Genomic DNA, 72,089 nt, shown 5'->3' with positions numbered 1-72,089 from the left:
TAATTTGATAAGATAATAATGTTTTCTATAAATTTATTTGTCACAAAAATTACTAGGAGATATATTATCAGACTTAATGAATATTTAAGCCATGATTATACAGCTATTTTAATTAATGTCATTTCAGAACCAATTTAGAAGCAAAATATATTTTTAACTCCTCAAATAGCACGCACAAACTTTATTAGGTTGTTATTTTCAATTTTAAAGAGAGAAACTTGCTGCTTGTGTTATGAGTTGATCTCTCCTAAAAAAACAACAGCAACAAAAAAACTATTTTTAGAAAATTAGGCATTGTTTCTACAAAGAGAATAAAACACCTAGAAATATACCTAACAAAGGAAGTGAAAGACCTCTTCAAGGAGAACTACAAACCACTGCTCAAGGAAATCAGAGAGAACAAAAACAAATGAAAAATCATTCCATGCTCATGGATTGGAAGAACCAATATTGTGAAAACGGCCATACTGCCCAAAGTAATTTACAAATTCAATGCTATTCCCATTAAACTACCATTGATATTCTTCACCGAATTAGAAAAAATCTACTTTAAAATTCATGTGGAAGCAAAAAAATCCCGTATAGCCAAGACAATCCTAAGCAAAAAGAAGAAAACTGGAGGCATAATGCTACCCAACTTTGAAATCTACTATAAAGTTACAGTAACCAAAACAACATGGTACTAGTACAAAAACTGACACTAGACCAATAGAACAGAATAGACACCACATATTTATAACCATCTGATCTTCAACAAACCTGACAAAAACAAGCAGTGGGGAAAGAGTCTCCTATTCAGTAAATGGTGCTGGGAAAACCAGATAGCCATATACAGAAAACTGAAACTGGACCCCTTCATCCTTATACAAAAATTAACTCAAAACTTTTAACTTAAATTTTGAGTTAATTTTTGTATAAGGTGTAATGAAGGGGTAAAAACTTAAATGTAAAACCCAAAACCATAAAAATCCTAGAAGAAAAAATAGGCAATATCAGTCAGGACATAGGCATGGGTGAAGACTTCATTAAAAAAATGCCAAAAGCAATTGCAAAAAAAGCCAAAATTGACAAATAGTATCTAATTAAACTAACGAGCTTCTGCACAGCAAAATAAACTATCATCAAAGTGACCAGGCAACCTACAGAATGGGAGAAAATTTTTGCAATCTACCCATCTGACAAAGGTCTAATATTCAGAATTTGCAAGGAACTTAAACATATTCACAAGAGAAAGACAATCCCATTAAAAAGTGGGAAAAGGATATGAACAGACACTTCTCAAAAAAAGACATTTACATGGCCAACAAACACATGAAGAAAAGTTCAACATCACTGATCATCAGAGAAATGCAAATCAAAACCACAGTGAGATACCATATCATGCCAGTCAGAATGGTGATTATTAAAAAGTCAGAAAACAATAGATGCTGGTGAGGCTGTGGAGAAATAGGAACGCTTTTACACTGTTCATGGCAATGTAAATTAATTCAACCATTGTGGAAGACAGTACAGCCATTCCTTAAGAATCTAGAGACAGAAATGTCATTTGACCCAGCAATCCCATTACTGGGTATATACCCAAAGGAATATAAATCACTCACTATAAAAACACATGCACATGTATGTTTACTGTAGCACTGTTTACAATACCAAAGACTGGAATCAACCCAAATGCCCATCAGTGATAGACTGGATAAAGAAAATGTGGTATATATATACCATGGAATACTACACAGCCATAAAAAGGAATGAGATCATGTCCTTTTCAGAGACATGAATGAAACTGGAAGCCATCATCCTCAGCAAGCTAACAGAGAAACAGAAAACCAAGCATAGCATGTCATCACTCATAAGTGGGAATTGAACACTGAGAACACATGGACACAAACAAGTGAACAAGACACACCACAGTCTGTTGGGGGGTGGGAGGTGATGGGAGGGAACTTAGAAGATGGCCCAATAGGTGCAGCAAACCACCATGCCACATGTATACCTGTGTAACAAACCTGCACATTCTACACATGTATCCCATTTTTGTTTTTGTCTTTTTAGAATAAAGAAAAATAAATAAATAAATGATTCCATTACTGGGTATATACCCAAAGGAATATAAATCATTGTATTATAAAGATACATATACACATATGTTCATTGCTTTTCTTATTCACAATAGCAAAGACATGTAATCAACCCAAATGCCCATCAATGATAGATTAGATAAAGAAAATGTGGTACATATACACCATGGAATACTAGGCAACCATAAAAAAGAAAGAGTCATGTCCTTTGCAGGGATGTGGATGAAGTTGGAAGCCATTATCCTCCAAACACCACATGTTCTCACTTATAAGTGGGAGCTGAACAATGAGAACACATGGACACAGGGAGAGGAACAACACACACTGGGGCCTGTTGGAAGGGGATTGGGGAGGGAGAGCATCAAGATAAATAGCTAATAAACGTGGGGCTTAATACCTAGGTGATGGGTTCATAGGTACAGCAAACCATCATGGCACACATTAACCTATGTAATAAACCTGCACATCCTGCACATCCTGCACATGTATCAAATACACACACACACACACACACACACACACACACACACACACAAACATGGAAGAAAAGGAAAAAGAAGAAAATTAGGCATTGTTTCTTTCATCTTCCTATAATAGGTATGTAGGTGTAGCATAAGTGAATGAAAAGAATTAGAGTAATCTCATTTCTAACACAACTGTATCAAGATATTTCAAATGTATTTAAAAGATTCTGAGGCTCAGATACAATTAAGAATTGGAGAAGAAATCATATTAACGTTTATGGATACATAGATGGCTTCTGTTTAAAAATACGTTTCTTGCAGTACCTTTTAGAAAATGTGACTCTTTTAATCCAAACAATAAAAAAAATTCACCAGCCAAGATTTGCCAATATACTGACTTTCATTTAGACAGAGAATCTCTCTAAATCTGTTTTTTCATATTTAAAACTCAGATGATTTTATCTAGCCTATTCCCTACACAGATTGCACAGATTGGTTCTGAGGATAAAATGAGATGATGTATTTAAATCAACTTGTAACCTGCCACATAACTTTTTTTTTTTTTTTTAAGAGATAGGGGTTTCACTCTATCACCCAGGCTGGAGTACAGTAATACAGTCATAGCTCACTGCAGCCTCAAACTCCTGGGCTCAAGGGATCCTCTTGCCTCAGCTTCCTGGGGAGCTTGGACTACAGGTGCACTCCACTACGTCAGGCTCCAAATCACTTAGGGCACACAAACAATAATTAGGCAATATATCAACAATTAACATATAACATTATATATATAATATGTAAGACAAAAAATTCTATGAAAACTCATGAATAACACAAATTGGGAGGGAAGTGATGAGGTAGCTCTGACCCTCGGGAATCAGAGTACCTACTATGTGCCAGAGACTAGGCATGCTAGTATTTTATGCATGTTACATCATTTAACCCTCCACATTATATCATTTAGCCCTCCAATAGTGCTATTTTTTTTCTTTTTATTAAAGAGAAAGGCTTAGAAGATTAACTTTTCTAAGGTCTGACAACAATAAATGGTAAATCTAAGTCTTATTTATTTACTTATTCATTTAACAAATAATTAATAAGCATCTATGGTATGTGAGACAATGTCCCAAAGACGATCAGTGAAGTCTTATGTCAAAGATGTTAAGGCTGACATGTTGTTAGACACCTAAGTGTAATTGTCAAGCAGGCAGTGAATACATGAGAGAAGGCAACATTTGGGTAATTGCCTAAAGGTAGCCAGGGAGTTTGGCGAGCGGACATCTGAGGGGAAAGCACTTAAGGGAGAACAAAGAACAAGCAGAAAGGCCCTCGGATGAAAGGCTGATGTGCGAGGCTACGTGAGAAAATGGAAGAGCACCAGAGATGAAATCAGGACGGCAAAAAGTGGAGAAGGGAAGATCGTACTTGACCTTGTAGATCATAGTCAGGTCTTTAACACTTAATGATAAGAAAACAAGGCTTTATTTCTAAGAGGCCATGTTTTAATGGATCACTTTGGCTTACTACACTGAGAACAATCAAGAGAGGAAACATAGCCTGATTAGAACACATCTTCAACAATCCAGAAAACAGAAGGTAGCAACTTGTACAAGTGGGATGACTGTAGAGGAATGAGAAATTGTAAGATTCTCAAAGGGGCTGAGCCTACAGGACTTGCAGATAATTTAATGTGGGGTGTAAGAGAAAGAAAGGAGTCAAAAATGACAGCAAGATTTGCAGAACAACTAGAAAGATCAGTTGCCATTAACTTTTGGGAGGAAAGAGTTAGATTGGAAATATCAGGAGTTTAGATTTGGACATAGTAAGGTTAATATTCTTACTAGACATTTAAGTATATTTGTCAAGTAGGAAGTTGGATATATCAGACAGGAGTTTGAGGGAAGAGTCTGGGTTGGAGAAATAAATTTGGAATCCATCAATATATAAATTTAAATTCCAGATCTCATTGATTCCTAGCTCCTAACTGTTGAGAGCAATTTTCCACTGCATTTTTCAATTTTTGTTTAGCAAATATCCTTGGAAACAAGAAAGAGTGTCTCCCTTTAGGTCAGAGACCAGATTTGTCTCCTGATCGAGACAATAAAGATATTGTCTCCCTCAGGAACAAAAATTGGATATGTTGACTTAAAACATGCAGCTCCTTATCAGATTAGCTTCCCAAGCTCAGTGCTTCTCAGTTGCGACACAAACCCACTGTGTGTGCAACGTCCACCAGGGCCTCACTCTGCATCCCAACATGAGCTGAAGAAAGGGCAAGGGAAATAGCGCAATCCTAAAACCCATACTGCCTAATGTCCCACGAGTAAGAAACTGACTAAATCTATTCAGGCTCATTATTTCCTTACCAGCCAAATTTACAGAAGTGTGGAAAGTGAGTCGATCTAGCAGCTTAAATGTAGCAGCTGCTTAGGGACTGCTTGACCACGTAACAAAACCTGCTACTATTTTTGGTAATCTGAGAAAAATGGAACTTAATATTAAGGGACTAGAAAAGAGGTGGGACAGGGCAGAGACAGAATGGAAAAAACATTCCAAACAGAATAAACAGCATAATAAAGCATAAAAAAACACTATTAAGGGAAGCCAAAACTAAGCCTCCTAAAGCCTTCATACAGAGATCTTCTGCACATTATACCATAAACTTCTGTCTGAGGCTAAAGCTAAACTTACCTCTCCATATCATTATTGCCTATGTTAAACTGTCTAAGAATAAATAATCCCATTGAGGTACAAAGGCATTGCAGGTAAATTGGGTCAGGAAAGCTTATAAATCTGTCTTAAAAGTAATAAAAATTGTATCTCAAAACTAATCACAATAGCTCAGTACAAACAGCATATAGTGAGAGTGGAAAACTGAAGGAGATGGATATAGAGAGCCAAAAAAGAATTCAGGAGGGGTCTTTTATGCTCTGCTTTGAAGGAAGTTAAACTTTTTCTTGAGTTTTAATGAGAATCACTGAAAATTTTGTAACAAGGGCAGAGACATCCTCTGACTTGAAGTTTAAATATAAAATCACTTGGATACTAGAGAGAAAGTAGAACTGGTGAAGAAGAATTGAGATAGAAGCAATATACCAGTGAGGCTGTTGTTGCAGTAATCCATGCAAGCAATAAAATAGTTTGGTACAATGATGTTAAAAAGGGGTTAAAAGAAGGAGTCAAATCCAAAAGATATTTAGCAGTTAAAATCAATCAGCCTTGAATTTCAATAGATTAATTCCAACTGTAACTAAGAGAATAATTTGGGGTCATTTTCTTATGTAAAAAGAAGAGATTGGCACATTATTAGATAGGGTCCTCCAGAGAAATAGAACGAAAGGGACATATACAGATATGTAGAGAAAGATTTATCATGGGGAATTTGTTCATTTGATTATAAATCCTGAGAAGTCCCCAAATCTTCTTTTTCAAGTTGGAGGCCTGGGGGTCCTGTGGCATAGCTCCAGTCCAAACCCAAATCCTGAGAACCAGAGAAGCCAATGATGTAAGTCCCAATCCAAGTCTGAAGGCCTGAAATCAGGAGTGCTGATGTCCAAAGATGGAAGAAGACAGATGGCCCAGCTCATAAAGAGAGAACAAATTTGCCCTTCCTTGGGCTTTCTGTTCTATTCAGGTTCTCAGTGGCCTGGGATAATGCCCACTCATTGGTGAGGGCCATCTCACTAATCCAAATGCGAATCTCTTACAGAAACATCCTCATAGTCAAACCCGGAAATAATGTTTTATCAGCTATCTGGGCATCCTTAAGCCTAGTCAAGTTGACATATAAAATAACCTTCACAACACAGTTGCTACACTCTTGTCAGAACTCTGTGTTGCAGCACTCCCTCTTTTTCAAGGAGTAGCCTTGAGCATCATATTTTCAAATAGCAATGTTCATAACAGGTGGTAAAATAAGCCCTCTGCACAGGCATCTGTTTTTTAATCATAGAGAAAGATCTTTCCCAGAAGACTTTAGGCTCACCTCCCTCAATGTCCGATTAATGAGTAACGGTAAAATGTCCATTTCTTACATGCAAGGAAAATGGAGAAAGCAAAATCTGGCCCTTCAGCCTCTAAAATAGGTGGCAGTTTCCAGCAATAAGAAGAGAGGGTTGAAACTGGCTGTTGTAGAGATAAGCCATAATGTCTCCCCGAGTAGCTGATCAGATGTGGAGGCTGAGAAAGAAAGTGAAATCCAAATTACTGCCTAGACACCTGGCTTGGGCCATTGGCCAGATGGTATTGCCATTCACTGAAATAAACAAAGAAATAGAAATGGATATGAGGTAAAGAGTGCTAAGATCTCTTTGAACACATTTGACTTTCCAGCTGGAAAGTCCAGAGCTTGGTTTCATAGGGATTTGGGGCTCAAGCTTGAGAGGAAAGCTAAAGTTTTAAATTTCAGACAATATAACTGAAGTCACAGAGTGGAAGTGTTTGTTCAGAGATAGTGTATTAAGTGAGAAGAGAGCCAAAGGGAGAATCTGGGAAAGAAAAGCCCATTTGAGAGATTTTTAAAAATTGAGAGATTAAAAAGGAAGTCCACAAAGGTTAAGAGGGAAAGCAGGAGAAAATAATATATTTAAATGGAAGAGAGTCAAGGGAACTAAATGCTTCCCAGAGATCAAACAGGAAGATAAAGAGTGCCCATCTATTTTAACAGTGAATATGTCATGGTAACTGTTGCCAAGCAAGAAAAATATCTATGAAGGTAGCTTTAGAAAAATTTTTTATTGTTGGTACTTGGTGGTTGTGCTGTTTATTTTTTAATAAGACCATTGTGAACCCATGAGGAGAGAGCTGGAAGACAAGAGAGCAAGAGTGAACTACAATAGCTATACAACTGTTATTTACAATTGTCAGGAAGTGTCTGTGCCTTGGATCTTTGTAGAACCAGCATGGTTATCTAACGAGTCTATCTCCTTCTCCCCAACATATAAAATACTAGCAGCCACTCCTCCAATTTCACCTTTTGCCTTTAATTGCCATTTTACTCTCTAAATAATACCTTTTCTTGTTCAAGGTTAACTTTGTTGACACTAGTTTGTTCACTACTCACAAAAAATGGAAAAAAATGAAATTTAAGGGACAAACTCTCTAAAGAAAAGCACAATTCCCATGGTAATAATCTGAGACAGAGTCCCAGTTCATATGGAAAAGTTGCTACTAAAGAAAATCTCCTAAAATTTTTGATCACTCTATTTTGTGTTTTCTTTTTGAATTATCTGTTAAATCTAACAAATGAAAATGGACACTATGTTTTATATTGTAGAAAACTTAAGTTTAATGTATTTTTAAGTAGTTTTTGCTGCCTGTTGCTGCTATTCTATAGAAGGGCATCCAGAGTGACCTGCTATCCATAAAGATGGACTAGAAAAAGCAAAACACACAGTTTATATGAAAATGCAGTAGGAATGCATAGCCTGTCTTATATCAGTTTCAATCACGCCCCCTTGTGTAAAAGTGTAGCATAGCAGCAACTTTCGTTTTAAAAGGAAATAACGTTGAATGCTGAGCACCTACTCTGTGCAGGCTTTACGATAAAGGCCAAGAATATAGGTGAGGCTAAGACCTACAAAGTCCCCATACTCATGAAAGTTATTTAGGACTCATTTTAATTACTCTGGAAGCTTAAAGTCTCTTCCAAAACCTCTATGAATATTAAGCATTTCATTGTATGTTACAAATAGTTTTATCAATTAAAGAGAAGTACTGTCAATAATTTCTTTAGCATATAATCTTAAATTATTTATTCAGTATGCCTCTAAACTTTTCTCTTTAGCATCCATTGGTAAATTTTAGAATACACCGATTTAGTTTTACAGCTATTTTTTTTACAAAGATATATTCTTCAATACAATACCTTATGACGTTTAATTCTAAATCTCTTATTTAATCTTAGTGTTAGTTGTCATTGAGAAGCATCTAAGGCTATAATTTCACATTTTATGATCCCAGGAAAACTTTATTAAATTACAGTCAAGAGACAGTGCTTTACTCTACGTTATTAAAATTGATATACCCTTAATCTCATTATATATTCTTACCATCTGCATTTTTATGACTCTTGTCTAAAGAAATCTTATGAATGTCTCAGTGCTGATATGAATTTTTCAAATTTTACTGTCTGGTATTTTTTGGCTTTTGAAATCAAAACTTCTTGTTTTAATTTAAAGAAATACTGACTACATTGCAATGGCAGCATACAAATGATGTTTTATGTTGCCCAGAATGAACCATCCTATAATAAATACAAATATGAGAAGATGTAAACCATGGTAGACAGGGTTAGTAAATTTAGATTTTAATAAAATACTTAAATCAATAATCACCCATGCTAGCTTTTGATTACACAGAGACTATTACTTCACCCCTAGCAGTTAAATCATCTTATCTCTGCATCAGGAGCTTGTTCCTTCATTCCGGCTTATGAACACTGCGCCTTACTCATTTAATCAATTATCCTCTTACTCTTTCAGTGATAACCCTTTATACTTCAGCGCTTGTAGGGAGGGGGTAATCTGGTTAAAGTTAGTCTTGCAAGTGGTGAGTTCAGCCTTTATTCCAACTTTATCAAACCTAAAATGACTGAAATAAACCTAAAATCTAATTAAAAATAATTAGCCTGCTATGCGAATATATCTTCAAGTCAGTTTCCCCATCTCTCCTTACAACCAGATAGCTGACTAAAAACCCAAATCACATTAACAATCTAAATGTTCCACTTTCCCTCTTAGACTGTACATTTTCTGTAAGAAATGGGTGCTGTGAGAATATTCCACTTTCCTGTAGGAAGGCTTTTGTCCCATCTGATTGTATTTTCAAACATCTGGCTAAAATTTGAAAATACACATCCCTACATGTGCCTCAGATACTGTTCTCTCAGGCACATGTAGGGATGTTTCCACAACCAGAAAATGCCATAATTCATGAGGTAAAGGTCAGAATACTAAGAAAGTTCTTAATTCTGTAGTGAGGAAAGTTAACCCTAAAATTACAAATGAAAGCTAATTAAACCCTTAGACACCCTGTATTGCTTGCCTTATCAATGGAGGCCCAACTCATGAGCCAAGAAACCTGATCTGAAACACATTCGCTCCTGCATGAGGCAAAATGTGCAGCAACACCTTTGCTCAGGAGCATGAAACCCATCTTGGAAGATATATTCAGCATCTCTGAGAGCCTTGCCATTATTCTTGAGGGTGCAGAGAACAAAACAAGGCCACATCCTTTCTCCCATGCATTATGGTACATGTGTATCAGTCAGCAATAGCTACAATGATGTGCAACAGGTGATCTCAAAGCTCAGTCACATTAGAACTAGTAGAATAAGGAAAGAGAGAATTAAGGTTATTTTTGCGGTCAGTATGCCACAATATGGCAAGTAATTATTTCTATAAAATAGAATTATTTCTTTAATTTTATAAAATCTTCTTTCTGAATCAATCTGCCCTTATTTTTGCTTCTATTACATAATCTGAACAAAAAAATTAATACACACACATGCACATATAAATTTTCTGGGTACCCCTTACCAATATACATGAGTTCACTCATGCCAATCCACATTTCTGCAGTTTCTACTTCTAGCACCAAGATTCTCCAAGATTTTGACTGACTTCTCATCTAGGGGCTTACAAATGTTTTCAATTTCCTTTTACATAATTCAGACAAGAGAAATGAAATACAAAATATTAAGAAAGACATTAATTTTCCATTTATATGAAACTTACAAATAACATCTTTTTATTTCCTGAGAAATTTGAACTTGATTCCATGAACACAGTATTTTTCAATCAGGTGTTATGCTTAACACAGTTACAAATAATTGCTGATAACGACTTTTTAATAAAGATCTCTCTAAAAATGTAATAGTCACCCTTTGAGAGAACAAACAAGTTGTAATAACTGGAAGAAGAAAATGTATTGCTCTTCCATCAACCACAGAAAGTCATTTTTCAGCATTGAGCAGAATTTGGGAAATGAGATTTTATCTAATTATATTTGAAGAACCCAACTATTCTTTAAATTCAGCTAAGATCATGCAGAGGGATTGGATTTACCCTCTTGACTTTAAAGAATGGGACAAAATACATTAAACAACATCTTCAAAAACATTGGACATTGAGCAGTGAAGGACAGAATTCCTGAGTGATGAGAAACAAAAAAGTAAGCCCTACAATTGTCTTAGATCAACATCTACAGAAAGTTTCCATGTTGTAGCACAGGGTGAGGGAACTCAGAAACCCACTGTCTCTCTGTTGAGAGGACAGAACTAGGAGTCCAGGGAAGCCAAGATGGCTAAGTTTGTGAGGCAAAGTACCAAAAGAAGAGAGCTGCACAGAACGAGAACTCTGGAGATCTGAAGAGTGTTCCCTGGAGCATTCAGCTGAGTATTGATCAGCACAAGTATATGAGGAAATTATGTGAGGCTAGGGAGAGAGATACCTGAAAGTTCAGAGAGAACAGTATCTGAGGCACATGTAAGGATGTTCCCACAACTAGAAAACACCATAATTTATGAGGTAAAGGTTAGAATACTAAGAAAGTTCTTAATCCTGTAGTGAGGAAAGTTAACCCTAGAAAAAAGCCCTGCTCTAATCCTACCTAAAGAAGCATAAAAACAAGACTGAAATGCACCAAACTGTTTCCTAATAGTTCTAAGTAACTTAGCCATGTCCCAGAACAAATCTCAAGGGTATTTTTAGGAAAACGATAATATTCAGCACTCAAAAATTGTGAAATTCACAATGTGACTATCAAATGGAAAATTACCAGCAGGCGAAGAAGCAGAAAAATATGAACAATAAGAGAAATAAAAATTGATCAATTGAAAGATAATCAGAAATAACACACACGATATAATTAGTAGATAAGAACATTAAAACATTTATCATAACTCTATTCCATGCTTTCAAAAAGTTAAAGAGAAAATTTTTCAAAGGAAAACCTGGAAAACGCTATCAAAATCAACTTTTTCAGAATTCCAGATATTAACAAAAGACTTGCAGAAACCTGGGGATGACTTATTCAATAAAAGTGGCTAAATATTTGTAAGAACAGTGAATTTTGGGGTGTTTTAGCATACCCTAGGCACACCCTCACCCCCCAGATCAGTGGCAGATACAGGGATGCAGCACTTTCAAAGCCTCATTTCCAAAGAATAGCCATACTTAGCCTGTTTGTTTAAGACAGAAAAACTCTGGAAGAATTCACTGAAAGACTTTTTTTTATTTTGCCCAACTCAGAACTCATCTAGTGTTAAAGTCACTACCAATAGGAAGGAGGCATTTGCCAAAATTCTTAATAGGCAAACTGTTTAGTTGCTGCTGGCTGAGTTGATGGTTAATACTTGGGACAAATAACAAATTAACCAAAAAACATGGAAAGGCTGGGGAATGAGATATCATTGGAGACTTGAAAAACTCCAACATGTTCTTTGGAATCTAGAATGTCAAACACAGGCACAGGCTGGTGTACATGCTCAAAAAAGACCTGAGAAGACCCCAAGCTCTCACCCATGGCTGACCTGTAGGCTCCGTGCAAGGAGGAAGTAAAGGCTAAAGTAGAGTTGTAAACTGCCTGTGTTGCAGGTGTGTCCCAACACCCATCCGTACACACACACAAACACACACACACACACACACACACACACACACACACAGAATCCCTCAGTGAGGACCGGGAAATTAGACATTTAAGAGTATATCTGTGTAATCATTACCTGACCATTAGGCTAACAGAACAGAGATTTCTCAGTGGCCACACACATGAAAGAATTTACTTGTGACTTTTGGGCAGAAAAGTTACTAAACAAACAAAGAATAACTACAAACAGCAGCAAAAAACTCTGGGTGGAAACTAGAAAAAGAAGAGAAAACTAAAGTGAAAGCAAGCAGAAGGAAGGGAATAATAAAGAGGAGAGCAGAAATAAAAGAAATAGGAATAGGAAAATAATGCAGAAAAATCAACAAAACCAAAAGTTGGTATTTTGAAAAGATCAACAAAACTGATAAACTTTTAGGAAAAAAAGATTCCAATAACTAAAATCAAGAATGAAAGAGGGGATATTGCTACCAACCTCACAAAAACTAAAAGGATTAAAAAGAGGTACACTGAATAATTATACACCAACAAACTAAATAATCTAGATGAAACAAATTACTAGAAATGCACAAAGTACCAAAACTGACTCAAGAAAGAAAATCCAAATAGATTAACGGTAAGTAAAGAGACTAAATTAGCTATCAAACAGCTTCTAACAAATAAAAAGCCCAGGCACAGACCATTTCACTGGTAAATTCTAAGAATTAACACTAGTTTTTCTCAACAAAGAGAGGAGGGTAAACTTTCTAACTCATTCTATGAGGCCCATATAATTCTGATACCAAAGCCAGACAAAGACGTCAAGAAAACTACAGATTAGTGGCATTATAAACACAGATGTTAAAATCCTCAGCAAAATACTAACAAACCAAATCTAGCAACATCTAAAAAGAATTGTATATTACCAAATGAGATTTATCCCAGGTATATAAAGTTAGTTCAATATAGGAAAATCAAGATAAACACCATTTAATAGACTAAAGCAAAAAACCCAATAGTTGTCTCAACAAACACAGAAAAGTACTTCACAAAGTCCAATACACTTTTATTTTAAAAAGCACTCAGAAAACTAAAAATAGAAGGGGACTCCCTTAAACTGATAAGTGGCATCCATGAAAAACACAAAAACATTATGCTTTAGGGTGAAAGACTGAAAGCTCTTCTCCAAAATTAGGAGCAAGACAAGGATGTCTTGTATTAAATATTGTTGTTGAGGTTCTAGCCAGAGCAAATAGCATGAAAAAGGAATAAAAGTCACTCAAATTGGAAAGGAAGTGAAACTATAACTATATATAATCTTAACATATAGAAAATCCTTATACACACACACACACACACACACACAACTATTATAGCTAATAAGTTAGTTCAGCAAAGTTGAAGAATATAAGACTAATATCTAAAAATAAGTTGGTTTTTTATCTTTGTTTGTTTTGCTTATTAACCCAGTTTTGGCTTTATTTTTGTATTTTTTAAATACAGTTTAATTGAGCAAGGAATTATTTGCAAATCTAGAAGTACTGGCTTTATTGAATGTTTTAGGCACCAAGATCTTTGACATGTGAGTATTTTCATTTTGTTTTGCCTTGTTTTTTTTTCTTTTTTTTTTTCTTGCTGTTGTTTTTAAAATAATTTCAACTTTTTATTAGATTAAGGGGTATATGTGTAGGTTGTTATTTGGGTATATTGAGTGACATTGAAGTTTAGTGTATGAATGATTCCATCATCCAGTAAGCATGGAACACAATGGTAGTTTTTCATTCCTCCCTCCCCAAACTAGAACCCAATGTCTATCTTTCCCATCTTTATATCTATGTGCACCCAAATGTTTAGTTCCCACTAAATGAGAACATGTGATATTTGGTTTTCTGTTCCTGCATTAATTTCCTTAGGATAATGGCCATCAGATGCATTCACATGGCTGCAGAGAATGTGATATCGTTCTTTTTTATGGATGCCTAGTATTCCATGGTGTTATGTATCACATTTTATCTATCCAATACCCCATTGGTGAGCACCTAGTTTTATTCCATGTCTTTGCCATTGTGAATAGTGCTGTGGTTAACATACAAATGCATGTGTCTTTTTCAGAAGAAAAATTTAATTTTCTTTCATTATATACCCAAGTAATGGGATCGCTGGGTTGAACAGTAGTTCTGTTTCAAGTTCTTCGAGAAATCTTTAAACTGCTTTCCATAGAGGCTAAACCAATGTAAATTTCCACCAACAGTGTATAAGCATTCCCTTTTCTCCATAGCCTTACCGGCATCTGTTATTTTTTGACTTTTTAATAATAGCTGCTCTGATGGGTGTGAGATATTTCATTGTGGTTCTGAAAAATCAGTTGTTCTTATACATTTGTAAAGAACAATGTAAATATGAAATTAAGAAAACAATTACCTTTACAATAGTATCAAAAAGATACTTAGGAAGCAATTTAATCAAAAAGGTTTAAGACTTGTATGCTGAAAACTGCAAAACATTGCTGAAAGAAATTAAAGAACAGTTAAATAAGTGGAAAGACATCCTGTGTTCATGGATTAATTAACTTAATATAGTTCAGATGGTAATATTCACCAACTGATCAATATAGTCAGTATAATTACTATAAAATTCCAATCGCCTTTTTTTTTTCCAGAAATGGTCAAGCTGATCCTAAAATTCACATGGAAATGCAAGGTATCCAGAATGGCCAAAACAGTCTTCAGAAAGAAAAACAGACATGGAGGACTCACATTTTCTGACTTCGAGCTTTACTACAAGTTGATCTTAATCAAAATATTGTGGTACTGGCATAAAGATAGACATGTAGCTCAATGGAATAGAACTGAGAGTCCATGTTTCTAGGGTCAACTGATTTTCAGTAAGTTTGCCAAGACCATTCAAGGGGGTAAAGAACAGTCTTTTCTATTTATGATGCTTTAACAATTGAATATTTACCTGTAAAAGAATGATGTTTGACCTCTACTACATACGATGCATAAAAATTAACTCAAAGACTTAAATGTAAAAGATAAAACTGTAAAACTTTTTATAATAGATCACAGGTGTCAATCTTCTTGACCTTGAGCATTGGAAGATTTGAAGTCACCCCTTCCCTTTTCTCCAAGTGTCAAGGAACCAGCTCCCACAAGCAGCTGCTCATGACCTGTCCCTTGACTCATCCCTTTCACCCCTGCTTCCTCAGCACCCTGTTTGGGCCACTGTGTAAGGCCACAAACATACCCTAAGTGTTATCCAGTGTAAACAGGATAATTCTCAAAAGCAGTGCTTATCAAGCTACCTGTGGTGAAGGAAACATTTCTTTTTATTTTCAGTTTTTCACAAACCAGTGCTTTTGTAAAGTATGATATAAGTGAATAACTGGAAAATAAAAGGAAAAAAGACACAAAATAGAAGCCCAAATGTTTCTAGTTACACAGCGAGCACGTCAAAATCATGATATCTGAAGAAAAAGTAGATAAACTGGACTTCATCAAACTGAAAAATGTTTTTCCTTCCAAAGACAGTATCAAGAAAGTGAAAAATAAATCACAAAATGGGGGAAAATATATCTAGATCATATATCTAATAAGGGTCTACTATTGAGAACATATGAAAACCTCTTATAATTCAACAGTAAAAAACCAAATGGCCCCATTTAAAAATTAACAAATATTAGAATAGACAGTTCTCCAAATAAGATACCAAAATAGCAATAATCACATGAAGATGCTCAATATCATAAGTCTTTAGAGAAACGCATATTCAAATCACATTATACCCACTAGAATCACTATAATAAAAGAGATACAAAATAAGTCTTGGCAAGGGTGTGAGAAATTTTTAACCCTCATACCTTTTTGGTGGAATATCAAATGGTATAGTTACTGTGAATACAGTTTGGCAGCTCTTCAAAAAGTTAATCATGTAGTTACCATATGGCCAAGGAATTCCACTTCCAGGTATATTTCTAAGAGAACTGAAAATATATGCTCATACAAAAACTTTTGTTTAAATGCTCATAGCAGCCGGAAAAAATTCAAATGTCTATTAACTGGGAAGTAGATAAACAAAATGTGGTATGTCAACACAATGGAATATTACTCTGCAATAAAGTGTGATTATGTACAACATGAATGAAGCTTGAAAATATAGTGCAAAGTGAAAGAAACAAGAGACAAAGGCCACATATTGATTCCATTGATATGAAATATCCAGAATAGGCAAATTCACAGAGAAAGGAAGTATACTAGTGGTTGCCAGGAGATGAAGTAGGGGAAGGAGAATTGGAAGTGACTGCTAACAGGTGATGAGGTCTCTTTTGATGTGGGAGTAGGGGACAGAAATAGAAAAATAGAATTAAATAGTGGTGATGGTTGCACACCATTGTGAATTACTGAAAGTCACTGAATCATATACTTTAAAAGTGTAAGTTTATGGTATGTGAATAAAATCTCAATGAAAATTATATAATAGATAACCAGAATAATCCTGTATTTATTCAATAAATTGGACTTGTAGTTGAAATTTTTCAAATAAGAAAACTCTACATACAGCTTCTCTAGTGAATTCTATTAAGTATTTAAAGAAGAAATAATATTATTATTAATTCAACACAAATTCTTCCAAAACACTGAAGTAGAGGGAAAATTTCTTAATCAATTTATGGTTTGTAATTACTATGATACTAAAACTAGACAAAGACTTCACACACAACAAAAAACCTAACAAGCAAACAAAAAAAATATGGACTTATATACCTCATACACATAGGGGTAAAAGTTTTAAACAAAATTTTAGCAAATTGAACCCTACAATAAATGTATAAGACAAACCCTGACCAAGAAAAACAATGTCCAAATAGAATTTTCCCCAGCAATACAAAGTGTACTCAACATTAAATACACCAACATGATAGAATGGAAAACCATATGACCATTTGAATAGATACATAGAAAGTGTTTGACAAAATTTAACATCCATTGTTGATTAATAAAACAACTATCAGCTATTAGTGAAATGTCTGATACTGAGTCTGAGTAGGAAAAACACAAGATACACTTGGAGTCATTTTGTGTTGGAGTCTTCCTGCTGTATGGTCAAGCATCACTTAATGATGGGAATACATACTGAAAAATGCATCTTCAGGTGATTTCATTATAGTGTGACTATTACACAGTATATGTATATAAACCTAGTATATGTACACAAACTATACATATATGGTATAGCCTATTGCTCCTAGACTACATACCTGTACAGCATATTACTGTACTGAATACTGTAAGCAATCATAATACAATCATATATATTTACATATCTAAACAGAAAAGGTATGGTAAAAAAAAAGCATAAGAATTAAAAAATATTAACAGTACACCTGTATAGGACACTTACCATGAATGGAGCCTGCAGGACTGGAGGTTGCTTTGGGTAAGTCAGTAAATGAGTGGTGAGTGAATATGAAGAACTAGGACACTACTGTCTACTACTGTAGATTTTATAAACAGTGTACACTTAGGTTACACTAAATTAATAAAACAATGTTTTTTCTTCAATAATAAATTTACCTTAGTTTCCTATAACTTTCTTGATTTATATTTTAATTTTTTAAAAACTTTTTGGCTGGGTGCGGTGGCTTACACCTGTAATCCCAGCAATTTGGGAAGCCAAGGCATGCAGATCACGAGGTCAGAAGATCAAGATCAGCCTGGCTAACACAGTGAAACACTGTCTCTACTAAAAGTACAAAAATTAGCTGGGCTTGGTGGCACGTGCCTGTAGTCCCAGCTACTCGGGAGGCCAAGGCAGGAGAATTGCTTGAATCTGGGAGGCGGAGGTCGCAGTGAGGCGAGATTACATCACTGCACTCCAGCCTGGGCAAGAGAGCCAGACTCTGTCTCAAATAAAAAAAAACCAAAAAAACAACTTTTTGACTCTCATAATAACATTAAGGTTAAAACACACATTGGACAGCTGTCCAAAATATTTCCTTTCTTTATATCCTTAAGACTAAGGATATAAAAAATAAGTTTTTTTAATTTTAAAATCTATTTTTAAAGTTTTTCTCTTTTTAAATTTTTTGTTAAAAATGAAGACACAAATACACACATTAGCCTAGTCCTATACAGGGTCAGGATTATCAACATCTCTGTCTTTCACCTTCACATCTTATCCCACTAGAAGTTCATCAGGGGCAATAACACACATGGAGCTGTCATCTATAAAAACAATGCCTTCTTCTGGAATACCTCCTGAAAGACCTCCCTGAGGCTGTTTTACAGTTAACATTAAAAAATATAAATAGAAGTAATGCACTCTAAAATAATTATAATGAGTATAATAGAGCAAATATATATACTAGTAACATAGTCATTTATTATCAAGTATTATGCTCTGTACCTAATTATATGTGCTAGACTTCTATGAGATTGGAAGCACAGTAGGTTTGTTTACACCCATGTAGCCACAAACACAAGTGGTGTTGCTTTACAACTTTACATTTACTACAATGTCGCTAGGTGATAGGAATTTTTCAGTTCTGTTATAATCTTATGGGACCATTGGCAAATATCCAGTTCATTCTTTACCCAAACTTCCTTATGTGGTACATGACTGGAATTCAAGACTATAATTCAATCTCCACCTTTCTGCAGCATTCTTCCTAAAACACATATGTTCTAGTCTCTTATCTTTAATTCATAAAGCTAAGTGACTCCCCATTGACTGAAACACAAAGCTTAAATTCTATGCATAGCCTACAAAGTACTTCATTTTACCTCGATCTTTTTTGTAGAGATGGTCTGGCTATGTTGCCCAGGCTGGTCTCCAATTCCTGGGCTCAAGCCATCCACTGGCCTTGGTCTCCCAAAGTGCTGGGATTACAGGTGTAAGCCACCCAACGTAGCCAAAAATCACTTTTGCAAACTTACTCAAGGTTATAGTACTAACAAATCTGTCTATTACCTGTGTGTGAGCAATGTTGTTTGAAGCAAAATCAACAAGAATGTAAGAGGAGTCATTTCATCTAAAGAAGTAGGCTGGATTTACAACTCAGGTGCAGAACTTCATATAGCGAATTTGAGGACGCAAGGTTTTACATTTTTTTTAACTAGTAGTTTCCAGGGAAACAGAACGTTCAGTGAAGATTGTATTGTTCCTAACAGAACCCTAAACATTGTTCTTAATGGAAGTGTTCCTAATGGAATATGGTGAAGACACATCACCCCTCTACTTTTGAGTGATTGCTGCTGTCTTAACAGTAACTTCCACAGCCCTACTTCCTTCCTTCCCACTCCTAGATAAAGATCTGTGGTACCCAGCTCAAAGCTGATTCCAGCTACCCCTATCCCTTTCTTAGACTCATTCAACAAAAGCCAGTACTCTATTATAGTCCCTATTTTCTCTTACTGAGAGCTCCCGGATTTCCCATGATACAGTTTGCTCTTCTGCAAACTTGACTTTGATGAGTTTTTGGACCCAAGACGCTTAGCTGTCATTGCGTTTGCAAATATGCATTAAAGAGCTTGGGATAGAGAGATAAATGGATTCATAAATTGCAAATGTATTCATGTTGCCAAACAGCAACAAACTATACGTGAACACTACGGTCCTACATACGAAATCTCATAAACCTAAAGAATCTACTGCAATCCCTCTCTGAAAGATGGAGAGCGGGGAAACAAAGTAGCGGTAAACCGATGACCCAGAAACTGCGATCTTCCAAGCCGGAAGAGCGCACTGCCGCACAGAACTCTAACCTACCTCCTCCCTTCTCATTTCAGGCGCGCTAGAGGCATCGCGCATGCGCAACTCCCACTGGCCGCGCCGCGGTTCCTTCCTGCGCCTCTATCTGCATCCGGGTCTGTGTGATTTGCGCTCCACTGGCCCGCCGGGGTCGCTCGAGGGTGGTTGGGTGTTGCCTGTTCCCTCTGTTCCAGCGTCGGAGGAGTCGGTGGGTTAGCCGGTAAGTTTAGCGGGGAGGCTGCCCAAGAAGGGGACTGAGGCGGGGAACCCGGCGGCGACTTCGCCCTGTGCAGGCTTTGTGCCGAGACGGGGACGCCGGGCCGGGGCGGAATGAGGTCTCAGGAGCCTCGAGGCTTGGGGCGCGTGGAGTCCCCGGCCCTGCCCCTCGCGGACCTATTTGTCCTCTCCGGATTTGGGCCTCCGGGAGGAGGCGTCCCTGTTCTGTCCTCTCTCGGGGCTTTCTCCTGACACCTCTCCCTACACTTGTTAAAAATTCCTTAACAGTCGTCCTCATTTGCATTCGCTACGGTTTGCCGAGTGAGGGCCCGGCAGCTGCGCAGCTGAGAGGGGTCTGCCGTCCCCGCTTCCCGGGCAGGAATCGCAGCCTTCTCTGCTGCCTGTCGTCCCTCATCGAGTCGTTCCCACACGCGAGGCCAGGCCACCCTTACACTGTCAGGCCAGGTCAGGTGGAGTAGGGAAAAGCTCGGAGCAGAGGATCTGCAAGTGCAGATTCTGGTGCTGGCCCCGCCATTAACTAGCTGTGTAACTTCAGGGGTGTAGATGTTGCCATCCAGCTTTGAAGTTTTGCGATTTATATTCAGCAGCTATTTTTCCTAGCGATGCACATCCAAAATGAATCAGCACCTGAGGGAAGAGGAGGGAAGGGTGGTGCTCTGTTGGTTTTTGATGCTGAATTGTCGTGATGCCAGGGAATTGCGTAAGACCTCGTAGTTTGGATCTCTGAGGATTCGCAAAACCTGGAAAAATCAGATCTTAAAATCCTAAATAAATGTGGTGGAGAAATCGTTTTTTCCTCTAAGTGAGGGGATTCATTTGGGATTTTTGGAGGTGAACTCTGCACCCTCCAGAGAGTTTAAGAAAACAAAAAGTTGCCTGTACCTTGGTCTGAGAGACTTGCTTGAACTTCGTTTCAATGAGGTGTGTAGTGTTCTTAACCAATTTCACCCTAATGATGAGTATCGCCTGTGATAATTTGTAAAAGCGGAGATTATTTGGACTTCATTTCAGATCTTTTGAAACACTGTCTCTAGGGAGAGGGACCTGAGAATCTGTATTTTTAACTAGCATTCTAAGTGATTCTAAACCGATAATACAACTTTGGCATATGGGTCTTTGAGTCAGATACACTTAGTTTTAAAGCCAGCTCCCCGGGCCACATTTTAACGTCAGCTATAAACTTCTCAAAGTTGCAATTTTCTTTCTTTTTTTTTTTTTTTTTCCCGAGACGGAGTTTCGCTCTTGTTACCCAGGCTGGAGTGCAATGGCGCGATCTCGGCTCTCCGCAACCTCCGCCTCCTGGGTTCAGGCAATTCTCCTGCCTCAGCCTCCTGAGTAACTGGGATTACAGGCACGTACCACCATGCCCAGCTAAGTTTTTTTATTTTTAGAAGAGACGGAGTTTCACCATGTTGACCAGGATGGTCTGGATCTGTTGACCACGTGATCCACCCGCCTCCCGAAGTGCTGGGATTACAGGCGTGAGCCACCGCACCCAGCCGCAGTTTTCTATATCTGAAGAATAAGGATAATGATTTCAACCTCAGAGACAATTAAGTGATTTTAAGCCCTTTTGACAATGGCGTTCTTAATCATTTTTGTGTCTACAGAAACTAGTATAGTGTTTAGCATGTAATAGGTCTTCAAGTGTGTGTTGAACTGAGAAAAATAGCATGACCAGGACACAGAAGACAGTGGAATGCTCTAATGCTTCTTGTCCTCCTTACCTTGTTTTTTCATTTTATTAACAATCAGTTTGCCCTATATTCTTGTTAGAAGTAAATACATCATTGATGGTCTTTACAGCCAATAATTGTTTCTGATTATTTGGTTTAACTCTAAAATTGTTTTTGACATTAGATTATGGATATATTTAAATGGAGACTGAGTCTATTTGTTGGACTGAATTTATGACTGTGTAATTTATTTTCTGTAAATAAATAGTTGTTACCGGGCCAGAATTCTAGATCATGGTGATCATAATTTTTTGTTGTTGTGTCAGAATTCAAAACTGTTGTCTTCTTAAAGACATTTAGATTCCATACATTCATTATAAGAAGACCTTTTACTCCCATTAATTTAGAAAATTTGACTTATTACTCTGTAAAGTATGTGGTTACAAAACTCAGGAATGCTGAAACAATACTATAAAAGGCTTGGTATTGGTAACTGATCCATTTAAATATAAAACTAAGAATTAAAATCTAAGAATGATGGGAATTGTTGTTATAGAATGTAGTGTGTTACAAGGGGACATTTATACACTATGTGTGGTAGTATAAATTATTTCAACTTTATAGAAAAGTGTATGGAGATTTCTCAAAGAACTAAAAATAGAACTATTTGATCAGGCAGTCTCACTACTGGGTATCTACCCAAAGAAAATAATTAATTATATCAAAAATATACCTACAGTCATTTTTATCACAGGACTATTCACAGTGAGGGAGTAGAATGGAGGCAGGGAACTTAAGGCCAATTTGTTTTGACTTCCTAAAGCCCAGTGAAACCCCATCTCCCCATGCCCAGGTAGCAAAGGATCAAAGGCTACTCTCCCTACAATACGCTGCCTTCCACCACCTCTCAAATGCAAGGGGAAAGTGCCTTGGATTCGCAGAGGACTACTTTGCTCAGCCCTACCTAATGATATGTAGGTTTTTAATTTTGAAGGTTTTTGCCGAATTGCCATACAGAGAGACTACAATACCAAAATCCACGGATGCTTAAGTCCCTCATCTTAAATGGCATAGTATTTAAAATAAATGCTTAGTATTCAAAAGAAAGACAAAGATGCAAACATCTTTTGTCCCTGAATATTTTCAGTCCCTGGTTGCTTGAATCCTCAAATATGGAATCCACAGAAGGCTGACTATACTTAAATGACCTAGCCCACTGCCTAAAACTCAGGGTCTGCTCAAAAGAGAACAGCTATTATTACTATTTTTAAAATTCAGATTGTATATGTGCATGTCCTTCTTAAGTAATGTACTTTTTAAAATCAACTGTATATTATGCTTCTGTTTCAGTGATCTATTTTATCTTTTATTATTTTGAATTATTAAATTTAAATAAATTATCTTTATTTATTATGTAAAGTGTTCTACAATGGACTTTCCTTAGGTTTGAACTTCTTATTCTGGAAGCTGTGCATCACCATAATGAGGCTTGTAATTCTTGATAACTATGACTTGGCTAGTGAATGGGCAGCCAAATACATCTGTAATCGCATCATTCAGTTCAAACCTGGACAGGACAGATATTTTACACTGGGTTTACCAACAGGTAATAAACTGCTTTTTCCATTTTAGATTCTAACGTTATCTAAATTTAATTCTGATTGAATTGTAGGGTTTCTCTTAGTAACATACTTTTCCCATTCATTTATTGCCATATCACTAATTGAACATCATAGTGTAAAAAGCCATAAAAATGCATATATATAAAATCTGTCTACAATTTGTTACTGGTTCTTATGTCAAAATTCAGTCTCACCTGTCACTCCAAAATGCAATAGGAAATATTGTAACTTAAGTGATATTCATATTTTTTATACATTTTCTAGTAGTCCTTTGTTTTGGGGAGCATTGCTTTTACCGTTCATACCAGTTTTTAGGTGATTGGCTTTCTTATTAATCATTAAGTGATACCTAAGGTATGTACTGTTACCTCTTAATTTAACTTCACCTGCTTTATACATTCTTACTAATACAGAAATTATAAATTATGTAATGCTTATTAGCGTTTATTCTTTAGTTCTATTATAGATGTATTACAAGTGAAAAGTATGTCGTCATTGCAGTTTAAGGAGAAGCATTAATTACATATTTTAGTGAATTCAGTTTTCCATTAAAGATTATCTTAAAAAATGACCAGGTGGTGTCATTTGATCTATGGCACTTTATTTGATATTATTGACCCATGATTTCCACAAAGAATATTAGACCTAGAACTAAAGTTGCTCCTTATTGACTACAAGGCATTTGTTCTATACCCCTGAGCCTTGGTTTTCTTACCTTTAAGAAGGATAAAGATTAAGATAGTGTATGTGTATACTGTATATACTCTATAAATTTATAGTTCCTATAAGTGTATTTTACTTAAAGACTATTTTCTCCTACTTCTCCTTTCATACATGCTGATTACATAAAAACTACAATTATAATTTTTTTTCACTTGAGTAATATCCATGCATGGTACTCTTTAAGTTGATTTTTTTGTTTTGCTTTTTCTCTTTTGGTCCAGGGCAGTAGATCTTGGTGAAAATGGCAAAAGGGGATTTTTTTTCCATTGGACACACCAGTACTACACCCTCAGCACCCTCAGTTCTGATATGTGAGCCCTTGTGGTTGAACGTGATTTCTGTACTGTTACCCTTCATTAAACTCAGCCTACTTCTATTAATGACATTATGTTAATTATGATGCAGAAAAAACAGTAATTTGAGTTGGGGATAGAAGGACTTAGAGAGTCTTAAATGTCAGCAGTGCTCAACATGTTTTTGTGTATTTAGATCTACAACTTTTGCTTTATTTTGGGTAGTATAACTGCTAGTAATATACCTGCCAAGCGAGTATCTCTGGAAAACTTTGTTGACATTTGCAATTACTCTCCTTCATTGACCATTGACAAGGTTAATTATGTCCTCTTCCCCCTCTTCCCCCACTGCTTTAAGACTTGAACATACAAATTGCTAGTATCAGGCTGTATTGTAATTATCTCCCTACCAAGCACAATTTCTGGACAATATCTGTTCAACTTTATATTTGCTCACATGATCTTAATGAGTGTGAACATTTTAAGGCCTCCATGCTGTGGGCCTGATCTGCTTCCCAAACTTAATCCCCACCATTCCCCTACACAGAACTGGGCTAGGCAGTTTTGACTACTTCCATTTCAAGAATAGGCTTGTAATTCTTGAACTTGCTGGATGCTGTGCTTTGCTTTCACTCATGTTCCTAGCATGTTATTTAATGGAATCTATATGAGCTCTGGCACCAGACCTATCTCAGTTTGAATCCCTGGTTTCACAGCCATGTGATATTTGGCAAATTTCTTAATCTTTTTGACCCAGTTATTCTGTCTTCAAAATTGGAAAGATAATGCCAGTTTCTCAAGTTTGTGAGCTTTACATGAGGCAATATATAAAAACACCAGCACAGCATCTAGCCACATGGTAGACAGATGTCATCATTGAACTTCCTGCTCAAGCTTTTGTCTGCTCTGAGTTACAGTTCCCTCTTTATGGAAATTGTATCCCTTCATCAAGACTGAATTGAAATGCCATTTTCTTTCATTGCTCTTCTAACTAGCAAGACTGTAGTCTTTTTTCTTTGATGTACTACAATACTCAAACTTACTTTATTTAGAATGTTTTTCCTTGTGTCATGGTTATTTTGTACTTGCTTATCCCTGTATTGTGAGTTCTTACAGGAAAGAAGTCTTAATCTTTGTTTTATATAAATCATAGTAGGTACTTGCTAAATTGTGTTAGTAAATGACCATTACTTACAAAGCAAATATTAAAACGAAGTTTCTTTAGTTTTTTTCTTCAGTCTTTTTTTAGCCACATTGATTACAAAATAGAAAATGAATGTTTTTGTCACCTCCATTGTGATAGCTCACCTTTTTATTCATATATCCTTCAATTGAGAGACTCCTATAACTCGTCTATTGACAATAAAAGAGAAAAGATATTCATTTATATTTCTAGAAAGGAAGAGGGAAAGCATAGTTATCCATCTTTTATACGAGTTTCATGTTAGTGGGCTATAGCTCATTGAGAAAGAATGGTAAAACTTGACTACATAATTTTTAAATTAATAATAGCAATTTAAAACAACATATGTATTTAGCTTTTAGAAAATCTATTCTTCTTCTGTGAACCAATGTGGTATTTATTTATAGCCTTGTCTATTATTCTGTCATCTCAAATGAGAGGCGATCTTTTTACTATTCTTGAATTTCCTTTGTATTTGTTTTTGTCAAATAGTTTTATCAGATTTCTGTATGATATTGAGTTGGAATTTTTTTGTGCAGCCTTTTGTTTTGCACTGTTTTGTTTTGTGATGGTGGGTTAACTAGGAATCAGTACTTCAAGTAGGATTGGGAGAGCCAGATAACTTGTTATAAGAATGCAGTCAATCTAGCCTTTCAGTTTGAAGTTAAAATGAAAAAAATGAAAGGTAACAAATTTAGAAAACAAAGATGAAGGCCATCCTCAAGTGGCTAAATTTATTTTGTCATATCATGAAGCATCATCTTTTTACATATCAACTATAATTTTATAAAACATGTAAAAAGAATTACATTATAAAACAATAGAATCAAAAGCTCAGATGAAATATCACAAGCCAAGATCCTCCTTCCTATAAGTTCTGTCTATCTTAAACAAATCACTTCTTTTTCTCACCTTACACATTTTAGCTGATACATGCTGAAGATATCAAAAGATGAGGGACTCCGGTTAAACAGCTGTAAGGCTAAAGTCCCTCACTCAGTCTTTGCCACTTTCAGATTCTATTTTGAAAGTAGTGGCAATATTTAAATTTAGCTCTGGTTTCCCTTTTGATTTCAGTAAATGGTCAACACTTGACCTATTTATATATCATTTGTGCAAGAACTCAAGATTTTTTTCAGAAAGGTAGATCTTTAAAAATTCAAACATATACTCTAGAAGTTTCTAATATTAGAATTTGTAATAGTAATTCCCAATACCCAACAACTCAAGGATAATTTTCCAAACTTTAATTTTTATTTACGGATTTCCAGCTTTATTCAGCAAATTATAGTTTACCAAAATTTCAAAGTACTTGTTAATTGATTATGTATTTAAGTGAATAATTGCCTAATCAGAAATACAGAATATTAAGTAAGAAAAGGATAGGTAAAGTTAATAAAAAGTTTTTTTTAATGGATTATTAAGTCATGTTAGAAAATGGAATTTTTATGTCTTTTAGGGAGTACGCCTTTAGGATGCTATAAAAAACTAATAGAGTATCATAAGAATGGACACCTTTCTTTTAAATATGTGAAGACCTTTAATATGGATGAATATGTAGGTAAGCTGTACTTAAATATATTGAATATATTATTTGGATATGTTATATTTTGAATAAAATGAATGTAGTTTTAGAATATTAGTATATTTGAATTTATGTTTTGAATATAATATTAATGTATGAATATGTTTCTAGAATGTAATATACTGCCTTGAGATGAGGTTAGCAGTTTATATAAAAAACTGTATTTTTGTGATAGCAGCACAGAATAGTGGAAGGAATGAAGGACTAGAAATCAGAAGATCTGCATTCATCCTGGGCTCTGCCACTCAACAGTGATGTAACTTTAAGCCAGTCTACTCACATTTCTCATTCTGTTTCTTCTTAAGGAAGAGTTAAAACCAGTGTTGTCGGGATCAACTAAGAAATGTATATGTAAAAGTAATTAGTTAAGTATTTTTTCAAATAAAAAGCTATACTGGTAGCCCTGAAGTGTTTATAATTTATTGTCAACTTGCCTACCTGAAATCTACGATGCACAGAAACTGTCAAAATTTAAATATAGAAATACATATTTAATGGTAGTGTAAATGATAGCCAAAGAACTGCTGTGATCCCACATAATCTGCACATACAGGATGAATAGAGGAGGAACATGGCTGTCATTTCACTTGAATGTCTAATTAATTTTGAGCTTAACACATACGTCAGTTTCATTGGTTAAAATTTTGTGTGTTTGAGAAGTGGAGTATAGTGATTAAATGCACATGAACTATATGTGTTTGAATCCTAACTCCTTTGTAAACTATGGGACCTTTGGGAAAGAGGTCTGTGTTTCAATTGTTCACCTATAAAATGAGATAACAGTACTTCATAAGATATTTTATGAATTAATGCATACATTTAAGGTTATTAATACTGGGTATATAATCATATATTCCACATAAAAAGGCTTTTAAATTGAATATGGTATAGAGAAGTTAGAGATAGTAAATAGTGTTTATAACTTAAACAGAAAAATAAACTTTAAATTTATTTCTAGGAATTCTTATATTTTTAATAACTTCATCTTTAGGTCTTCCGAGAAATCATCCTGAAAGCTACCATTCTTATATGTGGAATAACTTTTTTAAGCATATTGATATAGATCCTAATAATGCACATATCCTTGATGGGAATGCTGCAGATTTACAAGCAGAATGTGATGCCTTTGAAAAGAAAATAAAGGAAGCTGGAGGAATAGATCTTTTTGTTGGCGGTATGTAAAAACCTTTTGTCATTAATTGTGAGTGTTTGAATTAGGGATTTTTAAACTTAAACAAGATATCTTCCCATTGTGTAATGTAAAGAGCACCTGTGGCTGTCTGTAATACCCATTTATTCTGCTACTGATTCCTATTTTACTTCATCTTTTTTAAAAAATAATCTTAAAAATTCTCATCTTAATCTTCAAATTGACAGCTGGAATTGTATACATTATGCCTTGAGAGGTAGATACCAATCCCCATTAAACTCTTACAATTACCACTTTAAACAGTTTACCACGTTTCAAAATGAGTAATCTGTTTCTTTACCTAAAGGATAGCTTCTTTTTACTATTTCATTAAAACTCCAGCCAGCCTGTTTATCAAATTACAGTTTAATCTGCATGAGGAACAGGTGGATTTTATCAGATGACTTTAATTGTTTCATCTTACTGAGTAATCAGTTAAGAATGATGGAAAACTTTTTAGTTAACAGCCTTAAGTTAATAGGAGTTAAGCTGTATAACTGTCATAATAAATTGCAAAATGAATGTTTAATTTATGGAATTTCACTTGTAATTTATATATGTGTGTGAGTATACATAATCTACAGTTAAAAATAGGAAGTTTTTTCTTTTGTAATGGCAACATGGTTTTCTATTATCAGTACAAACTATCACAGACAGCTAGCTCATTGCTGTCAGAATAGTATAACATCAGCTAAACTAAAATCAAAATTGTTTTTTGCCAGATTCTTTAATATTCAGCTAAAAATACTAACACTATAAATTATCTGTATATAACATAATTAATTTAATATAGAACACTGGTCAAAATTACATGAATTCCATCTTCAATAGAGCTGTACTGAGGTTAATTTATTCTTGAAGTGGCCAAGTATGGTTGAGATAGTTGATTATCTTTGGGGAAAGTTGGGTTTTAAAGTCAGACGTAAAATTGTATCCTGTTTTAGCCACTTAGTATCTGTATGACCTTGGAAAGTTTATTGAAGTTCAGTATAAGTACATCATTTGTATAAGAGGATTAATATTATCCTTTCCAAAATGTGTGAGAATTAATCATGTTGTAACATGTATAAAATGCCTTACACAGTACTTGGTATGTAGTTGGTAATCCGTAAGTGCTACTTCAGTCTTCTCTTTCTCTCTCAACTATAAATGCTGAAATAATTGTCCCTTAGAATTATTGAATTCCTTGGGATTTTTACCGAATTACCTCTAAGCACATCCAGTGAGATTGAAATCTTCTCTTTGAGATAGTTTTTACTTCTACCTAGCAGAGCCAATATCATTTACTTTCTTGATAGAATGATTATTTTGTTGGAGCAAGAAACCAAGTTTGACTAATGCTTTTCAAATTAGAAGGTTACCTGTTTTAAATAAAATTTACTAATATTGCTTCAGTAATCCTAGAGAACATTTGTACATTTCTGCTCTATACATATGGCTTAATTTTGAGATAATTACCATTTGTACCTTCCAATATGCAGGCTAAGACAATAGATGTTTAAGAGTGTCTGCGGACTGCACAGACCATCTATCTTTAGATTTTCTAACTCCACACAAAAATCTAGTAGAATTTCTGGAATACAACACACTTGAACTGCTTATATCAAAAAATGTTTCCGCACATTTACTGTAATGCAAAAAAAAAAAAAGGCTTCTAGTTGTTGGAGGCTCATTATTAAAAGTGGCTGCTTGAAAAATATCTTCATTTGTGGACTTTCTTCCCCCTCCCCATTAATTTATTGACCTTACATAAGTATGCATGTGACAAATCCCTTGTAGACTCAAAGATAGGAACTATATTTTACTATGGGGAACAAGACTAATAAGAACACTTGATTTTGTTCCTTTGCCTGCCTTCCAGAAAGTGTTCAGTGCATAAAATAATATTTATGGCTATAACTCTTATCCAAGATGCATGGTAAAACTTTCCTCTTTTCTTATAACTAAGTCATTTTGTACGTCTTTTTAGTTAATTGTTTTTTTTTTTGGAGGGGTGGGTTATGTATAAACCACCTCAGTTTTCCTTTTGAAATAGATGTTGCATAAATTATAATTATTTATGTTTGTCACTGACACCACTAAAAAGAATTTGACTTGGTTTTTTAACAAGTTTGTCTTAAGCTTCCTGTAGTTGTCTCCCCACTCCTCCCCGTTCCCAAATATATTTAAGAGAGTTCTTATGCCTCTTTGCTTAACATCTTCACTGTAGTCATGTGATGATCCAATGCCTGATAGTTTATAAATATCATCTAAAGGACATAATTGTGCATAGAGAGAGAAGGATTATTGCATTTTCTCTGAACTTTTCCTTATTTGGGATGCCCTAATATTGGATGTGTATTCATGAAAGAATCTTATTTGTTGATCTAGGTTTATCATCATTGGATTTTTAGATGAGGATTGGCATCTGGGTCTTACCACTACCCTTCTTTTGTTCCAGGGTTTGGTTAATAAAAACTCTAAGAACTGTGCCAAATGGGATCAAAATATCAGCTTTATTAAAGGTAAAGTTGAAATAGAGATTGCAGTTTGGGCTTGAAGCCAGAATGGGGTTTTTCACTTCTCCCCTTTGAATTGGAAACAGTAGAATGAGAAGAGCTCAAAAATGTTAATCTGCTATTGCTCATTCCAGGGAATTAGAGCAGAGTTCCCTTTCCTTGGTAGAGGGAAAGAAAAAGGAGGAAATATATACTCAAATGTTCTCATTCTTCCTCTAATGGCAAACGTGTTGAGAGGAAGGGTCAAGGTGTATCATGTAATTCCTGACTTAACGCTAGCAATAAGATATACAAACATGGATTTTTAAAAATAAAATCCAGGACTGGGGTAGTGGCTTACATCTGTAATCCCAGCTCTTTGGGAGGCTGAGGCAGGTCGGTCATTTGAAGTCAGCAGTTTCAGACCAGCCTGACCAACATGGGAAAACCCCATCTCTACTAAAAAGAAAAGAATTAGCTGGGCATGGCGGCGCATTCCTGTAATCCCAGCTACTCTGAAGGCTGAGGCAGGAGAATCGCTTGAACCCCAGAGGCGCAGGTTGCGGTGAGCCGAGATCATGCCATTGCACTCTAGCCTGGGCAACAAGAGCAAAACTCTTATCTCAAAAATAATAATAATGATAATAAAATCTAGCTTTACAATAAAATCTAAATATATTAACTTTTAAAATGTCTTAAGGTAATAGTGTTTTCGGTTTTTTTTTTGGTGGTGGTGTTGAGATGGAGTCCCACTCTGTCACCCATGCTGGAGTACAGTGGCTTGATCTTGGCTCACTGCAACCTCTGTCTCCCAGTTTCAAGCAATCCTCCTGCCTCAGCCTCCCAAGTAGCTGGGACTACAGGCACCTGCCACCTTGCCCAGCATGGAGACAGGGTTTTGCCATGTTGGCCAGACTGGTCTCAAACTCCTGACCTCTGGTGATCCACCTGCCTTGGCCTCCCAAAGTGCTAGGATTACAGGCATGAGTCACCATGCCTGGCCTGGGTAACAGCATTTTTAAAAAGAAAAAAATAAAAGAAGACAGTGGGGAAAACTAACATTTTGATTTGGTTGCATGCTTGGATTCTTTGATTTGCTAGAAAAAGGAAATAACTAATGGGACCAAAAGTAAATTAACTGGAATGATTCTAGGGTAACTCACAAACTGAAGGTAAAGTTAAAACAACCAAGTCTTTGGAAAAACAAGAACCAGAGAACCTCAGATCTCAGAAGTAGAAACTCATCATCTGTCTTCTCCCTGCCTTACTGTCATCCAGTGTTTCAATTCTCCATGCCTTCTTCCTTACTGTATCCCTGGTCAAGATTCAGATCCAGACAGAGATTCTGATTGGCTCAGCCTGAGACAAGTGCTTATCTCTAGACCACAGTCACTCTACTTAAGAGGGATATGGGAAATTATAGTTGTTCCAGCCCCTGTGGTGAGGTGAGAAAGGCAGAAGAGAACAAGGGGGAGATGGAAGAAACTATACTGAGCTGACCAAAGAATAGCAACTGTACATTCATTTATTCAGCCATTATTTAGTAAATGCTTCCTACCTGTCACTTGTTCTAAATGGTAAGAATATAGTAATGAAGATAAAGCCCTTACTTTCATGAAGAGTACATGTACATTCTATGCTTAGAGCTATAGGAACACAGAAATGATGCTTACTACAGACAGTGAGTTTTAGAGATGTTTCAGAGATGCTAATATCTAAATTCAGACTTAAAGGCTGAATAAGAATTAGCCACATTTAAAAAATTTTGTATCAGGAACCTCAGTTTTTGACAGTTATTCATAGCCAACAAGCAAATATCTTGACCCTCCTCCATTATTAACCTTTGCTTATAATTTCAGCTTAGCTTCTGTAAGGCCCAAATCACCAGTGAGGTCACCTGTAGTAGATCTTAGTAGACTTCATATTTTTTCCTAAAGTTTTTATTTTCCTGATCCCATCCTTCCCTCTTTACACATATATAGAGAAATAATAAACGTTAGGGATACGTATATCTAACAGGAGAAACAGAACACTTTTACAAATCTAGAGAAGTTAATGTCTATAATTATATATATTTATAAGCAGATACATACTTAATAGTAGAAATAGTCAGTGCATATTAACTACATGTAGGTCTGGCCTTATGTCTCCATATTAAAAATTCCTAAATTGTTGTACTTTGGCATTCTGTATCTGCTTCAATATTCATTTCTTCCTCCATTTTTCAAAACTGGGTTACTCTGTGTCATATTTTATCTTGTTGTGGCCTGGGAAAATTTTGCTAGAATTGTGCGCTGTCAGTAAAATACACTTATCATTAAAGTAAATACACAGAATATAAATGTAAAAGATACATTTTCTTCAAAGAATTGGCAGTTATTTTTTGGCTGAGGTTGCCAGAAATGTGACTAGCTACTAGGGTACTTGTAAATAAAACTTGATTTATTTATGTAATGGAAAGAGTCTTAATTTTGTGAAAAGAATGACCCTCCATTTCTTTCAAATAAGGAATATCATACCTGTCTATATTTTAGAGGTAATCCTAGAATATTATAATTGGCACTAGATCTCTTTAAAGCAGTGTTTTTAAAACTGGTTGTCACCCATTATTAAATTATGAAAGCAATATGGCCAGTCGCATGGAACATTTTCTTTTTGTTAATGAAATGCAATGTAATAGAAAACAGCTTGTATGGTTCCTAGTAATGGTAAGTATGATTTCATGCAATTTTTGCTTTAATTTATATGTTTGTGTTGTATGTGTGTATATATATACTAGATTGCAATATCAAATGTTATTTCTTACAAGAGTTACAGTCAGAAAAGTTTGAAAAAAACTATTGCCTTAGGCATTATCTTGTCCAATCCATACCTTTTTGTAAGTGAGGAAACTATACTACAGAAAGGTCTGCTAGATAATTGCTCTATCTGGACTACAACCAAGTAAATAAGTGTGACTGTGAAGATGTCCAAGTTAGGAATCAGAAGACAGATTCGAGTCCTGTCTCAGTATTTACCCAGTTGTGACCTTGAACAAGTCACTTATTTTTCTTGAGCATCAGAGTTTCCTTTTGTGTTTAAAAAAAGATGGAGGAAAAGAGGGAAAGAGATATGCCTAATCTGACCATCTCATAAGATTATTAAGTAATATTTAATAATCTGTTGTGATGATGTATGTGAAGGGGCATTATAAATTATAAAATGTTATACTACTATAAGGTGATACTTAAATTACTATTAGAATCATGCCAGCTCATTGCTAAGCATGTAGAAAACATGGAAACATTTGTTGAATCAATACAGAAATATTTTAATGCAGTAATAGGAATTCAAGTATAAAATAAAACAAGGTAAGTGATTTTTTTTGGGGTTCCTTAATGCACACTGAACTTTGTGAAACCTGTGTACTTCATGTGTATATGTATATGTATGTATATTTCTTTTCAAAGGAATTGGTCCAGATGGTCATATTGCCTTCAATGAGCCGGGATCCAGTTTAGTGTCAAGGACAAGATTAAAGACTCTAGCAATGGATACCATCTTGGCAAATGCCAAATATTTTGATGGAGATTTATCAAAAGTGCCAACTATGGCTCTCACTGTTGGTGTGGGGACAGTGATGGATGCTAGAGAAGTAAGCATTAAATGTTCTTTGCTGTATTTCCTTTGATGTCAATATATTAATATTTTGGAAGGATTACGATGCTGACTAAGTGATATTTTGATTGCATTCTATTTGCAGTATAAGTTCTTTTCTGGTGTTCAGTAACTAACTTTTGTCAGTCTCACTGACAGGTTTAGGGATCAATTAAGTCTTTTGGAGCTGTAAACTAAGAATTTAGCACCACTTTTGAGGTACTACTTCACTTGCCTATTCCTGTTTGGGTTTGAGGTCTGAAAATCTTACTGATTATATGGTTTGTTTTTTATTGAAAGTGCCTCATGAAAGGACTGTTGGAACAAAGATGCAATGCTAGTTACACTACACCTTTTTTGGAGTTCTCACGATAATTTAAATGCTTCTCTACTGTATGCAGGATGATAGAGTCCTATTGGTTTCCAGCAGAAAAGCAACTCAGCTAAGGCTGGATCTGTTATACGTTTGGTGTTTTTAAGCATAAAAGAGCTCTGAACAGCAGATCCTGCATAATTTTTAAGTTTTTATAAATTGGGCTGTCAATTTCTTCCTTGAGAATACAGAACAAATTGTAGTCAGTTCATGGTTATATGTAGTTAAATTATATAGAAACCCAGAACTCTGTTCCTTTCTGGTAGCCAGATTGGACAGGTTCAGAGGAAAAAAGTATAGACAAAGTATGATGAATAAGAAACTGATCTTGATATTTATATTTAGACTTGAATATACAAATAGAACTGTCAATCAAAATATATGAGAAACTCACCTAAAAATCATAGATATGTGGAAAAAGACCTTTCAAAGACTGACATTTCATAGTCAATATGAAAAAAGAATTTCAGAGCAATCTTATTTCTAAAATATGAAACTGAGTTATGTAATAAATTTTTACATTTAACAAGATGGTAAATTTTAATGCAATTTAATTCAAATATTGAATTTTTTTCTTTGGGTTAGTTTTTGCCCAGACAGGAGTGCAGCAGTGTGATCACAGCTCACTGCAACCTCAATCTTCTGGGCTCAAGAGATCTTCCCACCCCACCCTCCTAAGTAGCTGGGACTTCAGGTGCACACCACCATGCCTGGCTGATTTTTCCTTTTTTTTTTTTTTGGAAGAGACAAAGTCTCACTATGTTACCTGGGCTAATTTCCTCATTTATTAAAAATCACATTTGATTTAAAAATGCTAACCAAGAAGGCATGTGGAGGATTTAATATGAGGTTATAGATTTTTATAAATCATTTATATCAGTTTATGGAATGATTAAATGTTGATTATTCTTTAAAATTAGCTTACTTCATAACCTTTTAAAATAGTGTTATTGCTCTACACTTATTTAAGTAGCATAAAGCTGTATCAATGCAAAATCTGCCTGAGCACTAGTTCTCAAACATTAGTGTACATAAGAATCACCTGGTATCCACACCTAGATTGATTCTTTAAATTTAGGGATTCTGCAGTTTGAACAAGCATACCAAATTATTCAATACAGTTTGTCCTTTTCCATGATATGATAAATAATCTCCTTGAGAATAGAACAGATATAATAGAACCAACCACATATAAGAACAAGTCTATTTAGAGAGCATGTTGTATCTATGCCTTAGCCATAGATAAACTCCAATAATGAATTCTTCATCCTCCCCTAAGCTTCCAGCAGCCTCCTTTCCTTCCACTCCCTTCATAATGTTAATGCTAGGTATGTACTTAACCTTTTCTCACCAATAGAAATTTAGTGGTCTTTTGTTTTTTTCTCAGTATATACACTTGATCTTGAGATTTCTTGCCACCTGTCCCATTACCTTTTTATAGAGTGTGCTTCACTAGTGAAAAGACTCTTGGCACATATTGTCTAATTGTTAGAACTTTTACAAGAGGCAATGTAATGTAGTAGTTAATTGCTAATAATATGGACTGTAGAATAAGACTATTTGTTTGTATCTTACCAAAAACCTTGGGCAAGTTATAGAATATGCCTTAGTTTCCTATGTTTAAAATGTGAGTAATAATAGTATTTCTGTCATGGTGTTGTTTTGAGGAGTTGGATGATGTAATTCAAGGAGAGTGCAGAGTATTTCCTCCCATTTTAGGCCTAGTTATAAAATATGTAATACCAAATTTGTTTTAAATATTTTAGAACTACAGCCATTTTAACACTTTTTAAAAACAATAGTAATGAGGAAAAAAAATCATGTATGAAGATTACATTACAAAAAACGTGTGTGTAGATGAGGTGTTAAGTGGGATCAATTTACAGCTAAAAGAAGATGAAGATTCTGGCACATATACATTCACATTTGCATGTCATTACATTATTTCATTGGCATTTAGGGATTGGGGACCAAGAGCTTGGATTTTCAGTAGTTTATAAGGGTAATTATCAGTCCTGTGCTTATAAGACAGTTCCTATGTTTAAGTAGATCCCTAATCCTTCTTTAAATCCAATTTTTATTCTAAGTCAGCTTTGGATAGCACGTGTTCAGTAAGATGCTCTTCAGACTTCTTGATAACTCTTCAAATATCTGTCGTTTTAGAGTCTTTGTTTTTCTGACGTAATTGCTTATCTCCACTATAGCAATTTGGTATATCATTCTAGATTGTATAAATCATTTGAAGACTTGTAATTCTGCTTTTGCAAGACAGTCCTTTTCTTCATTCTCCCAGGTTTATTTTATACATCTTCATTTACTATGTTAGTAATTACAAGTATTATAGTGTTTGCACTAATACCCCATAACAAGATACTGTTTTGCTTCGTTAGACTAAAAGCAACATTTTGTGCTGTTTTGTTACCTTAAAAAGTAGAAATAAATACCTTGAACTGTGATGTGGAGCTATGTATTTTTCTTTTTCTCTTAGAAAAATACTGCTGCTGGAGTCCATGTTTAAAAAAAATAGAGCTTCTTACTCATTTGGAACAAGTTTTAACAATTGATGTTCATTATTTTTCAGGTAATGATCCTCATAACAGGGGCACACAAGGCATTTGCCCTGTACAAAGCAATCGAAGAAGGAGTCAATCACATGTGGACTGTTTCCGCTTTCCAGCAGCATCCTCGAACTATTTTTGTATGTGATGAAGATGCTACTTTAGAATTAAGAGTTAAAACTGTGAAATACTTTAAAGGTGAGCAGTGAATTTCAAAAGCTGACTGAGATATTCTGTTGTGGATGACAATTAAAACTTAATTGTAGAATTAAATCTCATAAAACTGTGGAGTTGAATCTCACACTGTGACCTATTGAAAAGTGGCAACACACAGCTGGTTCTTTCAAGAAATGGAAAATTCTCACCTCAGATAATAGTAATCTTCAGAGTAGTACCTGTTTTTTTTCATGAAGAGAATTTCTTCAATCACTATTCAGTAAACAATTTTTCTTGAAATCCAAGGTTTAGTAAAATAATTTACTTTCACATTGAATATAGAAGATTAAATAACCCAAAAGAAAATTTATCTTTATTCATTCTGGATTCCTTTTCATGTTTACCAGTCCCACCTCAATCCCTCTCCCGCACTCCCCTCTAAATTTAGAACCTAATAATGGAAAATAGAGATCTCTTGCTGTCTAATTTAATCTTTACGATTTTAAGCTGATTTATTCCCATATATTAAAGTTATAATGGCTAAATGTTAAAGCACTATGGAATAAACTCTGCAAGTAAGCAGGAGTTTCATTGCCCAAACTTCATGTAGATTTTTTCCTTTTTGCTTTTTCCTGTAGTCTAGTTCAGTAAATCTGAAACCTTGCTGTACCAGGCTGTGTATTTAAAAATACATATGCTTGATGTAATGGTTTAAGAGATTTTCAAGGAACATTTTGCCTATACCCAATGTAGAACCCATTCCCTTATTTAAGAGTCAGCTCCACATACTACACATATATAAGCAAGCTGTCCAAACAGGTAATTTTCATAAAGTACCTGTATTTACACAGCTGATATTGAAAGTTATATAGTTGTTCATATAGATAGGTCAGTGATTCACTAAGATCTGTATGCTACATTTGCTACATGATTGTACCTTTTTCATCTTTATTACTCTAGTAACTAGGTATTTATTTTAATGCATATTTGAAAAAATACATGAATAAATCAAAGCTATATTTTTTGGTATTACTGCTTAAGACAAGAAAAAGCTACCAATGTGGCTCTAAGACACATTGACATTGATCTTGCTTATCTTGGACTGTGTCTTAAAATTGGTTTCAGATCATAGCTTACCTGGTAGCATTTTTTTCTCAGTGGTACATAAAATAATGGTGTGTCTTACAGTCTACAGCATCTCATATTCAGAAATATAGTACAGTATCTTAAATTTTTAAGTCAATGCAAAAACCAGTAACTCATATTTCATGTAAATGTGTGAATATGACAAATGTCTTAAAGGTGTTATACAAATAACTGACATTTGGCAAGCACTGAAAATAGTCTATTTTTAAAACAAAATGCTGATCATGCTTTGTATATAGTTTTATATTTCTGCTTATGTTTCACGCACATTTTCCTGTTTTATTAAATATTTGAAAGCATTTTAATGGATAGTCAAGTACATGTCATAATTTATTTAAACATTTCCTTATTGTTTAAAAATTATTTCCAGTCATTTATATTTTTATCATTTAAATTACTAGTTTACAAAGCCACAAATATATCAGACTAAACTGAAAAATTGTTAGCTTCTGATTTGATACATAAAAACAAAGTGAAGATTTGTGAATAAAACAAGAGCTTTTGATGGAGTTTTAACTGTATTTTTCCATGTAATCATTTAGATTTCATCCCAGAATCCTCACTATCCACAAATTTTAATTCCAGTTTTAAGAAAATTCATTTAAGATGCCATTTTCTAAGTCCTAGTAAGTCCCAGATAAATCTCTGTACTATCTGATTTCATCACAATTTGGTTATCAGACTTACACATTTTGGTAAATATTTAATAAAATACTTAATAACAGAATATTTAATAAAATACTTAATAACAGCCCATCATCTCTCTATGACCAGGCACTATTCTAAATGCATTTTACTTATTGATTTACTTAATTCTTACAAAAATGTTATGAAATGGATACTCATACTCTAATTTTTAAATGAATTAATAGGCTTAACAGACAGACGTTGAGCTACTTACCCAAAGTCATACAGCTCATATTTGGGCAGAGCTGGGTAATAGATATCAAAATCAGGCTGATCTCTGGAGTATAGTCTTTAGTCTATTCTGTTATACTACCTTCCACAATAAAGTCTAGGTAAGATGCCATCTACATCAAAACCATATTTCCATCTGCTTTTTTTCCCAAATCATATTGCTTCCAAAAAAGGTATATAGACATGTTAGAGAATTTAAATTAGAAGGGTGGTAGTTGTTTATATGTATTTAGTTCTTTCAGTTCATCTATCTAAATTGTAAGCCTTTCTGAAAAATTTTGAAATAGACCATTCATGAGAGGATAGCTGCATTGTCTAAAGAGGAAATAGTATTTTCCACTTTGGAGCTGTATTTCTCAAGAGGCTTCAGGATACCAGCCTCTGTTAGGATACCTCCTTAAATATAAAGACAGAATTTAGATATTCTGGGCTACATATGGGCCTCATTTTATAGTAATTTTAGTAAAGGGTAGAGCAATTAAATATTCATAAATGTACACATTTCAAATGTAGTTTGTATATTTTTCATCCCTCCATTGAGTTACTAGTATATCAAAATAGTGGAGGATGTAAATTCCTGTAATTGTCATCCATGACTCTTCAAATTCCATTCACATCACTACCCTTTCTTCTGTCATCACTAAAAAGTGCCAGCCAGAATCTTAAAGGGTTCCATTTAGTGCCTAGATAAGATCAAAGTTAACTAGATCCAAAACAACAAAAATTGTCAGTAAATGCAAGTGTATTTCACTATGTACCTTTTGAAAGATAACAAATCACAAGAAAACAAGTTTAGTACCTGGGGATTTGTTTTATTCATTCTTGCTTTTCACTTTTGCTTTTTAAATAGAACAGCTTTATGTCTTTGATTTTAGTATATTTTCATGACATTGTCATCATGAATTTGTTTCTCTTTGTATGTAGGCTCCACCGTAGTAGTTTGACAAAGGTAGAATGAGTTCATTTTGAGTCAAAACCATAAAAGTTACTTTGATTAGACATTGGTTAGAATCTGTGACATTTAACCTTTCTTCTGGTAAAGTGTCAGGAAATCTGGTGCATTTTTATCAGAATAATTATTTCTGATTGACTTAACTAGCAATTATTTATATAAAATTTATATGTAGAAAGTTGTCAGTTTTTACCTGAGGTCACAGTAAATATTTGACTTAGTATCTAAAAAGCAATTAATAGAGTTTTCAAAATACTTACTTCTAGTTTGGAAGCAGTCCTGTTTGATGTATAAAAGATATATCCAATATATAGAAAAACAAACTTCATAAAGGAGTTGAATTTTTAATGTTTTTCCTTATATGTTAAGTTTCATGTATTTTAAAGTTCTGTGTATTCTTTCCATAATCATAGTTGTTAGCAAATGACAGATGAATACTATTTAAGTAGAAAAATGATCCTCCACAAAATGATACTCTGGAAAATGTTACCTCTTCTAAATCATACAGCTGATATTACCCTTATCTTTATTTTTCCCTCTCCTACTGGCTATTAAGTTTCAGGTGCTAATATGACCTTCAAGTAGGCTGCTGAGAAGTAAGCATTCTCTTACTTTCAATTGCAGCACTAGTGAATGGAATGTTTCCCCCTTCCTTCCTTTGAAGACTCCTGTCCTTATGGTTAGAATTTCTACTACTATACAAGCACTTGCCAGTGTTTGTTGCTTGTCCCTTAAAAGTGGGTATATCTCAAAGCTGGGATTTTAGAGTGCTTTTTGCAGCCTTTCTGACAAGGAACATCTATGTACTAACAAGCACCCTATCTCTCCAATCCAATAATCCCATTTCCTGCAAAAACCGAATTGTAAGTACCTTTCCCCAGCCTCCCATGTTCTTAATAACCGGAAAATTTAATTCTTTTCTTTACCCTTCAAAATATAAAATTTCTAGTTTATTAATTGAGTTAAAGACAGTCTTTTTAGAACTTTTTTCTCCCCAAAGAAATATAGTACTGAGGCATTAAGACAGAAGCAACTGGAAGATCAGCTATTTCCCAAGAAGCTTTCATAGGTAAGAGCAGTCTGCAAGCGTATGTACCAATTATAAAATGAAAGTTACAATCTACCTGATTTAATATCTAAATTTCTATTCTGAAGTAAATGATTTAGTACAGGTTGTTTTCTGTATTGTTTTAGTAACCCTCCCTCAATGTAGAATTTGTAATCAACCTTTTTCATAAATACACATGCCAAACTAGTTGAAAATAATTTGCCAGATGAATGAATATGGTAATGTATTAAGAGTAAGACAGCAGTTCTGAGCCCCTCACTAGAATCTAGTAGAGGAACTGCCAGAGGATCAAGATCGACATAGACTTTTAGATGTAATTAAAATATATTATCTAAGTTAGTATTCAAATTTGTCATACTGATTCTCTTTGAAGACAAGAACTGCTCTTCTGGTTACTCCCAAAGTACCTGTACACATTCTAGATCTGCACTGTTACATAATTATAAATTGGTATTTGCTAAGTAGATAAAACTAGACATTCTGAAACATTTCTATTTGTACTTTTTCAATAAACTTGACTATTTTATATCAAGATGAGAACCAAACAGACTTACTGCATCCTATAAAAAATATTTTGTTGTCTAAAGTAAATGAGATAGTTCAAAATTAACAAAAACAACTAGAACTGTGCTTTTTTTCTTTAAGGTCTAATGCATGTGCACAATAAACTTGTGGATCCACTATACAGTATGAAAGAAGGAAACTGAAGGAGACTGGAGCAAAATCTGCTTGAACGAACAGAGCACTTTTTTCTAAGTAGTAGATGAATTTTCAGCTATGCAATATGGCAAAACTTGGGAAATTTTGAAGATTGTCATTTTTTCATTTGAATATATGTTAAACATTCCATATTTTGAATATTTATATCTTGTACTAGAATTTAAAAGAAGTAGCTGGCTCTCAAGATTGACTGGCTATTTATTATAAAGTACTGAAGTCACATAGCCACCTATAAAACAGCATAGAAATGTCTTGCCTGTTTAAAAAGTCATCTTAAAGGTAGAGCGTACACATCAGGTACCATTTTGTGATATGACTCCAGTGGTGGCATATATTTTCATTTTTTAATGACAGGAACACACTCCAGACCTTTCAGATGGCAAACTCATTGCAGATCTTCATTTTTGGAATGTGATCTTTATATTTTCTGTGCATTACACACATGCTTTTCTGCACATGGTTGTCTTAGTCATCTTCCTACAACACCATCTAGACATCAAAAATTGTGCTATATATCGTTGGTAAAGGAAATTTGAAGAGATGACAGTGCCTAAAAGTACATTTTACATCCTTTTGGAAAGTATATGTAAGTGCATGTTTTTTGTGCACCTTCTTCTATAGCACTTTTTTACAAATCTTATTTTTATTTATTGACTTGGGTTCATATCCCCAATATAAGTATCTTGGCAATTATGAGCTTTATACCTACCAACCCATTTCAGGAAATTCTTTTGAAGAATATTTTCTGATTATTGTTAAACTTAGTATACGATTAGCTTTATTCCTTAATAAAATGTCTAAAAGGATATGAAGTATGTATAAAAGGAATTACTGTAAACTTTAGATTGCCATAGCAATTTACATAAAAGTATATTGTTTTCTATCTTTAACTCAAATAAAGTATATAATAAGTTATCTAAATTTTATTTCCAGAATTGAAACTGAAGATCATATATGCATTCAATTCCCATCAGTTACAGTACATATGACCCTGTGTTTATTTTGGGTTTGTTGCCATCATGCATTAGGAGATTTGGGTTAAAAGACATCTCTGCATCTGTGGGGAGCAAAATGTTTCTTTTCTTTTGCTTATTTTGCATTTCATAAATCCACCTGGTAGAAGCCTTACTTATCTGCTTGTCTGTGTGATTAAAATGTATTTAGTTTCTTAAAATATTAAAATAGCAAATAAAAAATAAAATAAAATTGGTAATAGGGTTTTATGGTTAAAAGTTGGGGTGAGATACATTATGCTGCTTTATTTTAATTCCAGATGATGTTTTAATAGCCTTATAAATGTTTTTTAAATAACTAGTGAATCAGTAGCATTCCACTTACACTTCCAATAATAAAAATTGTTTACTACAAACTATGCTGACTACCTACCTTAGAAAGTCATACAACATCACAGTGAAAAAGTTAAAGGTACCTGCTGTAACATGATTCACCAGTTATTTCTGTGCTTTAAAAGTCTAAAAATTCTCCTTTCCATTTTCCTGCCCTTGATATTAGGGGCTTAGTTGATGTTCTTGTACTTAAGCTCCTCCACAAGCTGAGGAGTGGAAAACTGGCCACTTTCATTCCCTAACTCAGGAGCTAAGCTACTGTCAGGCAAAGAACTTAGCTTTTTGAAGAAAGAAACCACTGAATCCCAGCTCTGTCAAGAACTGTGACTTTGGGAAATAAAGAAGTCTCAGCTTCTCCCCCCAAATCTGTACATACACTGAATGAGGGAAGCATACAGAGCTAAGCACAGTGGTTGTCACATATTAAATTCAATAAACAGTGCTTATTTTAATATTGGTAAGTGTTTAAACATATTTTAATGTTTGCTAAAATCTTAGTAATATTAGGTCATCTGAGGAATACACTTAGAAAGCACACAACTCCAAATCGCTAAGTCATCTGAGTGGGAAGGGGAAAGAAATTTATGGAACATGGTTTTTTTTGTGCTATTATAACAAACTGTTTCCTAAAGAGTCATAGGTTAAGAAAACAAAATCTGAATTAAAAAGGCTAATATTAATAAATTATTAAATAGCAAGCACATAGTACATATTATGTTGTAATTTGTAACTTTCCCTTGGCAGTGATAGAATACTTGGTTTTACAAATTTTTTAGTTTCAAATAATATCATTTTCAAAATACTGCTGTCATTTTCAGTTTTCATCTGTGTTTTATGAGAAGCTGGAAGGGGGAGGGAAGATAAATTAGATAATAATTTATGTATCTAGGGCTATGTCACAGGCTGCTACTTCACGTAATTTTAAGTAAATCCCCACTTTAATACTGTGAGCTCAAAATATCTGAGATAGGTCTCAAGTCAGTTTAGAAAGTTTATTTTCCCAGGGTTAAGGATGTGCCTACGACACAGCCTTAGGAGGTCCTCACCACATGTGCCCAAGTTGGTTAGGGCACAGCTTAGTTTTTTTTTTTTTTTTTTTTTTTTTGAGACGGAGTCTCGCTCTTGTTACCCAGGCTGGAGTGCAATGGCGCGATCTCGGCTCACCGCAACCTCCGCCTCCTGGGTTCAGGCAATTCTCCTGCCTCAGCCTCCTGAGTAGCTGGGATTACAGGCACGCGCCACCGTGCCCAGCTAATTTTTTGTATTTTTAGTAGAGACGGGGTTTCACCATGTTGACCAGGATGGTCTCGATCTCCTGACCTTGTGATCCACCCGCCTCGGCCTCCCAAAGTGCTGGGATTACAGGCTTGAGCCACCGCGCCCGGCCAGTTTTATACATTTTAGTGAGACATGAGACATCAATCAGTATGTGTAAGGTGTACATTGGTCCTAAAAGGTGGGACAACTCGAAGAAAGGAGGGAGCTTTAACCATAGGCAGGTAAGAGACAAAGGGCTGCATTCTTTTGACTTTCTGATTAGCCTTTCTCTGAATATACAGTTTACATGTGAGAGGAAGGTAGAGGTATAGTCAGTTATATTTTAATCTGGTTTACTGAAACACGTGGCCGAGGAAGCAATCATTCATGCATTTGTTTCACGTGAGCAGAAGGATGACTTTGAGTTCTGTCTGTCCTCTGTCCACAAGGAATTTCCTTGTGGGCAAATTTTATCCTTGTGGGCTGTCTTATTATGGGTTCCTGGTAATACCAAACCTTTGGTCATTTTACACAAATGTGTTCTGAATGTCTGGAAAAAAGCTCCCGTCCTTAACTTAGATGTATGTAAACCATTAGTTTCAAACTAACAACCTGATAAAATCTATAAACATTTTATCACGAACTGGAGATGTCTAGATAGTATGTTATTTAAGTTTACTGTCTAATAAATGATTCATATATCAGATAAATTAATCCTGCTAACAAATGTGACACTTAAGGTGATTTTTAAAATCCTTTAACTTAAAGTAGATGGAATCTTAAGTATGGGGTCTTTTAGTGTCAGTAAGGGAAAACTCCATGAAAACAACATAAAGTCCTCACTTATTGAGATTCATGGAAATTGTGACTTTAAATGAAATGATGCATTAAGAAACCAAGGTTTTTTTTCTCATCAATGTTATAAACCACTTAGAAGGAAATGACATTATTCAAGGACTTTCTTCTACGTGTCATTTTGCTTAAAGTCAGCTTCTGAGAAGCTTTTGATGACATTAAGGACTTAACTGTAGTTATGATTGAGTGCTTACTATGTCTTGCACTTCTGAGTATTTAATGTATTACCTCATTTAATCTTCACAAAAACAACCTATGTAGGTAGTAGTATAATCTCAATTTTACCAAAGAGGAAACAACGGTTAATTTGGCCAAGGTCACCTTACTAGTGAATGGTTGGAACAGGTATTAGAGAACAGACAACACTGCTTCAAATCTAAGCTCTTACCTACCCACTTATTACTCCCTTTCAACAAAAGGCTAGTAGGTTATTTAAACCTGAAAACCCTGAATGTAACAAGCAAATTGTATAATTTTCATTCTGTTGTCAGCATATTACAAATTGTAATGAGAAAAAGATAGTTTTTAATTTATTAAAATTCTTTATGTTTCCCCACCAATTATTTAGAAGATTGTGTTTTCAGAACTTTTATAAAAGTATCTTTTGGAACTTCAATGTTACCAATTTTCCTCAGCTTTTTTTTCCCTTCTGCTTGTCTCTTCAAGAGTTTCATTTTTCGGGTAATATCACCACCATACTGAAAGATATTTTAAAAAATTAGAAGTCTAAGTCATTCTAAAAAATATATAATCACATGATTACATAGAGACATCAGTACAATCTTAACAACCACACCAAATTATCCATAAGGCAGACATCTCTCTAATCTTCCTAGCAGATCCTAATTTTACTGTCTTCTCAAGAATGATAAAGGCTTTATTCTGGATGGAGGTGAAGATCCCCAAGGAAACCTAGTATTACAATATGCATGTCAAGAATTATCAATCTCATTACTGATTTTAGGCTTGGAATTTTGACTATAAACCCACAGTCTAATATAGAAAACTCTTAATCACATAGGAATAAATGTGCCAAAACCTATATTGAGCATTTGGAGAAAGAATTGATAATTCAATTCTCAACAATATTTAAGAATACTTTTTCTTTTCTTTTCTTTTTTTGAGACAGAGTTTCTCTCTGTCACCCAAACTGGAGTACAATGGCGTGATCTCTGCTCACTGCAACCTCTCATGCTGCAGCCTCCCGAGTAACAGAACACAAGCATGTACCACCATGCCTGGCTAATTTTTGTATTTTTAGTAGAGATGAGGTTTCGCCTTTTTGGCCAGGCTGGTCTCCTAACTCCTGGCCTCAAGTGATCTGCCCATCTTAGCCTCCCAAAGTGCTGGGATTACAGGTGTGAGCCACCAAGCCCAGGCAAGAATAATTTTTTAACAGCTGAATAATAGCAAACTGGCAAAGCAGTGTCAGAGGTAGATTTCAATTGTAAGATAAAGTGCACTATTTTCAAAATCTTTCATTATATGTTAGATCAAGAAAACATATAACACCCAATCACCAAAATAACTGTTATAAAAATCTTCCTTAGTATTACATATAAGAACAATTTTCATAAAATAAAAAAATTTTTACAGATTTTTATTTTATAAGTAAGATGAAAAAATATTTAAGGATATGGTCAAAATGAACAAGTTGCCATGGTCAAGCTGAAATTTACCTATTCAAAAAGAAAACTTGGAGATAAAGGATGTATACAAACCAACAATGGAAATCAGTAAGTTTATGCCCTCTTTGGTTTAAAAGCCATAAAAGTTATAAAGTAAAATAAATATAGCTAGATACATACACATTTTGCCAAAACATTTTTCCTATAGGCTTTCACACTGTAAAAGAGAAAATTTTGTTTAAGTACATAATTCCATTATACTGTTTAAAGGCACTTTCTTACCAAAAACAATCTCCCCTTTACTAGTAAATTTTAATGATAGTATTATTACCTATGTAAAATTGCTATAAGCATATAGATACCTCAAATGCTCTTGTATTTATTTTCATGTACTTGGCATAAAAGAACAAATAAATTCAACATGTTTATCAACACACATTAAGAAAAAAGGTCAAGGCTTGTAGCAGTCAGGTTTGATTAGGCCAAATTCAAGCGTGATGTGACCTTGATTACAAGAATTATATAAGGTTATTTTTCACTCATTCTTAAAATACTGTTCCCACTACTACAGAAAAACAAAAAATGTTTATTATCTTATTGCTGCCTCATACTGAATGTGGATGGAGTGGCTAGGAAGATAAATATATCCACACCAGCAGTTATAAACTAATCTATAACATTTGAGAAATTTCTAGATCACTCTAATTTTAAAAACAGCTCCATCTTTACATATTCCTTAAGACAGAGAAATCTGTTTTTTTAAGGTATTCTCTATCTCAACACATTTATGGTAGAATGAGCACTTGCTAACTCTTAAATTGCAATTTCCAGGAGGTTCCCTGGTTATCATCTCCATTCTGCCTGGTCTTGGTATTTATGAAATAGAATAACTAACCGAAGCAAAATAGTGTTAGGAAATAAAACGTATTGCAAACAATGGGCCTAAAATTAACCTCAAGTCTATATTAAAATGATGTTTGTATTTCCCCATTAGGTTTGGGTTAAGGTAGAATTTAATAGCAATTGCCAACTTTTCGTAACTGAGGAGGTACTTCCTATTTCCCAGAAGTCTTAGCATCATTAAAGAAAGGAAAATGGGAAGTGCTACAAGACATATTCTGCACTTACTGTTACAAGCAGAGTAGCTTATTCAGTGTTCTTCATTGTTATTTTTCTGTCTTTTTTGTTGTTGTTAAGAAACAGGGTCTCACTATGTTTCCCAGGATAGTTTCAAAGCAGTCCTCTTGCCCCAATCTCCCAAGTAGATGGGATTACAGAATGTGAGCCATCACACCCAGCCAGTGTTCTGATTTATGTATTACATTTCATGAAAGACTAGTGTCCTACAGAAAGCCTATCTTCCATATCTACTATAATTCATGTGAGGTCTCTAATCTAGAATGCAAATCCTAACACAGGATTAGCATTCTTTGATTTATGACCTCCCTAGCTCTGGGGAAGTGGGGAAGTGATATTAAATGCTTCAGGTTAAAAAAAAATTGTAATTTTGTCATTTGGAAGACAAAACCTTTTAGTTTCAGTTTCTATTAATTTATAATCTGCCCAAAAGGATAAAACCATAAAGAACTTACTTACCCAGGAAATTCAATATAGTCATTCATTAATATGAGTAGAAATTAAAACAATTCCTCAAACCCATATACATTATACTAATTGCAAATCATATCATCCAATGGTGCTATATAAGTAATTCAAAGTAACAGTCATTACTTAAATCAGAAAAATGGAGAGCACTATCATACTGCTTCTTCAAGTAAGAATAAAGCTTAGGCCAATGTTAAATTACAATGTTCAATATTCTTTAACTTTTTAGGTATATCATTTCTGAAACTGACTCAAGAACAAAAATGAATTTCAACTCACGTTTCTCTTGCAATGATTTTACTTCCAATAGAAGCTTGAATTGCTATCTCAAACAGTTGCCTAGGAAGACAATCCTTGAGCCGTTCACACATGGCTTTGCCAATCGAGTGTGCTTTGTCTCTGAGACAGAAAAATACAATTGTATATATATCATAAATAAGAATATTTCAAATATCTTCCTAGTTAGTTGCATAATCAATGTAAAGGTGATCTAAGGAGGTTCAAATGGAATTATCATAAACATCTCTTAACTCTGAATCACAAACAACTTCTCTGAATTAAAAAGGTAATATATGATTACAGAAAATTTAGAAATAGACAGTATTAGAGTATAGAAACTGTTCTTGATTCTCTTTCCTTACCTACTGAAAACCTAAAACATTTTGGAATGTTTATTTTAAACATATCTTTCTAGTCATTTTTTTTTAGTTTTTTTTTTTAGTATGATCAGTGTTTATGATACATTCTAACGCTCTTATTTAATAGATATTTTTATGTCAATAAATCTTAAACCACAAGTTTTAATGGCTTAAAATAACAACAAGTGTGTTGCATAATTTATTTTAACCAATCTGCTGTTTCTTAAACACAGGTTTTTCCTTTTTATAATTTTTTTTCAAATATAAAAAAACTTTTTGTTCCCAATTCTAAATCTATCATCATAAAATTTTTTAAACGTTTTTTTTTTTTACATGGTAAGGGGAAACATTTCTATGACACATTCTTTTAGACTATTATAACTCTTTCTTTTCTATTTTTAGTAGTCTATAGAAAAGTGTGGAAAAGAAGAGTGTGAAATCTATTTTAATTACATTTAATAGTTTTTTAAATGCAGCTGCTCAAATAAAAATAAGCAAAAAATAAAAACATATCAAAAGTGAGTATTTTTGCATTCCATGATTAGTTTCTATTAAGCTTACTTGTGTACAATAGTTACTAGCTCCTCTACGGTATTTCCATTCAGTAGAATATCCATTTTCACAAGTTCTGCAGTCTGGTAGCCTGCATCTTCGTAATCAAAACTAAAAGGAAAAAAGTCCAAGTGATAAATACTACAGTTCCCAAGAGATTAGCTTTTTTACTGTTTACAAAATGTCTATTTTCTGCCCCATTACACTCCCCAAAGAGATCTAACTTTCCATCAAAATATTACATATACAGTTTCTTGTGAATGGATCTAAATGCTATTGTCTTTTTATGTTTTATTAAATCACTGGCCAAAGCAAGGGGAATATGTTTACAGGGGGAAGGAAAAGAAATTGGTGAACCTGACATAGAAAATAGTTTATTGAAGACAAATATCATGCCTTCCCAATGTTCCCAGCAGCTGGCAGGCTTCAGACAATATTATATATTAATGGATCATTTTCAGATTCATGAGTTGAGTTTCTATTTAGCTTTCTATTCCCAATGACAACTCTATGTTTTAATAAATACTATGGCTCTCATAAAATGCTATTAATAAATAAGACTTTTGGATTTCCTATTTGGCCCTTCAGCTCCCTTCACAGGGCTTTTGTGAGGATTAAATGAGTTAATACATGTAAACCATTTAGAGCAATGCCTAGTACATAATAAGCATTAAAATAGAGCCTACCTTAGCATACATACGAGTACTTAGTTTCAGCTATTACTTTTAACAAAGTGGTCAAAGCTTGCAATGTCAATCAAAACAGCATCTAAATGTTTAACTTACAAACTGAAGTCTAACAATTAGGCTTACAAGTTGTCCCAATCACAGACAAGAACATGTATACTCCTATTGTCTTATTTTTAAAACAATTGGTGCCTGGACTTGCAAAATTATGTTTGGTTTCTAAAGATTTTCAGCAGGACGGTCATAAAGTGACAATATACTCTATTACCAGATTATTGTCACAAGTACTGTTAAAATCCTTTCTTCAGAAAGCATCACTTATTAAACATTTACTGTATGAAAGACACCATGTTAAGCACCATACAGAATACAAAGCAAATTAACAGGGAGAGAATAAAACAGACATGGTCCCTAACTTTGAGGCTGTTATAGCTCCAACTATGTTGTGGTCCAAATATTAAAAGTTTCTTAACTTATTTCTTCAAAAGAAATCATTATAAAAATTGTGTTTCTGTTTCCAAGCAGCCCAATGGATACCTAACCTCTACTCCAAACATAGGTATTCTATTGTTCTTCTTAGAATGCAGGAAACGCATTTTTAATTCCAAAAAGCTACTGAGGCTATGGGTTGAGGGCAAATGCCTGTTTGATTAGGCATCACTACAGTCCTTGTATAACACAGGAATCCCTGCTCTGACCCTGTTGCAGTTAATTCTTGCCTCATGGTATGAAAGAAATTTTTTCCTGATCTTAATCCATAGCCCATAGTCTATGAATTTCTGTTAAGTGTGGAATTGACTGCATATGTAAAACATCCATCTTGAACATATTACCTTAATGCTGGAAGCTGGAATATTTTATTTTTATGTAGTTCAAAAATAAATCATGTTCTTTCATTAAATTCAAAATGTATTTAAGTTTCCAAACTAAGTCTTTTTAAGACCACTTATAACTGAGAAAGTAGTACCAAATGCAAACTAAAATTGACAGACTTCTGTTAAAAATATTTATAAATATTAAACCTAGTAATCTTCCTTTCAACTCTGGTAATTTTAATAGGCCCTCTCAATTTATGTTACTTTAAATTCCATTGCCACTTACTTGCTCAACATCTTATCTGAAAGACACATACGAAAAAAAACTGGGTGACAAAGTAGAAAAAAATTCTCAACATAAAGGGACATGAATATTCCTTGGTAAGAAGAGTTATCATATATGCTAACTCTCTTCACTGACAAGATGATAAATAAAATTAAACTTCCAAGTCACTGTAGCATGTTCTTTAATCAATGGAATTTGTCTCTGCATGTTAATATTCATGCACTGTGTGGGAAGTATATAGATGTCAATGCTCATTTTTCCCCTTCTGCTTTAGCGTGTTTTATATCTATATTCTACTATGTACTATCCTGTAACATAAGATTTTAGGGCATAGTGAGGGTATCTAGAGTTACATGCTCCAACAACAACAACAAACAGCCTCTCAGAATGCAATGCCCCGAGTTCCTTATCTGTTATTTAATAGTAACTCTCCTTTCACATTTATCTGACTTTTCTCCATATACTCCTCTGAGATACCCAATAGTTTTCATGATGTAGACAACCTGTTCCTGGAAAGACTAAGTTATTAAAGTGTTCACAAATGCAGGAGCACAGTTAGCATTTTTTGCAGACTGAATATGCCCTTCTATTTTTCAAATGTAAATAGATGCTCTTGAGATTACATAACATACAAATATATTTTAAAAGTGCCTCTGAGGTTACAGTATATTTTTGAAATTAGGTTTAATTCTTAATTCACACACAAGTAGTACAACTTTTTTCATGAAAAGGGGACTTTTTTAAAAAAAAGAGAAATAAAAGTTAGATAATAAATGAAAGGAAATGTTTCTCCTATAAGCAAATTACAAGTACTCTGTAACACCTATGAGGTTGCTCCAAGTCATTCTAACCTTAGAGTATGATTCTCATCTATTTTCAAGAGAGCAGAAATTACTAAATAAATGAAGAATTAGTATACTCTTGCTCATCAATATTTCAAAAAGGTTGGTCAGGCATCTTAGGTTCTCATTAATATTTTACCTGGCATATCCAGAAGATAGGGATTTCAAAGAGTCATAAAAATCTACCACAATTTCATTCAAAGGAAAGAGATACTTAAGCATAACTCTATTTTGATCAATAAACATCATATTCTTCTGAACTGCTCTTCGAGCCTGAAAAGGGAAGGAAAAAAATGAGTTTAGGTTACCTACTCAAATATTGAGGAATAATGTATTTATCTAATGGTCTAGTAAAAACTTGTGAGCAGTATTCATAATCCAGGGAGAAACATTTTGTATTTCAGTTACATTATGCTTTCTACCAAAGCTTTTAATCTTTAACAATTTTACCTTTTAAAATAAACACTACTTCATTTACCAATAAATCAAAATCAAAAGTCCTAATTTCTTGTTTTACAAATTATTAGGTCCAGAGAAATTAAAAGTGAAAGATCAAGATTACAATCTAGTTTTTAACATAATTAAAACTGAAACCACCATTTAACACTTTCCAATATCTATGAGTATTTCATATAGGTATTTTTAAGAAATATAATTACATACCATTTGTGGATTAAATCATTTATTACACTGTGGTGAGAACTAAAGCAAAACGGGAATAATTTCAAATTTATGGTACCTGAAGTACTATAATTATCTTTCAAACTACTCAAAAAGGCTAAAAGAAATTATAAGTTTAGCTACTTCAGGATAAGTAAGCATCAAATTTCTTTAGGCTAAAATATGAAATCAGTAAATTACACAAATTATCAGAAATGTTTTTCTTATTTAAAATCAAAATAATTTAAAAAGTATACATATATATACATGTATAGATATACACATATATATGAAAATCTCTTATTCAGTATGCTCAGCAGAAAGAAATCTTTGAAAACCTGAGTTGGAAATCACTATTTTAGAGGAGTAAAATATAATTTTGTATTAAATTGTATTACAGTTATACCTGGCATAGCATCATTATTTTTCCAGTGTATTCATCTGGTGTGATAATAGTACCCAAAACAACTGGCTCCAAATATTCTGTTACTTTTGATTTATCAGGGAATTGTGCAGGATTGATAATTGTAATTTCTTTTTCTCTGTATTCCTAGAAATCAGAAAAATCAGCAATACTTAAAAAGAAATCTTAATATAATGATTATCATGCTTCTTGAAAGTTTGCTTTATATTTTAAAATCCCTCCAGCTGTAATCATTTAATATTAATAACAAGTATTAGTAAATAATATATTCCAATTATTGATATTTACTAAACATATTTCATGGACCATTTAGAAAAAGTATGTCAAAAGAATACATTTTAACCTGACAGTTATAAAACATTATAATTAGTTTAACAAATTAATTTTTGTTAGAAAATATTTAGACTGCCCAAATTAATATTTATTTAAACTGAACAGATTGCCACTTGCATGGAATACAATATTGTTTTCATCACTGATTTGAAATTTAAAATTTCCCAGTCACAGGAATGAATGCTTCACTTTTTATGAGATCAATTACTTATGACCAAATTTACATTTTTCATCTTTGTGCTAGAATCAGAACATTATTTTCACTACTAATTTTACCTTTTACTATTAGCAATAGACTAGTTTTGATAATGCTGAGATTATATCGGGTTAAGAAAAATATGACATTAAGGTAGTTTTCAAAAATTTCTTCATCAATTAGCCATAGGATAATTCAATTTTTATTACTACTAATCAATAAATATTTGGTTTAATACCTAATAAGCTACTGGTATACTAAAAAGTTTCTCCTGCATTGTATATATACACATTTATTTTTTCCAAGAGACTAATGCAAATAAATATCAAGTACCTTTATCAGTTTTGATGATGAAAGTACAGCTTTATATGGAACAGTAGGGGTTGTCAAAATAACAGAAGCATTATATTCTTGCTCTAGTCGCTGGTTGAATACTTCCATGTGCAAAAGTCCAAGAAATCCTAGCCTAGGGGATGAAAAAGACAAACTCCAAAATGTTTATGTTCCATGGGCTTCATTTTTTTTTTTTTAATGAACATATTGTTACTTTAAGGGAGGGATGGAATTAAGAGTCATTCAAACAATTCACAATATAATTAAATGCTAGCATAATTTTATTAAATAAGATTAAAATCTTACTCCGGGAATCTATTTTAAATCACTATAAAACTTATCTATAAAATGTCAACCCACAACATGAAACAAGCAGATAAAAATTGTTTTCATTCACTTTACACTAATACAAGCTTATTTTCAGTAAATGTTCCAGAACAATGCACCCTGTATATCTCTCTTACCTATAAAAATATTTTTAAAACCTGCCTTTCCTATAAAAATTTTTTTAAATAAATCACTTATACCTCCCTTTCCTATAAAAAAAAAAAATATGAATGAATCTTACCTCCAGCCAGCACCCAGAGCAAGGCTACTATCCCGATGAACTGTCACACTGGAATCATTTAAAGTCAGTTTCTCTATGGCACTCTTCAGATTGTTATATTCAGATTGGTCTACAGGATATATTCCTGGAGATAAAAGAGGAATATGATTTCTAGTTATCATGTGATAAGCGATCTACAGAACAATCAAACCACATGTGTAGTGCTGCCAAGTTCAAAATTAGTCATTTACCTTGTAAATTACTTGCTTGTATTTTATTGTCCAAAATACTGGTTTGCTAAAAATTATGAGTATTACGTTAAATTTGTTTCAATGTATCTTACAAATCATTAGTCTTAAAGAATATACAACTAGATTTGCACTCCAATGTTTTTAAGGGTTTTGAAAAAAAACAGGGAAAATTTAAAAAACCATGTGAATTAGTCCTATTAAGAAAACACACTGTATTTCAAAAAACAAAAGCACAAGACATTCCACAACCCAAATGAAACTCTATTATTAGATAAAAATAGGAGTAGAAATGAAAAACTATACTGACTCTCAATTCTCTAAGGCAGATTATCTATTTAAAACCAAAGTTAAATTTTGCTTTTTGGTATTTACTGACAAAAACTATGGGAGCCATTACTGATTCTCTTTCATCTGACTCCTCTGAAGTCCTCTAAAATCCAGATGACTGACTTTGCCTAAAGGTAAGGGTAAACAAAGTTCCTAATTCCCAGTGAGAGAGGACTATAGAGTGAAAACCAAGGGCTAGATACTCAGCACAGAATAACCTGATGACCTTCAATCAGGTCTTCCTTTTTCCAAAGTAAAGGAAGTAAACGATTCTGAAATTACACATACCGAGGCAACAACATTCTCTGTCATGTCTACATGAGTATGATACAATATTAAAGAAAGTCTATCGAAGATGAAGGCACTCAGTCAGTGTCTATTGATAATTAGTAATAAAAACATCCTAATTAGTAAAATGTTTATAATATAATGAACTCCCTAGAAAAATAACAAATAAATTTGTATAACTGTGTTCTATATATCACAGCTTCTTCCTTAAGAGCTTATTTCTTAACGAGTCCTAAATGATCTCCCACATAAAATTTCATCATACATATGAAATTATAAACTGATAAACAGCACAAAGAATTAAGTGAAACAATATGCTGGAATTAGTGGTTATTTAAAATAATCAGAATGTATATTTATCTTGTAGTAATTTTTCTTTAACCATAGAGTCAGACCTTTAGATTAAAAATATTGTGGCCCTCAACCTTTGAATTTGTGAGCTCCTCACCTGCAAATACCATTGGTTTCGCTGATTTAAACCCAGGCAAGGGCTCCACTGGTTGCTTATGTAAATGTAATGTATCTCCTATTTGCGCTTCAGTGACATCTTTCATCCCAGCAATCAGATAGCCCACCTGTCCTGCATATCTAAATAAAATTATTATATGCAAATATTTACTGCTTTAATGCTTCAAGCATGTAACTCACAATTAATTCTACCTTCCAGGAAACTATCATACACTTTCCAAACAAAACCTTGTCAAACTGAAAATAAATGCTACATATCAATTCTCAAACTCTGAAGCTTGTCAGCAAATGAACACACCAGATCTACGATCCATTACACCTCTCCACTCATTAACCTAAGGTCTTTTTCATGACTCTGCCAACCTTTGCAATTTAAACAGCAGCTTCTAAAATATATTGTAAATACAGTGAAACTAGTAAGTACAAAAGCATTACGAAATGTACACTACTTGTGATATCTTTTATTAATGGTGTTGCAAATGTTCTTTAACAAAGGAAAAAAAAGGTAAATTTTTATCCAAGAAAAATGAGAACTTTCAACAAACTGGCCATTTGATACTCCTTCTGTAGCAAAAGAACAAATCCCATGAGTTCAGTTTAAGCTTAGTTAATAAAATGATAATTAAAGAAAACACATAATTCCCTACAAAGTTAAACTAATTTATACTTAGAATGAGCTATAAGAACCTTAAATGAAGATATGATATTATTCAGTATATATGTGATAATGCTCAATATAAATCGATGTGAAAATATTTAAATTACTTTCTAACTCAATATAGTGTTGTTGTTAGACATACAACACTAAACACTCAAATGTAATCTTATAGTCATCTGGTTCAATAATTTCTACAGAAATTAAATTGTTGTGAGGAATTATTGTGAGGAAACAGGACCTCACAAAGCTCAAATTATGTATCCAAGGTCATGTCTCATCAGTACCTGATATGGAGTAGGCACTCAATAAATAGTTCTTTTATAAGTCAATTCAGATGTGTTTTTGTAATGCATACTACCATTGCTAATACCACTCCCCCATGAATTTTAATAAAGGTTTTACCATGAATTCCACACAAAGATTTATTAAGGTTTCTATACTACCTTTAGAGTGGAAAATCTAGTTACGAAGAAATGTCAAAAATGATACCCAATATGGATATGGGTGGAAGGAACTAACTCTTTCATTGTCTCATCAAACATCAATATAGCATCCAATCTACCCTGGATCGTAAACCTAGTTATGACTAGTCATCCAGAATAAAAACCTGTATTATAATTTATAACCAGTGAAGTTTCTATTATCCTTCACACGAGCTTCATTTTGACAAAGCATTTACTGTATAGTTGCAATAAACAGTTTTTTTTAAGTTACTAAATTAGGATCATTCTAAGCATACCAAATTGACAAAAAAGCAGAAACAGAAACACATACAAATGCATTTTAATTACTAATGCAGATTACTTACAATTTATGAGTTGGCTGCTCATTAGGATTCAAAACTCCTACTTCATTAACTTCATATATCTTTTGAGTATGTGCAGATACAATTTTATCTCCTTTGGAAACCACTCCATCAAATAATGCTACATTGGCTATCACACCTCTATAGTGGTCAAAGGTGGAGTCAAATACCAAAGCTCTCAGGGGATTTTTGCGATGCACTTTAGGACTAGTAAATATAAGTAAAAGTAAATACATATATACTAAATTAAAATCTTAGTAAAATTCATATTGGACACTTAGATATTGTACTTAATTTGAGTTCTTGAGAAGGTTTGATACACAGCAGCCTAAATAAGAAGAACTTTTTATAAAATATATTAGATTTAATAACCTCTAGTTTTAACAGATTACTTATGAATATAGTTGTTCAGCTTAAAGCAAGGAAAATAACTGCCAATGTACTGAGGTATGTTTTATAATGACTGTCAAGAATAGACCTCTATCAATCATCTTTGCTTTTCCTTTTACTTTACTGAACTTGCCTTCTATGTATTACTAAAAGCAAATAAATTTATTCTCACTCCCTGCAAGAATATTTGCCACATATATTTAGCTAAAATAACAGTTCAAGCTGACAATCTTTGAACTATTAAATACAGACAGTTTTGGAACTATTAAATAGGGACAACTAGTACAAAAATCACAAAATACTTACGGGGGGATTCTTTCAATAATTGCCTGAAGAACACTCTCAACATTTGTTCCAAGTTTAGCGGAAATCTAAAAGCATACATGGGAAAAAAATAAGCATTTAAAGTTAAAACTATACTTTTCTACCCTGATGACCTATGACTTATGATTTAAAGGAAGAACAAATTCTAATAGTTATCAATTTGAGAAATACAGCAAAAGGAAAAAAACAAAGCAAACAGCATATTGACAAATATCTCTTTTTCTAATATAGTTAGGTAGTTCTATGGTTCTAGGATTGAATTAGAAGAGACTCCTGATTATGGTATTGAAAGAGGAATAGACTAAGAGTTCAAAATCTGGGTAACAATCATGTCTCTGCATTGAATGCATATATTTGACCAGTATCTATCTCCTTGAGCTTAAATTTCATCATCTAAAAAAACGAAGTGATTATACATATTCTGCCAAAATCTCAAGGTTGTTGTGTGGATAAACAATGTATATGGATGGCATGAAACTATAATGCATCTTACTACTTCACTGTTCTCACAGCAGAAAAGCAAGCCAATACTCAAACCACATGGTATGACTGACCTTTATCACCAGTAATAAATGGACTACCTCTTAAATCCTGATTTCAAACTTCTTAGCCTTCACATTCACTCTAGACTAAGATTTTTCAGTTTCAGCCCTACTGACATTTTGGGCCAGATAATTCTTTGTTTGGGGGCTGTTCAGCAGCAACCAGGGCACCTCATTTACCCACAAGATGCTGGTAGCATCCCTCCTAAGTTATGAAAACCAAAAATGTCTCCAAGTATTTGCCCAGGGGCAAAACCATCACCACTGACAACCACTGCTCTAGACTGTAGTACTTTCTTTACAACAGTCCTTAACTTGTAACTATTGAATATACTACTTGATGCTGTCCATCAGCTCCACCCTCCACTCCGTTTCTATCCTTTCCCAGATGGGACTCTAAGATCCATTATTTCCAGTCACTCTGGTTCAACCACTTTCTACTCTTTCCTCATTATAGGCAGCTGGCAAAACCTCCACCTTGACTGCATCCAATTATGTGTACTTTCTATGCCCATATACAGAGCAGCTTAACATTACTGGAGAAAAAAATCAAATAAATGGTCTAGTTCATTTTGTTGTACTGGCCGGAGCATAGAAAGTCAACACCAAGACAAAAGTATGCCAAATTTCAGGGTCTTTATTGCCGGCGGCCACGGAGGATTTGCGTCTCTCTAACCCGTGGCCCCGACAGGAGGGTGTGAAGACATTTTATACCGGTAAAACCACCTCGGGAGTGAGGGTGAGGGGCGGGGGTGGGGGTGAGGGGCTTCAGAAGTTCTGAGGGCTAGTGGATTCTGTAAATCACCTCCTGGGCGGAGATGAGGGTGAGGGGGTCGGACATTCCGATGGCCAGGGGACTTTTGACATTCTGATTGTTACTTAAGTGGTTCACAAAAGTCAAGATAAGCATCTGTTGTCTGGGTAGGGCGGAAATCACAGACCTTAATTACTTATTACAAGTCGCAGGGGCAAAGATGGCGTGGGTTTGGACTGCTTGCCTGTCACATTAGGGTTGCAGAGAGCCGTTTCAACAGAAAGCCGAGGTATGGCTGAGGTATGCAGTTTTATGGGGCTTTTACCATGTCACAATTTTTTGCATCTGACAAGTGATCTTGCCTATGGGCAGCCATGCTGCTTATATACTTAACTCCAAATCAAAGAAACATCATTTAATATCCTACAGATTTAAAAATTAAGGTTCTTTATAAATTTTAAAACTAAGGTTCTTAATTTTTATTAATTGTGAAATGGCCGTTTGTAGACAGTGCTCAGTTTAGCAATGAACTGTTATGTTTTATGTGTTATGTTGTTTCCTCCTGGATGATGATCTCCTTTTCTCTTCATATGGATTGTTAATACTTAGTCACAATAATTTAACATCTGGGCCAAGCACAGTGGCTCATGCCTGTAATCTCAGCACTTTGGGAGGCCGAGGCAGGCAGATCACAAAGTCAGAAGTTCGAGACCAGCCTGGCCACGATGGTGAAACCGTCTCTACTAAAAATACAAATTAGCAGGGTGCATGGAGGCAGGCGCCTGTAATCCCAGCTACCCAGGAGGCTGAGGCAGGAGAATTGCTTGAACTGAGGAGGCAGAGGTTGCAGTGAGCCGAGATCGCACCACTGCACCCTAGCCTGGGCGACAGAACAAGACTCTGTCTCAGGGAAAAAAATAATAGTAATAATAATAATAGTTTTAACATCTGAGCTACTATTACTAGCTGGATTCTCTATTTCTCTTCTTGGACCTCTTTGATCCATTCTCTGTAAGGCTACCCCAATAACTTGTTTGTTTCTCTTGCTTTAAAATTCTTCAATTGCCTTAGAATAATTTTCAAGCTCTTTAGCACAGCAAGAGTCCCAGCATGACTTGATTCCTGCATACCCCTACAAAGCCTTCTTACCCAGTCTGCCTCTCTGATCCGTAAACATGACAAATCTTTTCCTAATTTAAGTCCTTTACATATGCTCTTTTCTCTTCCTGGGATGCTTTTCTGAAAACTATTCATTCCTTCATGTCTCAGATTATCAAAGAAGCTTTTGCTAAGTTATTCCATGTCATAACATCTCTCTAAGAAAAAACGATTTTTCACTGTTAATTATGGTATTTCACCTAGAAAAATACAATTTGTTGAATGAATTTCCTTGACAATCTCTATCCTAGTCAATAATTCCTATGCTTACTTCTTTGTTTACTTATTTATTTACTGCCTGCAAAGAGGGAGGGGTCCTGTTTGTCTTGTTCACTGCCATACTCCTAGCTGGCATATACCAAATAAGAATCTGAATGATTTTTGTTAAGATTAAAATCAGAATAGTTAATTATATTTTAATATAACACAATCCAAAATATAAAACCATATATAACTTGCTCTTTCAAAAATTAAATGAGATTGAAAGAAAAACACTACATTGCTACGCTGACATACATTACATTACCATATAGCACAGCAGTTTGGCTGCGGCTGTTTAACAAGGAAATCATCATTTGAAAGGTAAGCAAAAATTCAAATTTAAAGTGGTAGCTACTTTGATATAAATAAAATCTATTGTTTCCTAGCATTAGTATACCTAGCTTTTCATAAAATAGGTTTTTGTCATTTCCAAGAATGATACAGACAAATGCCTTGAAATTAGTTTGAACCTGCTCTTCAAAGACAGTATTTCCATTGGACAAAATGACAATACAATAAACAATAATGCAGGGAGTTTCAGAAGGCCTGTGTTTTAGTCCTGGCACACTGGCTAACTAACCCTGTGATCTTAGGACAGTGATAAAACCTTTGAGTCTCACTTCCTTTAACTACAGCATCACAATAATTTCTGTATGTCCTAACAATATAAAAAGAGCTTCTGGTAAGGATCAAAGGAAATAATAGTAAAAGAATTTGTAAAACTATAAAAAACAGCATATAATGCCAGATTATCAAATACCATGAAATTTCACTTAGCTCAATTACCTGAGATTTTTTTCAAAGTATAATCTTTTTAGAAAGTATTTTACCTTAATACATTCATCACTTGGAATATCAAACACTTTCTCAATTTGGTTTTCAACCCTTTCAGGATCAGCATTCTTCAGATCTATCTGAAAAAAAAATCCATTATGTGTTAGTACAATAAAGATAAGATGAATTATGTATTAACAGTATTTAAAGGTAGTTAAAAGCTTACCCATTTTAACCTAACTGACCCCACTACGATTTTTTTAAAAATCATTGATATATTAGCAGTACAATTTAATAACCATGACTGAAAAAGAGAAGTTAGGTAGAAAAGAGCATGCAAAAAAACTTAAGCAGTTAGCTACTCAGCGCAGCAGAAGAGATCAGTAGCAATTTATCAATTAAGCAGCATGTGAACTGATTTTAAAAGTTAATTTAAATATAACATTGAGTCTGACAACAAGCTGTCTTACCTATGGCCTTCTTTTAAACTTAACCCCAATATCAAGAAATATAATTTAAAGCAATGCAGATTTTAAAATTAAGATAATTTTAAAATATGAAATGGAAGTTTGACAGAGCTCAGCTTAACACTAAATTGTTATGCTTCATGTGTTGCCTTGTTTCTTCTTAGATTATATTTCCTATGTATGGTTTAATCTGAAAAACATGATTTGTCCACCCTGCATCCCTTCCTTACAGAAATGGCCCTCAGTCACCTGCACGATAATTCAGGGGAAGTATCTTCTCAACTCTGTGCAAGGGTAGAGTTTCAGTTGTACTTCCATTATATACAATACAAAGAGATAAATTCCACAATATATTTAAAAAATACCTGGAGATCCCTCATATAGTAAATAGTACAACTGACATTTAAACACTAACTGTACTTTTAGAAAGTGAAATAATAACACTGTTGTCTTATTGTAATTACCTTATTTATAACTGGAATTACCGATAGCTGTGCTTCAAAGGCAAGAAAGAAGTTAGCTACAGTTTGGGCTTGAATACCCTGAAAAGATCAAGACACAAGATACTGAGATGACCATTCTATTATCCATCACAAAACTTGTAATTTAAGACCACTCCACACATCTTTATCAAGAGATTCTGCATCATGCTAACAATAAAATTACATAAAATGTCACGTAACTACCCTTCATACTTTTCTTTCCAACTTGTGTCTTTGGGGTCAAAATGAAAATCACTGATGGTAAAGCAATAACCACATCAAGCAGAGTGACCAAACAGACAGTCTACTAAGTTTGAGATAGGAAGCCTTTAAGGAAAGGTACAGGGCAAATCAACTATGGGTACCTATTTTTCTATGCATCTGGATCATTCTCTATGATAATTCCTTTCAGTTCAGAAAGCATTAATCAGGCACTGCAGAAACGAAGATGTAACATGGACTCTCAAGGACCTCAAAGCTTATGAGAGAACACAGTCATCAAGGCAGTTTATAAAGGTCAGTACTGCCTATATAAGTTAGAGACTGACTTTCCTTAATAGAATCAGTAAAGGCTAACACAACGCCATCACAACCAGCAACAAAACATTAGGTTTTGAATGAAGAGTTTGTGAGAAACATGTATCAAAATCTTACTTAAGTACATTCACAGCTTTCACAGCTTTTCTATGGTCATCTGCTGAATGTCTTTAGGGTTTACAGCACAAAAAAGCTTAGTAATGTTATTGATATTTTAAAAACCTAATACTCCCCAAATTATTGCCTAACTAAAGACTTATTCGCAAGATCTGCTAAAAATGGATATAGAAAGCTCAGATTAAGAACTGCTAAAATTGGTAGGCTTTTTTTGGGGGGAAGATGCAATGATAATATGACATCACACTTCAAAAAAATACAACAATCTTTTGAACAATTCCAATTTAAACACTAGTCAATTCCAGAGAATGCTTTAGTGTAATAGTATTTCAAGTTAACAGGATGAAACCATATGATTTTGAGTAAGTAATAGATTAAATCTATTTTTTAATTATACTTGAAGTTCTGAGGTACACGTACAGAATGTGCAGGTTTGTTACATAGGTATACACATGCCATGGTGGTTGGTGCATCCATCACCCCATCATCTACATTAGGTATTTCTCATAAATCTATTTTTTAAACACAAAAATTCTATTTCCAAAACATGTTTTAAAGAAAAACTCTTGAAACAACCAAACAGTCATGTCATATCACATGTCACATACAAAATGAAAAGTACCTACCTCATTTGCATCAACCACAAGTAAAACACCCTGGCAAGCAGAAAGTGACCTGGATACTTCATAACTAAAATCAACATGACCCTGAGAAACAAAAATATTGATACCTGTAAATGTGAGCTGTAATTTTTTAGGAAAGGGCATTATGGGAAATTTATTGACTCTACTTGATAAAAGTTGTTAAATACTGGTTTCTTTTTTGTAGCCTGCACTTTTGAAACAACTGACACTAATAGAAGAACACTAAGAAAACAAAAAGCAAGAGCAGATGTTTAATATTCAGTTCAAAAATTAAACAAGGATCTGTTTGCACTACTGACACAACATTGACTTTAACAATACATGCAAAATTAATATTAAACTTACCGGTGTATCAATGAGATTTAAAAGGTACTGCTTTCCTTCACAATTGTGAAAAAGAGATGCCGTCTGTGCTTTAACAGTGATTCCTCTTTCTCGTTCCACTTGCAATTTATCGAGAACTTGCTTATTATTCTTTGTTTTATCAATTGTCCCTATAAACAGAAACACTTACTGATATTTCTCTGGGCTTTAAAAAAGAAAGAGAATATTACTTACAAAATTGAAATTTAAGAGTATGGTGAAAGTAATTCTCATAACTCTCAGCCATCAGTTAAGTATGTAATATAAATGAAAATACCTGTAAGTTCTAGGAGCCTGTCAGCTAAAGTACTTTTGCCATGATCCACATGTGCAATGATACTGAAATTTCTAATATTTTCAACAGGAAATCTAGACATGTCAAGTTTTTCCTAGAAAGGGGAAATACCACATTTAGAAGTATAAATTTTGCATACTATAAAACAACTACACCAATTCAAAGAATATTCTTTTAATCGTTGAACAATATCATTTCTAGCATATAATATTGTTTATATTCTTCTAAGAATAAAGACATGTATGGCTAAATTCATATTACAAGGAACAACAGTTTAATAGTCAAAGGTAACTATATAGCTAAATAACAATCACTTACTTAACATTTCTACACCATTTTTAGGGCCAATTAGGAGCTGAACTTATTATCATGAATGGAGAACATAAGATACTTAGAACTTCTAAAGGCCTGAGAATACTTGTCCAGTAAAACTTTTGAGGCAGTGGAGCTACAGAAAAGCTAAAAGAAGAGAAATTTTCTGCACCTATCAAACATTTAATCAGGAATTAGATTTATTTAAAAATCTGTGTCTCAGCCAGGCGCGGTGGCTCATGCCTGCAATCCTAGCACTTTGGGAGGCAGAGGCAGGTGGATCACGAGGTCAGGAGTTCAAGACCAGCCTGGCCAAGATGGTGAAACCCCATCTCGACTGAAAATACAAAAATTAGCTGGGCATGGTGGCACACGCCTGTAGTCCCAGATAATCTGGACGCTGAGTCAGGAGAATCGCTTGAACCTGAAAGGTGGAGGTTGCAGTGAGCCAAGATACTGCCACTGCACTCCAACCTGGGCGACAGACTGAGACTCTGTCTCAAAAACAAAAACAAAAACAAAAACTCTGTGTTTTTAATTGGGCCTCAAAATTTTATTTTAGATACAATTTTGCTACTTGGCAGCTTCTCTGGTGAGAAAGAAAAAAAATGACATCAGACAAAGGAATTTTAACGCTTAAAATTTAAAACTATTTTAAAATGGAACTCCTGGTTTTTAGTGTACACATCTTTAACGGTTTATGAAACACACCACAATCTGCTAGAAACTGGTATCAAGCAAAATATGCCAATTATTTGTACTCTAAACATTTTTTCCAATCAAATCTGTATTTCACAATCAGCAAAACCATGAAATTACAATGAAATATAAAATTGACATGAGCTTTAAGTTCTTTTATAGTAGCCCAATACAAGACAGATAATAAAAGCACAATTACAGTTGAAAGAAAGTTTGCCAAAAAAAAATTTTTTTTAAACTAATTCTGATGTTTGCCCTGTAGATTTTTTCTCTTCAGTTCAAAAAGTATACAGAATTGCACCACTTTTAAGAACTCTGAATTGCAATATAAATCCATTTTTAAACCACAGGCATATTAGGACCAAAGTTGATGAATTATAAGGTTTTGTTTTTCCGCTTACTTATAGCTTGCCTTCAATCACTTCAGTTTTCTGCCCAAACTGTGTCCCTTCACAATTATCAGTTGTTAAACCTCCCACTCTCTCACACCGTAGAGTCAAAATTACACAGGTTTGCCCTGGCTGAGGTAGAATGAAATAATAAAACTACAAAGACAGACCGAGCACTTCTTGAATTCTAAGTATTAGTCTAAAAAAGTCCACTTCTCACATCACACAAATCTTACAAGTTAGCGACTGGATGTTTGATTGGTTCTGCATTCAACAAATGAAGCAGGAGAGTGACAAGTAACTTACCCAGGTCACATAGCTAGTTAATTTACAGGAAAATGGACGTTATATTAATATTTACTAGCAACTTTCTCAGCAGGCTTTTTAGAATTAAAAAGATAAATACACGCAAAGCGCTTCGACCCACTGGCTCGCATAAACAAATCAACATTTGACATTGCAAATGAGAAAACCTAGGAAGTCAGTGACTTTCCCAAGGTCACACTAGTGAGGGGTGGAGGGTCGGGAACCTGAGCAGTGCTCACACTCTCTGCTCTGCCCCACTGTACCAAGTCGCAAACAGGGTTCAAAGCTAGTCCTAGGAAGCCTTGCACATTTCCAAGATCGCATGGGGCACTTTTTAAAATGTGGCTAAATCATATTCCAGGGGGCAGTCACCTTGAGGTCAGCGGAGCTGTAGAGCCTTTCGGTAGCCCAGGACTCCGGAGCAGCCCCGAAGGTTAACACGAGCCGGGGCCCCGGGACCACCAGAAGCGAGGCCCCGGTGGCCCGCGGAGCGAGCGCGCGTGCGCACCCCCAGCCCCGACCCACGAGGGTCAACATGACCCGGGCGGAGGAGGCGTCAGGAGTGGGTACCGACGCGCAACAGCAGCATAGCCTGCTTTTATTCGAAGGTACCCCGATTGGGTCCGGTGGACAAGACTCAAACAGATCCTCTGAAGCGGAGGAGACAGTGAAACCCTGGTAGTTCCGCCCGACTGCCAGCTCCGGTTGAACCCAGAAGACGCGGCGCAGTTTGCTGACGTCTGCACGCCGCACGACGTCGTGACATCAGCGCGTCTTGGCGCCGGGTAGTGGAGAGGTTACGTGAATGGAGGCTTTCAATTTACTCCCTAAAATGCAGTGTGTAGAAAGAGTACATACTAGCTTGTATTATCTGCTAAATGCTGTGCCAATTCCTTTGCATTGTCTCTTTCTTTCTCACTACTGCCCTGTGGTGTGTGTACTGTCAGTTCCCTCAAACTACCTCAGGAAATCCGGACCGAGTGACTTGCCTAGGAGCTCATTGGTGGGGAGCTGTGGAGCCTGGCGGGCCGCCCAGGCAATCTGATTCCCGAACCAGGAGGAGAGATCTTAAGTGCAGGGGCTTAAAGATGCTATTATTAGCACAACGTTGAGGCTTAGCCTTCTACCTAATGACAAAATAATAATGGCTCTTTTAAAATCTGGAGGTCGAAATATATTCCCCATGTTGTCAATGATTGAACTAATCTTAAACTGCATCTGAAAGGAAACGGGCCGTAACATTGAATATAATAGTGAATCTAGGAAGGTTTTGGCAAGAAGTAAACGTGGGAAAAAGTTCCATGCTGGACGCCCAATGTTTCCATCGTCATCAAGCTACCACTTCATCGAATGAGCTCTGGCGAAGTAAGAATGGGGGATAAAACAGAGATGATAAGTGGATTGCATCCAGTGATTGTCTCCCACTACTTCTCTTGCGCTTTTCTGGAATATCCAGAGTTTGGTGCGAAGGAGGAAGATGACAACTGTGTTCAGTTCACCATTGTGACTGAAGACAGAATCCTTCGTATTGTTTCCAGAACCTTTGAAAGTTTCTTCATTTGGGGATTTCTTAGGATCAAGAATTCTGTAGCAGACTCAGTTCTTTCTTGGAATTTTTATGAATTAAAACAGTACTTGATACAGGATAATTCTGTCACACTTGTAAGAGAATGAATTTAACAACTATCTTGAAGTGAACACAATAATTTATATTCAGTGTTGCCCAGACTTACCTAATCTGCACATTACTCACTTTAATTTTCACCATATCCTGTCAAAGATAAACAAAAGAAGACACCAGTTAAAGTGGTGAAGACAGATTTTTATTATAGTGATATACTATTGCAATCGGGAAGAAGATCCAGAATGAACTAAACTGCAATTTGTACAGAGATGACTGCATTTTAAAACGAGAATGCAGGAGAAGGGAGAGAGAACAACTTGAGCTTGATTAAAGTCAGGGAAATGGAAATTTACAAAAAGCAAGGGCAGGAGAAAGGTCCATTTGAAATCCATCTGGCTTGTTAACTGTTGCTTATAGAAATTAGGCTCTTACCCTTCCTGCAAATGCTCGGAAACAGAGGTCCTACCTTCACCTGTTGGTTGTAACAAATTATTTTGTCAGCGGTGAGCTTTCTCAGATAAAAATTTAACGGGGCTTCATCTTAAAAATGCAGCCTTGAGCTGTTAGAAACTATATTAGTTTGTTAAAGTCTTTTAATGTGTGTGGGCGAGTTGGTGGGGGAAGGACGTGGGTGAAATCATTTGTGCTGAGGGTCTGTAGTTTTTATAGACAAGTTTGAGGCTTTGCTGACGAGAGGGCTTAGAGAAGCCTGAGTAGAGTTTGGTTAAGGAGAGAATCTCTGTCAATCCTCATACCGATATTATATACTTGATATTTTTCTTTAACTTACCTGTATATGAACATGAATGTGTTTTAAAAGAGAACATTGTAGATTACCATTAATAGAAAAAGTATGATGAACTGTCATAAGAGTAACAGTAAATATAATTGTAATGAATAAAAAATGTGATTCAACTTTAGATTTGGTCTATGTGGATTACAAAAGGAAGATTAGCAAATATTAGAAAAGAATTTAAAAATATTAGCCTCAAACTGAGATTTTTTTCTTTGACCTAACAAGAAGCATTTAAATAAGGTTGAAAGAAAAACTATATCTGAATGACACGGTGTCCTTGATACCACATCTATGTCTCATCTAAAGCTATCTTGGTGCCTCCACAGGTATTTGTCTCACACTTTAGAAAACTGCAATATCTTATAAGACTGACATCATATTCTCCAACCTACAAATGAAAAAACATATTCATTAGGAAAATACTGAACTCCACTGTGTCAGGTGACATACTAGCTGTGGAAACTCAAATTAAGCAAAATGTCTAAAATTACATAATAGATAAATGCAAAAATTATTTGAATCCAAATTTTTGGAAACTAAAGCTCATCTCTTGCAATATCTTTGACAGCACAAGTTGATTTATTATTCAACTTGAAAAGAAGCAGGAGGTATAGCAACTGAACTTCAAAAAGGAGGTATATTTTCTTCTGTGCTTTGAAGGATTAGCATTTTTTTATTTTTACCCAAGGAGATAAATGGATCGTAAGCAGAAGAATAATCAACAGCATAGCACATGTTCTGAATTCCCAGCACTATTCTACATACTTTGTATCAATTCGTTTCATCTTCACAGAGCCCTCTATTGCTGATACTCTTATTATCTCTGTTTTATAGATTTCCAAGAAAAATATGGTCCATGCTTTTTAAATAACTGTCTAGCATCACACAGTGCAGAATTAAACACACAGTATATGGGGTTAATAGTCAGTAGAGGAACACAGCCAACATTCGGGACAGTGACATTTTATCTGAGGCAAGGAGTTCTGAAGGGCTCATATAATTTACAAACTCATAAATCAAGACTCAGTTTATCTGTAAGAATAAATATATAATAGGGAGATTGCATTCTTATACAGCACATTAATCCACAACTATTTTATGGTTTCTATATTTGTAAATATACTGAAGGGAATGTGAGTTTGCTAGGGCTTCCGTAACAAAGTACCACAGACTGACTTGGTGGCTTAAACAATAGACATTTATTTTCTCACAATTCTGGGGGCTATGAGTTTGAGATCAATGTATCAGCACAGCTGATTTCTTCTGAGACCTCTCTGGCTTGTAGATCAGCACCTTCTTATGTGTTCTTGCAGGGTCTTCCCTCTATACATGTTTGTGTCCTGATTTTCTTATCAGGACTGTAGTCCTAATCATAAGAATTTTAAATTAACTATCTCATTAAAGACTCTGTCTCTAAATACAGTCACATTCTGAAATACTGGCAGTTTGAACATCAACATATGAACATGGAAGTGTTGACACAATTCAGCCCATAACAAAGGGAGTAATAAATAAAAACAATCTATAAATATCAACTCTAAATTCTGCTTCAAAGTTATTGATATTGTGGAGCATTTTTAAATGATTAAAATTTAAATTTTAATTAAAATGATTAAAGTAGTATCACAATAGCCATTTAAAGCACTTGCACAATTTTAGAGCATAATCACACAATATTAACGAAGGTTCTCTAGTATTGCTGTTAGGCAGCTAAAATGGTGCCACCGTGTGTCTACAGTATAAAACACATCTTTCAGTCTGTTTTTGAGTCCCGTTGTTAAATTATTCTGACTTTTTTAGACTTTTATATTTTTTTCAAATTTTGAACATAAAAATTGGATCTTTACAAATATTTTCCTATTACGAAATAGAAAATGTGTGGGTTAAAAGAGGAATCATTTATAGAAAAAAGGGTTTGTATCACTTTGTGAAGGGCTTTGAACAGGAACTTACTAGTTAGCATTTCACCATTAATCTATGCGGAAACCATTGTAAGGAAGGAAATAACACAGATTTTTTGCTATTGTAGGGAGCTGTCTCTAACAATGGTGTATAAAATGGATTGAAAAGAAATCAAATGAGGTGATGAGAATGAAAAGGAGAGGTGAGTTTTTTATTTTAATAATCTAGGTGAGACACAGTAAGGTCCTGGGTGAATCAGTGGCAGAGTATGAAGAAATGATGAGTAGGCATTTAGGAGACAAAATTAATAGGATTAATTTGATGTAGAGAGATAGAGAGGGAGAAGCCCAGGATAACTACAAATTTCTTCTTACAAATGCAAACTTGAGCTGTCAGAAACTATATTGGTGCTTATTCAAGTATTTTGATAATGTGCATGGGGTGGGAGTAAGGAGGATGTGGATGAAATCAGTTGTACTGTGAGTTTGTAGTTCTTATAGGCCAAGGTGGAGGCTTTGCCAGTAAAAGGGCTCAGAGGAACCTGGCTGTAGTTTAGTCAGGAAGAGTATTTTTGTCAATCTTCCTGTTTCTCTTATACATTTAATATTTTTCTTTAAATTAACTTACCTTTTATATGTAAATAAATTTTTTAAATAGAAAACTTTGTATAATTACTATAAATGGAAACAGTGTAATGACCTGTTAAAAATTAATAATATCAGCATAATGAATAAAAAATGTGATTCATTTAGAGTTTGATTTCT

At 34.5% G+C, this 72,089-nt stretch overlaps 2 protein-coding genes across 4 annotated transcripts; one reads left to right on the top strand and one right to left on the bottom strand.

The window, feature by feature from the left end:
* The first annotated feature begins 20,012 nt into the window (after window positions 1-20,012).
* Window positions 20,013-43,759, top strand: GNPDA2 (glucosamine-6-phosphate deaminase 2). The gene is made up of 7 exons (XM_012441115.3): window positions 20,013-20,096; window positions 23,234-23,395; window positions 27,070-27,171; window positions 28,187-28,369; window positions 34,311-34,495; window positions 37,452-37,626; window positions 42,315-43,759. Exons 2-7 carry the CDS (start codon window positions 23,272-23,274, stop codon window positions 42,374-42,376), a joined length of 831 nt encoding a protein of 276 aa, XP_012296538.1. The 5' UTR covers window positions 20,013-20,096; window positions 23,234-23,271; the 3' UTR covers window positions 42,377-43,759.
* On the bottom strand, window positions 26,331-67,721 carry GUF1 (GTP binding elongation factor GUF1). 3 transcript variants are annotated; one of them, XM_012441112.3, is made up of 17 exons: window positions 67,376-67,720; window positions 65,280-65,391; window positions 64,985-65,133; window positions 64,622-64,702; window positions 63,324-63,401; window positions 62,449-62,532; window positions 58,886-58,950; window positions 58,193-58,396; window positions 56,707-56,846; window positions 55,414-55,537; window positions 54,846-54,978; window positions 53,966-54,109; window positions 53,039-53,172; window positions 50,280-50,381; window positions 49,360-49,479; window positions 47,656-47,692; window positions 26,331-46,545 (listed from the first exon to the last, which is right to left on the bottom strand). In XM_012441112.3, the coding sequence occupies exons 1-17, from the start codon at window positions 67,538-67,540 to the stop codon at window positions 46,408-46,410; spliced, it is 2,010 nt and encodes a 669-aa protein (XP_012296535.1). In that variant the 5' UTR covers window positions 67,541-67,720; the 3' UTR covers window positions 26,331-46,407. The 3 variants fall into 3 exon arrangements, with proteins under 3 accessions (XP_012296535.1, XP_021526056.1, XP_012296537.1); XM_021670381.2 differs by lacking the exon at window positions 58,193-58,396 and having other exon boundaries at window positions 67,376-67,721; XM_012441114.3 differs by lacking the exon at window positions 63,324-63,401 and having other exon boundaries at window positions 67,376-67,721.
* Window positions 67,722-72,089: the final 4,368 nt, after the last annotated feature.

The sequence above is a fragment of the Aotus nancymaae genome, unplaced genomic scaffold (assembly GCF_030222135.1).
Source record: "Aotus nancymaae isolate 86718 unplaced genomic scaffold, 86718_ANA_hifiasm-v0.15.2.pri h1tg000006l, whole genome shotgun sequence".
In the NCBI taxonomy this organism is placed as follows: Eukaryota; Metazoa; Chordata; class Mammalia; order Primates; family Aotidae; genus Aotus; species Aotus nancymaae.
The sequence above is the reverse complement of the archived record's forward strand: the minus strand, read 5'-3'. Positions and strand labels throughout refer to the sequence as shown.

Bases quoted from the DNA above. Each gene is read 5' to 3' on its own strand.
- GNPDA2 (XM_012441115.3), top strand. From the start codon at position 23,272: ATGAGGCTTGTAATTCTTGATAACTATGACTTGGCTAGTGAATGGGCA. The intron at 28,370-34,310 runs GTATGTAAAAAC...TTCTTTTCAAAG, and splicing joins AATAGATCTTTTTGTTGGCG to GAATTGGTCCAGATGGTCAT. The intron at 34,496-37,451 runs GTAAGCATTAAA...ATTATTTTTCAG, and splicing joins CAGTGATGGATGCTAGAGAA to GTAATGATCCTCATAACAGG.
- GUF1 (XM_012441112.3), bottom strand. From the start codon at position 67,540: ATGTTGACCCTCGTGGGTCGGGGCTGGGGGTGCGCACGCGCGCTCGCT. The intron at 65,134-65,279 runs GTATTTTCATTT...TTCTGTTTATAG, and splicing joins CAGGCTCCTAGAACTTACAG to GGACAATTGATAAAACAAAG. The intron at 47,693-49,359 runs GTGAGTTGAAAT...TCTCTTTTACAG, and splicing joins AAAATCATTGCAAGAGAAAC to TGTGAAAGCCTATAGGAAAA.